Here is a 72,089-nt window from a genome sequence, read left to right on the forward strand (position 1 = left end):
TCCAGAAAGAGATCCCTTCCAGAGAGGCAAATTTTTGGTAAAACATCTGCTTAGCTCTGCAAAGACATAGAGATAAAATATGGTGTTGCATTTAACAGCCCCTCTTTAGCTTTTTCCTTGGGAGTGAAGGTCCCTCTCCCCTTAACACAAAAACCTGTGAAGAAAAACCTTTGATTTGAGATTCACATATATAGTTTCTACCCAGAATGAAGATGTGCTCAGCATGAGAGAGATGGTGGCTGGAGGGGAGAGGGAAGAGTTTTTCAACTGTTTTCAAAATTGTCCAAGCATTTTATTCTGAAATTTTCTAAGTGCAGTTGAGCCAGAGAGCTTAAATGCCAGGATTTTTGCTTCAGTTTTGGGTCCTTGTTTCTGTGAATACCAGCTAAGGTGAGGCTATGGGAATTTGAGGTTGAAGGAAGCTTTTCTGGCTTCCTGGTTGCCTATACAGTGATGGAAGCCTAAACTCCCACATCCCCAGCTGGAATTTTATTGCCCTTATCAACTTCTTTACCCTTTTTCACATAACCTCTGGGCACTTCATTACCTCACTGCTAAGTTGGGGTGAATGAAGGCATCAGGAGATGTAAAATCTTACAAGTCATCTGTTCGCACATGGTGTTTTATGGCTCTTAGCAATGACTCTTTCTTTTCTTATTTAATAAACAATGGAAATACAAGCAATCACCAATGAATTTAACTGTGGGGATGGCAGTTCTTGTGATAAGCTTTATTTTTAATGAACTTCATTCCACCTCAGCCCCTAAATTTTTTTCTTCAGAATATTTTATAGGAAATAGTAGTCCTTTAAAAACCTGGAAAGCCTAAGAAGCCACTGAAATCTGTAATTGAAATGCAAATGGAAAGCCCCTGGCACATCAAATCAATTTTGTTCTTAATAAGAAACGGAAATAGAATGTGACATGGAAAAGTCGTGATGCCCTATATAAAGGTAGGGCTTTTTAAGTGGTCTAGTGCAAAACAGAAATTCCTGTTTGCTGTAGTCACACTTTTAAATTGCTCCATTATCAAGTGATAATGTGATACAATTAACAGGCTGCTGTTTGGTTACAGAAGCCATTTTCTTCAAGGTACAAATCTCCCTTAAGACCATAAAACAAGCATTTCCATGCTCATGTCTGCAGTGTCTGGCTTCACTGTATTTACAAATGCTCTGGACAAATTCACTGCAGGGTAAGTGTCAGCTCTGTGTCTCATTGCCCTGGTTTTACCCTGGTATTAGGATACCTGGGCCAGAGATAACCTCACTGTGCCCGGATTCATTATCAATGCCCAACTCTCATGATCGTGTTTCAGTGTTTGATCCAAAGATCATGGAAGTTAATGGAAAGATTCACCTTGAACTTCTGTCCATAATTAGGGTGAAGGAGAGCAGAGAAGACTGACTTTTTAGAACTGAATGATTCATGTAATCAATAAATAGATAGAGTTAGCATAATCAAACAAGGTATTCTCCTGAAAGGTTTTAGAGGGAACTTAACTTTCTATGCAAAACTTCCCATATAGACAGTTTTGAACCAAACACAGGTTTTTTTATGTTTTATTTGTTTTTAAGGAACCACCCTATCCAATTTTATTTGCACTAACCTGGCTTAAAATAATTTCATCCAGAGTATAAACATGAAACTAGACAGTGATACAGGTTTTCTGATGCTTCAAATCAGAGCATAGATGATTCAATTCCTAAAAAATAAGAAGACAGTAATTTAACAAACAAACAAATAAATAATTTTGATTGCAAAAGTGCTTTCTGCTGGACTGATGCAGAAACCAAGAGGCTGTGAGGGTGAAAGTCCTGACAATAAGCACCACATGTCATCAGAGCAGGGTCAGTGGAGCCATCGTGGCATTTGAAAACTGTCGTGGGGTCAGCTCAGCAAAGTCCTCCTAATTTCTGTCCCCTGCCCCTAATTCTGTTCAGATCAGATGTGATGCTCTTCCCCCGCATGCCCTGATGGCCCTTCTGTCTGAGGTGCAGAGCATCTTCTCTCAGCTCTTGATCAAAACACACCTTGAGTGGCAGAAGGGAGGGTGTTCTGTGATGTGCTTCACAAATGTCTATGTCTGGAAATCTCTGTACAGTACCATTTAAGATGCTGAGAGCTGGCTGGCCTGTATGACCTTTGATACACAAAATGCCATCTTCACTTTTCCATTTTCCTCTGTTAATAGTGAATAATTACATTAGTGGGAGATTTCAGTCCAAGAGCAACCTGCTACACTGACATGAACAGAAATACTCTGGTGATTTCAGTGGCTTTTGGAACACACTTAGGAGTCCTAATTCTGCATGATGATGAGTACCATCCACTGTGGTTAACTCAGGTTACACTTCCTATGAGGACTCTGGGAAGCTCCACAGCTCCTAGGACATGGGTCTCAGAAAGGGTTGCAAGCTGTTTCAGAGGAAGGTGTGACTCCAGTACCGGTAGTCACATGCCTGACTGACACATGAAAACATGCTGGCACAGATTTTCAGATTTCTGTACATACTGCTGGTGTGTACTCAGTTGATCAGCATAAGCTGAAATCTTGGCTGTTATCCCGAATCCAGTGAGATGAGGCAAAGCTAACATGGCTGTTTTTATCCAAGTGTGATTGTGCCTTTCCTCAATGCACAGGCATGTTTTAACTCTATCATTTGCTTCATTCCCCAAACAGCACAGAAACAATGTTTATTTATTGGTCCTGCCTCACACTGATTTGTTAATTATAAGGTTTACCTGATATATCAAGTTTATTTGTATAAGTTGCATAAAAGATTTAAGCAGCAGAAAAGGAGAAAGAAGGGACTGAAAATGCCATCATTTCGAACCTGTTGTATTTCCAATATGAGCAGTATTTTACCTGGTAAATGACTGTCTATTATGAACTGTGCTGCATACATTTGTCCCCTCTTAGTACCCATTCAACAAACTAAATATCTTGCTGTGGGTTAAATGCAATGTCAGATCATGCTGTCTCTCAAGAGAAATATATGAATGGGTGGTTATTTCACTGGAAAAAATGATGCACTTTCCCAGGCCATTAGGGAAATACCAGCAAAAGTTATATGGTGTAAAAAATATAGGAGCTGGGTTTGCAAGCCAGTGTTCAATCACTGTAGCCTTGAACAGCAGGTTAAAGTCAGAGAGGGCAGTAAATCCAACCACGGGTCTTTAACCAGTAGAGCCAGAAGCATGGATCTTGTGCCAAGAAATAATTTAAAGGTGAGAAAATTAATTTCCAAAGCTTATTTTCAAAGATAAATAGAAAAACAACAACTACATGTAGAGGTTCCAACCCTCATACGTTGGCAGCTATGGATGTGGTCCTGAACAGGCTCTGGGATCTATGGGCATGAGCATGCACTGTGCTGAACATGCTGGCCACCATTCAGTGCAACATCCCGGCACAGCTCTGACTTCACACATCTTCTTGATCCTGGGTAGACAGTCCATGGGAGAGAGATTTTTGGAAAGGTTAAATCTCTTCCATTCCCAAAACAGCCCTCAGTGAAGTATGTGGGAATATGCAATATGAAGGCTTCTCCCTCTGTGAATAAAACCTCTAAACTGAGTAAAAGAAGATCACAGGGAAAAGAGGAGTAACGCAAAATTTAGCCCATCAGAATAGCTGACTCACACATATGCTTGAGTGCACTGTCCTACGATGGAGATAAAGCTTTAAGTTAGTTCTTCTATGGCTTTTGGAGAGAACTTGCACTTTCATGTCCTAGACAGCACAACACTGTTGTGTTTTATTTAAAAAGAGCAATTATCCTGGCTTATCTTAAGCTTCAGAGCAAAAATCCACCCTTGGTCCCATCTCACTTACTCTGGCAAGCTTGAGATGCAGGTGATGTATATCTTGGGAATCAATACAGGAGGGGAATAAAAATGTATTTGCCCATAAAAAGCAGACCTAAAAATAAACACAGAAGAAAAGGACTTGCAGACCTGCTTAGCTGTCACTGGGTTATGTATTTACTTCACAGAACTACAGAATGGCTCAGGTTGGCAGACACCTCTGAAGACCATCGTATCCAAGGCCCCTGCTCAGAGCACAGTCAGCAAGAGCAGGTTGCTCGGGGCCATCTACAGTCAGGTTTTGAATATCTCCAAGGAAGAAGACTCTGCAACCTATCTGTTCCAATGTTTGACCACTGTCTTAGGAACACAGGCTTGAAAAATTACCTCCCAAATCAACACATTTGGTTCCCATATCATATAAAATCCTTCATCAACTGGTACAAACCCTGTCTGGCTTTGTACAGATCTATTTTTATTACCAAGCGCTTCCACTTCTTTTGATAGCAAGAAATCTTCTTGCTATTTCTAAGCTGAGCTTATTCTTGGCCCATTTGCTCTTGTTCCAGTAGTGCTGCTAGTTTAGGTAGCTCATCCTGCTCTCTGGTGATTAACTCCATTATGCTGCAGAGAGCTGCGACATCCCTCCTCCCTGCCCTTATGTCTAACATTCCTTGCTGCCTTCAGGCCCAGGATACTGCTGGCCTTACAGCAGATTAGAGTGAGCTCCAGGTTGACCTATACACCCTGGCACAGAGCTTCATACCTGGCAGCTCTTAATCACAGCAACACAAAACTCCCTCATCAGTGTATGTGGCTTTAGACTTGACTCCTCACACTCCCTCCGGTCTCGCAGGTGAGGATCATAACTCATGCGATCCTTGACCACAAGGGCTATGGACTCTGTATATAATTAAATCAACATTTTTGCAAGTCTGCTTTGGCTCACGTAGTTTTTTATAATTTTCTTTCTTTTAATTAAATATTTCCCTTTTGCTCCCAGCAACCACAGCTATGCGGGAACCACTTTGCTGCAAGTCTGAATATTGGAGCTAAGTATGAATGGAGTCTTTTCAGAAAAGAAAAAATCCATTTACTTCACTAAACCTCATCAAAAGAAACAAGCTCAGTTCTAGCTTCATAAGCACGAACACAGAAAACATAATTATTTCTCTGACAATACTTGGAAAATCCCACAAACCTGCAGCTGGAATACAGTGCAAAGTCTGACCACAGAAAAAAAGACAGGGCTGCAATAACCGCCAAACACCAGCAAGGGGAGATGAGGCTACTCCAAAACACTTTCATGCCTCTTTCCAACCACTGACAAAGTCGGGTTTTGTTTGCTTGCTTTCAGCTACAAAAACAAAACCTATGGTTTGCACAAAGGCTCCTTCTTGCACAGGCATTGGACAGCAGTTTAATTCTAGCTAATAAGCAAAGAGAGTAAGTTTTGCCTCCCGTATTTCTGGGATCCTGGTTTTCTCTCTTGAGTGGAAAGCAAGCTTGTCAGGTCTCATGTTTGGAGCGTCATGCTAGGACAACGTCTCCCCATACATCCCCACCACCCCATGCATCTGTGGAGGAGAGCTGTTGCTCCTCCTGCATGCTAGAAATGTTCCTGGTGCATACAGTGGGACAGTCCATCCTGTCTGCAGTTCTCATCTCCAAATGATAACAGGATCTTGGAGCATGTGTACAGCCACACACAGCAGTACACACCGAGACAGTGTCCCTCCATGGGGAGCAGCCCACTGGACACCCTCAGAGACAGAGCAGACACAAACACAGCCCCTGGCCCCACACCTCCGCAGCCTGGCCAGGAGTGCAGAAGAGGTATGGCAGGTCCATGATGCCTTCTCTCACCAGTGCAAAGCTTAGTCCCTCCTGTGCCTGAGCATGTGCATAAGACAAGCAAAACAAGGCAAAACAGTACCCAAGGAAACCTTAGTAACATGTCATGGGCTTCTCTGGGTCAAGCAACACCGAAGTTGTGACTGGGTCAGCCTCCACCCCATCGCTGCACACTGCTGAGCAAACGAGGTGTAAGAAGACATCCCCTGCTAGTGACACATATTCTCTTTCTCTTTGACTGACACTAAGGCACATAGGCCAAAACCTCTTACAGGTTCAGCCTAGTCACAGTTCACACTGTGTCATCCAGCTCTGATAGCACAAAACATGCATTAACAAAACAGCTATAAATAAGACTGACCCCTCTATGAAGTTTATTCTGCAATAGTTGAATAAGGCGTTCAGTATTTTCACCCTCACTGATCACTTAAGAGATCTTGCAGGCACAGAGAGTCCTGAGTGACTTGCAGACAGCCACACAAGGGGCTGGAAGCAGCACAAGGCCTTGAACACAGTCTCTCAACCCTTATGTGCTAATCAAAGGATCCAGCTTCAGATCAATTCCTCATATCAGAATTGCACTGCAAAAATATCTAATTCCATGGCAGCTTCCACAATCTTCATAATTTGATCGGCACTGATTGTGTACATTATTGCAAGACAAAAAAAGCAATCAGTCAAGGCTATATCTTTGTTCTCTTGCTCACACTGATATCACTTCGTATATCTCTCTCAGTGCTTTCATGGCTCTCATAACAATAGCATGCGAGCATCTCATAATCTTTAATGTACATGTCTTACAACAGTTCAGCGAGGTGTGACAATATTATTATTCCCATTAGAAGACTAAGCACCAAGCAACGAAGTTTCATATTCACTAAAACTGTTAAAAGCCTTATCCCCAATAGCTAATTCCAAGGGGTAACAAATAAAACACCATCAGTAAAGCAGTATCAGTGGGATTTACTTTCTCAAGCGGAAGTTAGGTGCCTGAATACGTACGTGGTTGTGGATGGACATAACTTCTCCAGGCCTCAGCATGCGGTCTTTGTGGGAGACAATACTCAGTCCAATGCTGCATTTCAGGTCAATGGCTTGTCCACCAAACCATTCTTGGAGAGCAAGGTTAGCAAAATGCTCTGGTGTGAAGGGGAGGAGAGGGGATATGGGATTTATGACACTTCTGGTGACACTCAGGACCGGAGCAGCATGAATATTGCCAGTGATTTTAGTTAAAGACTGATGATCTCTTTTTGCCCAGATAACATTCCCACTTGTGTAAAACCTTTGGAGAACAGAGGAACTTTCAGTATTGTCAGCAATTGTCACATTATTTTAAGAAGTCACTTGTGTTCTTCCCACTGTCATACAGTGTGGGGCTGCACTTGCAATGCTGCCACCTTGCTGTCTCACTCTTCTGAGACCATTTGGTTTCAGATGTGTCGCAATTATCCAGACTAAGCATCAGGGAAGGGGGCACAGGGACAGAGAGCGGGTTCAGCAAGTCAGACCTGAAACAAGAGTACAGCTCCTTATTCCTATAAATGAAAGGCAGCAGAGTATCCATCTTATGGGACACCAGAGCTACCTTAACTCCCAGCTAAGCACTGTTGTCATGGTTTGCATAAAGTGACATGGCAGAGTAGCCCGGTGTCTGTCTCAATTATTTGTATGGCATCCATTGTAATAGTAACTGAGAAGCCTCATGATCTTTCATGTATGTGTCCATATAGCAGAGAGGTAAAGAGGTTTTATTATGCTCCCTTTTTATAGGAAGGAGTACTGAGGATAAAGGAGATTGAGAGTGTGTCCCCAGCAATAGATTTGATACACAGGCAAGTTTGCATTTTCAAAATCAGACACTTATAACTATAATTTCAGGGGTGGGGTGTTTTACTTACTGAAAACCTACCCAGTGCTCCAGGTGGAAAATACATTAAGATTTATGCTTGGATGTAATGCCCGTAATGCGAGAAGCATGGAAATAGATGTTTGAAGAGTCTCGTTTCCAACAGGCATGCTATTAGTAGAGCCCATTCTGCTACAGCCATCCAAATCAGATTAAATCTATTTACAAAACCCTAATCCACCTCTGGCTGAACAGAGACAGTAGGTTGCCCAGGACAGAAGTAAAATTTCCAGTAAATTGGAGAATTGTTCCCAAAACTTCCAAAGTACCCAGACACCTACTGCATCTCAGCAGAACCAAACACCCATACATTTGCAGCTGCAGATAAAAAGTCCAAAAGCATTTTATCAGGTGTTTTGAATTCTCCTTGACGACTGAAGGCAGATTCTTATTAAATATTTACTAGATATCTAGTCCAGATGACACATGTGGCATGAACATTTCCCTTGAAGCTAATCCTGAATATCATAAAAATACTTAGGTGTCCTTGATTGAGCTATATTGTTTAAGGTGATAAAATGTGAGCAAAAGACGTAATTAATGGACTGGTTGGTTACATGAATATTCCTCCCTGAAGTATTATGGTGACATTTCTTCTCTTAATGCGTGAGTGATTTTGTTGAAGTAGTTGACTATTGTCTTATGCGTTAATTTGAGGCTTGGGGGTGGGGGGGTAATGTTAAAAAATGACATAAATTTCCCTTTCAGGCCCCAAAAGCTTTCTGCTGCAACCTTAACTACTCTCTGAGGACTCTAAAATATGCTGAGAAAAAAACAATTTGGGGGGGTGTCTCCAATTTAAATACAGGCAGCACTCCACTGAGTTTTTAAAAGAGTTTATGAGGAACAAAACAGATTATAAACAGGGACAACAAAGTTCTGGATGAATATTCCAGGACTATAGCTAATCAATTCTGCACACATAAGATATAAGCAGTTCACCAAGCTGGTGCATGTATAGAATCCAACCCTAATTAACTGTGTGTGTGAATTCTGGATAACTGAAAACTCATGTGTTGTTAATTTAATAAACCGTCATTAATGTTGCAGGTAGCAGCAACCACCACAAGAACCATTACAAATTGACCCTTTTCAAATCCTCATAATCCTGCACTGGAGAGATATACCTAATTGGACTCATTAAAAGAAAACATTGATTGACAGGACCACTGGGATCCATAAAAGGGATGTGTGGTTGAAAAGAATCACTGCATTCCTGATCTCCAGAGCAGCAGCCGGTTGTTTGTTGCTTCTGCCATGGCCCACAAAACCAGCAGGAAAACTGCTGACAGCAAGTAGTTCATAAAGCAGCAAGGAAGGCTGTGGGTTAACATTTGCAGGTAAAAGGCCTTAGATATGGAGGATTTCCACTGTCAGGTCACATTCACTTCCACGTGGATGGTGGGGAATGTACATTGCAAATAAATACGGAGATAAGGGAATTAAGGACCTTTGAACTGTGAGTTTATCTTGTTAAGACTTTGGGGCCTTTTCTCCAATGTTTTGTGTTATGTAAGTCATTAGCACCTGTGCAAAATGAGTGTAGGAAAACAGAGGCAAATCAATAGTGTATTACATAGGCAACAGTAATTACATAGCAGTGGGGAATTGGGCCTTGGGACTTTTCAGTTATTTTCTGTTGCAAATGATGTTCAGACATCATCTGGGAAATCAGGTTTCAGTGAAACACTACGTATTTTGTTCACTGTGGGTCAGTTATGGACGTAATCAAATAATATGGATCTTTCTGGGCTTAAAAAAAATATATATCTATCGATCTCTAAATCTCCACGTCTGAGTCCATGCCAAAAAAATTTTTATTGGCTTATTACATAGCTTGAGCGTCATCTGGCTGGAACACTCGTGTCATTGCGAATGCTCAGATATTGCCCTGGGCATTTAATTCAATGCACACTTTTCAGTGTGTAGTTTGCCTGCTTTTAAAGTCAGTCTTCAACATTTTCTTCCATAGAATGTGAAAACTTATTTAATCTTTCTGTATTCCAGAACTACACAGATGTATGTGCACTTTAATGACATCTAAAAACCCTACTTCATGTCAGGGGAGTTCTGGTAACAAGTCTGCATAAGTGTTCCTAATGTGCTAAAAATGGACGATAGTGTGACCTAGTGTAGATTTCTCAGAGCAGCGTCAGATAAGTTGAATTGTGTCCCAGCTGCCGTGCTGAGTGAGAGCACACATGAGCCGTTACCCTGGACTTGCTGATGTGCAGTCTCTTGCTCAGCTGCCAGAGTTGTATGGCTTGTCTGAGGCCTTTGCTCCATCTATTGCCTTTAGTTCTCCTGCACCAAAAATCTCTTGGGGGACTGGGGGACACAGGAGGTTGTTCCCGTTTGTCCCCTCACCGCTTGCTCTGGTTTCTCACTGATGTGTGAAGCTCAGATGCAGAGCCATTCCCGTGCAGCAGTTCTGCCTCCTCCAGGACAGAGGGCAAACACTTCTGAGCAGGCTGCAGTGGAAGCCTGGGAGGCACTTCATGTTTTGTTGCAGCTTGAACGTGGTAAAGTGAATGTGTCAAAAAGGATTAGTGTGTCAGTGGTTAAAATGATTGTGGCATGAAGGGACTGAGGGCTGCCAAAACCAAAATAACAAGAAAGTGTCTCTGAAGGCACTCCTGATGCATCATTTTGACAGATGTGCAGCTCCTTGTTAACTGTAAGTAGCAGGGGAGAGCAGCCGCCTCTGCAAGAAACTCCCTGGCCTGGGACTGGGAGTAAATCTGGAATGGACTGAGCAAAAAATTATATAGAAAAACAGCTGTCTTGGTCAGATCAGAGACATCACTGACAGTCTGCCACTGAACCTTTAAAAGGAAAAGGGATGGAGCTGAACATGCAAATAACACAACTTTTGCAGTTTTAGACCTCAACAGGACCCAGGTGGGGTGGGTAGCAGTGACCCTGCAGCCTTCAGCATGAGAACCCAGACTATCCTCCTGTCAGAGGGTCTGCACCCTCACTGGAAAATATCTGGACACTCACAGATTGCAGGTTTGGACACTCTTGCCAGGAGCTCATAGAGACCCACCACAGGCGTGTGCTAGAGGCCAATATTCTTTGGCTCCCTTTACTGATGATGAAGAAGGAGAGATTTATTCAGAAGACTGTTCAATTCACCCTCTGAATTCAACCCTTTCCTCCCAGGCTTGCATGGGGAGCACCAGATGAAGAAATTTTCACCTCGAGCATGCAGAAATGCTCCTCCATTTCTGCTTTCTCCAGTTCCCCACCCTCCCAAGGATCCAGTTCACAGCCAGCATGCACTTTGACTCAGACTTACTTCTTTTTACTGCTTAATCCAAGAGCTGTGAGACTGTGAGCTGCATTTGACGTATTCCTACTGCACAGCTGATGTGTGCTGTACATTCTTGTCCTGCTTTCTGTACCTCTGCCTGCTTGGCAGGTGGGCTCTGGACCATTCACCAGGAATGCAATAGCTTTGAATGCCAGCCAGGATAATTTACACTGCTCAGACAAATACTTTGTGGGAACCTAAAAAGGAAATAGTGCAAAAAAAATAAACACAAACATGTAAACACAGCTTGTTATTTTTGTCACTTGTGTTTCTACCTGATTTCTTTGGAGTTGGTTTCCTGACAAAAAATAGAGTGAAACCACTATGTTAGATGTGCAGCATAGTCTGTGCAGTGCTCGGACTGCCTGCTGCTTCATATTTCTTAATTGAGAAATCCTTGGGCAAATTGCCACTCAAGCCACAACATTGTTGATAAATTCAGCAGCTGCTGGTACTCCAGCAGCATGCAAAGGAGCTGAACGAGACTGATTACACTGTGCAGCTAGATCTGCAGAAGGTTGATTATATGGTTTGCTTCCTAATTAAACATCTAAACATCAATTTACTGAGGAAAGTGAAATTGAGGAATCATGACTTACAGCAGCCTTGTGTGGAGTAAGAGAGTCAATATTAAAATTCCTGGATCACAGAGACATTGTATTGGCCAAGCCCTCTCCAAAAAGCTAGTTGAAACTCCCATGCAGATTGACATAATGAACATATCCTAAACCTTGTCACTCTTACATGAGCAAGGGTGAAATGAAATCACACATGAAAGAAACAATAAAATCAGCTTCTGTCTCAGCTTCTGGTATGGACTGGGACAGAGCTGTGATCATGAGCAGGAGATGCCACAGCATTGTGTCTGCCGGCATCATCACAGGCGCTGCTCAGAGAGCAGCAGAGGGACTTTCTGAAATGATGCTGCAGCAGGAGAAAAATCTCCATTCCAGTAATTACTCCAGTTGCTCCTGAAGGATTGCAAGCAAGCAGCTCACCACTTAGAGGAGGAGAGGCAAGAGGGAGGCAAGGGAGAATTTATTCTGTAATGTTTTTTTTCTTGTTCCCTCATCACCTTGTCTCTCCCTGATGCTGAATCAGACATTTGCAAGCATACCCAAACATAGAAATTGCTATATGGGCTCAACTGATATCAGTGGATCTCTGGGACTGATTTTCTCCACCACAGCTGCATATGAGGTCTCACCTTGATCTTTAGCATTTAACAGCATTATTTCTGATATTAATAATTAAAAATCAAAGTAAAATGGCACTGTAGTTTCTTCTGTGGAAGAGCTGTGGATGCTGAAGGATGTTGCCTTGTGAATAAATGAGTATAAAGACTATAAACTAGCCATCAATAACTTTAACAGGATGATTAGAGGAAGAGAAAGTCTGAAAAGGTTTCTGATGGATGCTGAAGGCTGAGAGTTACTACGCTGTTGTTTGTGTGAAGGCTGCTGCATTTAGAAATGAAATTGTATGATGTGATTGCCTGCAACAGGAGACTGGATTTAATGCCTAGTGCATCCTTTTGCTTCTCAGTCACGATTCAGCAGATCTCCAAATTCATTTCTTCATCGTTGATTTTAAGGACTGTCATTTCAAGACAATACAATCTCCTTGAACACTGTTAATATCCTGTTCTGTCAAAAGGTGCTAGGGAAAAAAAGCTACTAAAAAGTTTGAAAACAAAAACCAAAATAACTTTTTATTTCGTTTTCATTTCACTCGTGTGGACCGCTGCCTTGTTGTTGTTGCTATTATTCAGCTTAGCAAAGATACTTGCACAAGCATGGTACAGCTGATGGAAATGGGGTGAGTGAAGGGTTAATGGAGAGAAAGGCTGAGCAGGACGAACATCACTGACGGTGATCCCAGGAGTAAGGGTAAACATATTATGGAAATAGTTTGGAGTTCAAGAGAGAACTAGATGAAGGAGGCAGATCCTGAAGGTGAAGGTTGCAGATACAGTTAACATGAAAAACTGCTCTCCTGTGCCTTCCATCCCATTGATTGTTGAATATATCAGAAAAATCCTAAACCATTTAAAAAAAATATATATAAAAAAGACTCAGACCACACTCCACAAAACCTCAAACTCCTTGATATCTTTCTTCTTGGGTAACATCTGGTTTGATTCCCCTGCCCCAGGGGAAGGTTGCTCCCTCAGACTGTCATCCTCCCCACCGGCCATCAGAGGTCAGCTACTCATGCTATTTAAGTCCACATTTTAGCTGTGTATTTAAAAGCCAGTTTTCCTCCTAGTCTTTCTGAGATCATTTTTATTCCAGCCTGGACTGGAAATGGAGGTTTTGCATTAGCCAATTTAAGAACAAGTTAGTAGTATTCTCTAACAGACAATGCCTTCTTTAACTACAAAGAAGGAAAACTAACTTTTCCATTACACTTTTTCTTTAGCTGTGTGATTATGCCACTTTATGATCATACTCAAGTTCGGGTTTGGAGAAGCTGGTCTAAATTAACACCTTTCATAGCTTATAACAGAGCTACTTCCATTTGCAGCTGAGGCCAGATGAGGATCTACAGAATTGCTTCTCAAAAGTCCACCTCTTACTTCAAACATACAATCTAACCTCCATTTTCCCTATAGCTCTTTGTTAGAAAAAAGGCCACCATACAAACACAGCTCATCATTACAGTGTCTCTGGTACAACAGATGGTATTTGCAAAATTAAAGGGCCAGTGTAAGCACCACATGATTAGGACACAATCAGTACATAGGAAATGCGTACAGTTAACTCCAAATTTAGTGGTGAGAAGAATCTGTTGCACATCAGAGATGAAAAGAATTACAATAATAATAAAACAAATTTCATAGTACCGTACTGTTAAATATTATTACCCTACCAGGAGCCCAAAGTAAGTAATATTAAGAGTTGACTATATGTGGTTTTCTGTGAATGAAAAGCATATGGTTTAAAGGAAACCATAGTCACTTAAAGCTATCAAGTTTATGTAAATAAAGAAAACAGATACAATAGAGTCTTAAGAGCAAGTTTCTCTAAGAATAAAGCAGGCCACAAATGGTTCGGTAATTCCCAAGGAGCTGGTTGGAGCTGATTGTGCTATTTAAGCAATGTGTCTTGTAGGTTACTAATGTGAGCAACAGTCTGCCTGCTGCATTTTAAATTATCAGCCACTGCCAGCCCATTGTTTTATGTGATTACCCCTCTGAATAGATATATTTATTCATAAATAGCTGGCTGTTCAGTGAGTCTGCCTCCGCTTTGTGGAACTCACTAAACAGTATATCTCTTTAGTCAACTTGCACCAAACATGCCTTGTACAAGCTTCCGTGAGCTTCATTCAGACACACTGACAGTGGGTCACTAGTGACCTGTGAAGCCTGAGAGACAAAAATCAGTCACTAAATGTTGTAGTTGGCTACCAGACCTCTGTCAAGAGTGGAAGGGCTACAGGGCTATTTGAAGAAGCAGGAGGGATAACATTCCAGCTTGAGACAGGCTCCTCTCCAGGTTGAGGGCTCTGGTTAAAAACTGCCCTTGGGGCATGGCTTGGTTTGTCATAGGCTAGTGTCATAGTGATTGCACCAGCACAGTCCATAACTGTCTGCATGCTGTAAAATGCAGTTGTCTGAAGTAATTTTCTGTACTACAGGTCTCACTGACTTCATAAAAAAAAAAAGGAGACTTTCAGCAAACAAACACTCCCAGTGAAGGAATGAATATGCTGCAGAGGTGACCTTGTGGCTCTCCACAAACACCACCTGAGCATATTTAAGCCAGCAACAGGTGACTTGCATGGTGTTAATATTGTAGGTAGCAGTGGTGTCAATGGAGCAGAGACGTTGGGGTAGGGGATCTGACAATGGGCTCCCCCTATGCAAGGGCAATGAGCACTATGCTGAGCCCATGGACCAGGAACAATGACAAGGCACCTGAGAGAGAGAGGCTACCCCTCCATCACATAATCCACCAGGTAAGGGGATAAAGGCATGAAGGATCTATCCCTCTTTTAATAACAAGTGTTATAGTTATTCTGAGGACTGGAAGGTGATGAAGCAGTCATAGTAGTGACAGGACGCTGCCAGCTGATATTTGCAATGCTGTGACACTGCATCCAAATCTGAACATTTCATTGTGCATCACCACTCTCAGCCATGGGATCATACCAGGAGAAAAAGTTCAGATGAAGAACCTCACAGGTTGTGCTGAAAAACAGAGATATGACAGAACTGGTAAGACTAATGATTAATTCCTATTTTGATTCTTTTTCACTTTCGTCCTGCATTTGAACAAGGTTTGAAGGCTTTGTAAGATGAAGACTTCAGCATACAGTGAATTTCTGAGCAGAGTTATTACCTCTGGTGCCTGGAGCAAAAGTGCCCCTTGGGATGTTTGACAGGATATAATGTCTGACTTGATAATAGAAACAAAAGAAGTCCTCTCCATGGCAGATTTAGTCTCTTGAATTTACTGATGATGCACTCTCCTCCAATGAATCAAAATTCCACTTCACCCACTAAGATGTCTGTTCTGTACACTGCTGACACATGGAAATGCAAACCTCCCATGAAAGTTTATCAGAACATAATTTACTTTTTTTTTTTTTTTACAACAAAAGACTTTGGAAGAGGGGAAAGAGCCTTGGTTTGCATTTAAAATTAACTCTCTGAAACACACAGAGAGAGATGTAAAGACGTGTTGATGCAGGGCACAGGCAGATCGCCTGGGTAGTTCTGCACAAAGACTTCGATATGGGGGTTAGTTTGCACTTTGATAAAACCTCCTTGCCTTTCCCCTTGCAGCGCAACGAACTCACTATAGAGAACTCACATTCAGTGCAGGAGATCTCCCCCTACAATGCCTCTTGGCAATATGTATTAAAATGTCATTCTGACCTTCGGGGGAAAAAAAAAATTTCTCTGCCTGAGCATAGGGTGGGTGTGATCCAGCTGGCTGAGTGGAGGCATCGGCATCAGAGCACCTACAGGATAGGACTTACCTGCTGCTGACGTAGACATTTAAATTAAGGTGGATGAATTGCCCCTAAAAGCACTTGTTTGTCACCCTTGACTGTAATGGTAGCCTTGGGTGATGTGCTGAGGTGGCAGTATCTGCAGGGCAGCAAATGTCAGAGCAGCTGAATCCTGACTTTGCAGTTAGCGAGAGAAACTCTTTTCTGGGATGGGGGAAATTCTACACAGGATAAAAGCGCTCATGCTTTTACTCCATCTGGATAAGTTTAAATCTGCTGTTGACTTTTGCCAGTTGGCTGGCACAAAGAGCAGTTGTAATGAAGCTGGACTTTTTGCAGCTTTTCCAGTTTAGACTGGTGAGCATGGGAAGGAGCAGGAGGAGGGAAGGGGTGCTACATTTACAACAAGATAGCCCATGTGCGACAAGGATGGCAGGGAATAAAACAGAAGCCCTGGTCCATGCCCAGTTCCCTGTGTGGCAGAGCACTTGAACCCCCGCAGCCTGCGGTTCCCAAGGCATCCAAATCCGATGTGCACGCAGCAAAGACACCACAGACACTGGCTCCTTACACTAACCCAGTCCCACTCAGAAGGGGACTCGGTCCATATGTCTTCTCAGCCACATAAACTCAGATAGCTGATCCAAGGCAGCCACTGTGGCTCCCTGGAGAAAGCCTGTCAGGGGGTTATTAGCTCATCTGTTTTAGAGCTCTTAGAATGGTACCACTGCTCTCTGTGACTGCCTACACCTCTCCTGGCTGTTTGTTCACCCCATTTACTAAGAATAAATTCCTTTAAATGAAACTTGGCAAAATACAGAGAGCACTTTGAATCCACCTAGCTGTTCAAAGTAGATTGAGGGCAAATTTAGCCCATCAACCCACAACATGACAATCATTGCTTGGCAGGGAAACCCTCTGCTCCTTCCTGCCATGCCAGCCCTTGGAGGGAGTCTGGGAGGTGACAGGGGCTCCCCAGCATTGAGTCAGGGGTTTCTGGAGCTGGAAACCCAAATAAACAGCACAGATTGAAGGAAACCAGGCTGTATTAATCTATCCTGTGGTCTCAGCTATCCCTAAATCAGCAGTCTGTACAGTCAGCCACAGCCTGCCTGCATGTTCGCATATATAAAACCCAAATGAAATGTTGACAGAAGAGACGAGTTTCATGCACTAATTCAAGAAGCAGCCTGGGTGAAGGGATGTCAAATTAAAGTGACTCCTTCTTCCACCTCCCCACTTTACCCAGCTCCCTCATTCCAGCAGCAAACTGGAGCACAGCCAGTCTCCAGTAACACAGGGTGGGGTGTGCAGGAGCCAGGGTGATGTGTGGACGCAGGCTCCCAGCCAGGCACAGCCAAAATGCAAAACCTCCATCCCCTCCGTACACTTGCTTTGCGTGAGTGAGGAGCTGGTGTGAGTGCCAGATAAGAGCTGAAAAACAGGCAGGTCAGTGTTGTGGTGAGGGTCAGTGCTATTTCGATGGCTGCAAGATGCTCTAATTATAGTGTTGGGAAGGCTGGAAGCTGCCAGGTTTGATACAGGAATAATGTGGCACAGGAGCTACAGAGTAAAGACACTTGTTGTTTTGTTCTTGGTTGCTTAACTCAGAGACAAAGCCTCTGAGGAAGGAAAAGCAACTTTAAGGTTATAATTGAGTCCCAGGAATTCTGAACATATATATAATTAGACATAGAAAAAAAAATCAAGGCAGCTTGTGTTTATTGCACTGGCTCTGTCTCCTGTGCTTTTGGCACTGTGATTTTTTCAGCTGAGCTTCAGCCAGTTGACTGAGCTGTTAAATATCCTTCACTAGGATGAACAGCTGAGGAAGCCCTGCAGCTCAGTCCAGCACGGTGCCTTGGTGGGTGTTGCTCTTCAGGAGGGTTCCAGCAAGTACATGGCTTTATATCTATTGTGATATTCCTCTCTGCTACCTGCTCCATACTCTGCTCTGCCTCACTGCAAAACTTTTACAGGGTTGCTCTTTGGTGTTACAGGATTTATAGCAGCATATCCCACAGTTTTTATGCTCTGATTATTCTTGGCATGTTCTCCCTGGATAGTTGTGAGCTTCACAGCCTGCAGAAGCCTTTGGTTGAAGCATCTTAGAGCAGTCACCTGCCCCTGGTAGCAGGGGATTTTGTAGGAGGTGGTATGAGCAATTGGTTGACCCCAGAAGTCAGGTCTGCTGTTGGCTTGCTGAGTGGCCTTGGGTGAGTCACTTTGCAACCTGGTCCCTCAGTTTCCCTTTCTGGCAGATGGAAGAAGCAGCACAGAGTAGTTGGGTAAAATACTCTTGGAGACTTTGATGAACAGCAATCCGAAATAGGAAAAGGGTTCCTCAATATCATTAATGATCCTCCTCCTGGGACTGCTGCCCACTCCTTGCCTGCACCAGCTTTCCCCAAGCCTTACTGCTCTGGGGTCTCCCTAACAGCTTGAGAGATCCCCATGCCCCCAGGACCTCTCCTGGACTTCACCTCTCCTGTGCTCCAACAACCTCTCCTCCAATGATCTTTTTTTGGAAGTTCAGTGGAGCATGTTACCTTCACTTTTTTTCTCCCCCCCCCTGAGATTCCTACCCTTAAATACTACCTGCTGTTTTCAGTTCAGGCAGCCTGGCATGCTCTCTCCCCACCTCGCTGGTTGCCCACTGCAGTGGTCAGGGCACTGCCTGCAGGAGCAGGGTAGCCCTAAGACCAATGATACCAGAGGGCTGGCTAGACCATCGGTTCATCAAGTGTCAGATCAACTAGGGACTTTCCCCAGTTAATTCCACCTAGGAGAGAGGGTGTTTGTAGTTATGCAAATATTTACACCATGCACTGTTCTTTTTTTTAAATCTGAGCATTAGGAAAGAGCTGGGAACCGGTATTTGGTGTAACATTAAAGCACTGGAGAAACAGTGAGGGCACATTTCAATCTGTTTACTTCACTATTTTTTTACTATTCCTCAAGCTGGGATCAATCACCTAAAATCAGAGACACTGTAGCCAATATACTGTAAATACAGCTAAAATCAAATACACTGATACCCTTTAATTTTATCCAAGACTGGGTTTAGTCAAATCCAGGACAGATTTATCCCAGATGTATCTCCAGTAACAGCAGTAAACATTGCACTAGAGAGGAACTCAGTCCATCTTCTCTTCCTTACTGACAAAAGATTTATGGAACTGCATAACTGCTGATGCAAGCACAAGTTCAAGAGAGGGTGAAAATCCACAGCAATCCTGGTGGTCATCACAGCTATTCTGCTTTGTTCCACTCTATTTACAAATTATCAAACATATTGACCACAGCTTCATGTTTTGAAATCAAGAAGACAAAGAATCCATTTTTATTACTTTATTAACCTTTTTTATTTAACCTGGTAATAAAACTACTCAACTGCGTGGTGAAATCTCAATTAAAATTTGCCTTAGCTCCAGGAGACACACAGGCAAATGCTCCAGTAGTTCTCTAAGTTGGTTTCCCAGTAAAAGCTTTGCTCTGTTATCAGATTCTGTTATGCGGTACATAGATCCCTGCTTTACAGCCAGCATCATTTCAGGAGGTAGTTTGAAAGCTTTCAGGCTCTTCCAATGATTGCTTTGCTTTTCTTTCACAGCAATTACAGTCCCTTCATTTAATTTCAATGGAAACTTTAGTGTTTTAGACCTTGCCCATGTAGCTGAATGCTCATCTCTGGATCTTATTTCCAGTGCTCAGGAGGACCGGTTTTGATGACCTAGTCTGATTACAGCATCTTTGACAGCTTTAAAGGAATTTGCTCAGGGGAAGGAGACAGCTGCTGCTCTTCTGATGAACAATTTTTTTGAGCAGGCCTCCCAAACTAGACATGTGAGTATGAGATGCTGCCTACGTTTTTCATCATGACCCACAGGTACGTCTAAAAAGGTTTTGTGTTCTTGCCTGCATATGCCGGTGTGGAAAGAGCCTCTATCATAAATCTGCTTAACCTGCTTCTGTCAAAATGTTGTGGCTTCTTGGCTTCTTTTCCCTTATGTTGTATATTCAACCTCTCTGGAAACTGTGGGCCAGATCTCTAGTCTGGTATAATCTGGCATAGCTCCTTCAGTTTATACAGACTCAGGGCAGGAACAGACTCTTTACCAGTATCTGTAGCTTTTATACAGCCCTAGTCTGAAACAAGACTTATGAAAATGAACATATTATTTATGATCAGTAGTAACCATTACTAGGAGCTGCAATAAAATCTCTTAGAATTTTAGAATTCAATCAGTATAAAAGCAATATGACAACTTGTTCCTCTAGAGACTGTTTTGCAACTAATGTTCAAAACAAGGTAGAAAACATTTCAGATCCCAAACAACCCACTTTACCTCCAGAAAGGAGGTCTGACCTGCTTAACATTGTGTGGATCAGGAAAGCTCTATGTTTCCTGCCTGATGACATTCCCAGACCCAGGAATTAAACTCCATTTTGTTCATATAAAGCACCTAGAGTAAATGGGTCGTTATTCAGACAGGAATGTTTTGCAATAAAAGTTTTTGACAAGTATCTGAATGTACAAAGTTCTATATATGCATTATAGAGCTGCTACTTTACTTTTTGGGGAGCAAATAAAGATTTCAGACAGGAGGGGTTTGGTTGCACATGCCTAGGGCCAGAGCTACTACTGCATGGGCTGTTGGGCATAGCCAAGATTTGGGGGAGTTCATTCCCAAGACATCTCCAGCCTGGGTTTTGTAAAAGAGACTCCTGTGTAAACAGTTGGCTCAAAGGACTGAGAGCTGGTTGATACACTGGAGCACTAGCTTCTCCTCTGCAGAGCCAGCCCAATTTCACTACTACAGCTGCCCCAAAATCCAACTCTGAACTGGCAAGTAAAGGTGACAACTACCAGTGCCACCTGCTCCAAATTCTCCAAATTATCCTTCTTTTTCCTCGTCTATATTGCCTCCTTATATTGCACATCCCCAGGAGAGAAAAAAAAAAAAAAAAAAAAAAAGTGGTGCCATTTTGCTGTCTTACAGGTTTTTGATTTCTGTTTGGTAAAGGCAAAGGTGACCTTTCTGATATAGCAATGGGGAGCACAGAACAGATAGTGTATCTTGGCCACGCAAACCCACCAAAACGCACCAGCCTTGGTTAGTCTGGTACTTACTTGGTCTCCTTCTCCAACACTGTTGCTGGTTCACACCAGATCCTCCTGAAAGCCATGACAGAGTGGTGGCTCCAGGAGCCACCTTCCTATGGGTTAGTTTGAGGAAATCCTCTCCTCTTCTAATCTCTCATGAGTTTTTTTGTATGTGCCTTAGCTGGGGGACATGTTTTGCATCCAAGGAAAATTTGCGGTCTTCAAGAAAGCACCTTTCTTGATATACCCACGTATCTGAAATAGGAGAGGCACCCAACACCTGCACCACCCATCACTCTCTGGTACAGGCTGCAGCCAGGTCTGCAGGTTTGCTGCCACCATGACAAATGGCAGGTAAAGTCACCAGCACAGCTCAGAGGAACCCAGGCTGGAGGAGCAGGTGAGGAGCAGGCTGGCTGCTGGGCTTAGAAATGGGAACTAGGTCTCATTGTGTGGAGATGGGTGGATGTGAGGAAAATTCATTTAAAGAGAAGGAAGTGTGAAGCAGAAAATATACTTTCTTCATGTGTGTACTGAAAGAAGAGCAAAATATTCAGAAGATTATGCTGCATCAGGAGTGCCAAAATGCTGGAAATTCACTAGTTGTAATAAGCTAGTGATTGTAGATCAGGCAGTGGGAATGTGACAGATGAAATTATTTGGTCTTTTGGCAAAAGCCAGTAGAGCTATCGCTCAGGAGAGAAGAGTGCCAACCTTACAGTCAGATTGTTTGGGGATCAACACTACTTTGCCCCAGTCTTTGTGTTTCATATTACTTTACTTAACCAAAGAGCAAATGCCATTACACATCCACTAACAAATTTCCATTCACAGCAATATACTTTCAGGGGTGTAAGCAGAAAGGCAGCTTGACCCAAAGTGGCCTAACAGAGATAAGTTTTGCTCATTTAATGGAGATCTATCAGTCCCATAGATGTGAGTAGCAAAGGTAGAAATCCTGCCTGGGTTCCACATACAGAACTCTACGCTGGAGTCAGTGCTTCCTGATTGTGGAGCAGGGAACAACCAGGTGTCCTTCTACTTTATTTTAGAAATTTTGCACAAAAGAAGACTTGTAAAGAAAATATGTCAGTCAAAGAGAAGACAACTTTTTGTGAAGAAGTCTTATAGCATCCCTTGCTAATAACTTTTTGATTTAGACTGTCAGATATGTCCATCAGAGATAAATGTCCATTTCCCAGCTCTGGCACTATCCGTGTAGCAAGTGACAAAGCTTGCCAAAACCAGGAGTATCAGGAAAAGATGTTTCAGTTCTACAGTCTCAGAGGAGTCACAGAAGCAGGAGAGGTCGTCTTCTTCTGGGAAGGGGGAGTGATGGCGTCACCCTTCCATCATCTTCACTTTAGAGTGGGAAAGAGACTCTGCCCCAGTATGCCCAAGGGGGATCTAACTTTTTCCAGCTCTCCAATACACAGGAAGAAATACTAACTAGGTAGAGAGAAAAAGACCACTCCAGTCTCAATACTTCTCCCAGTAATTCTTGCTAGAGTGGATATAATGTAAGAAAGAGAGAATGCAAGACATTGAACCAGTTCTCTGTACCCAGAAGTTTTGCCTCTGTCAGGGAACAGCCACATAGCCAGAATCATATGATAGACTAAGAGTTCAGTTTCAGTTCTCCTTCCTTCAGACGCTATTAATTCACCATCTCCATAGCTGTCCTGTGAAGCTTATTCCTTGCCTTTGCATTTGTCTAGCTTTAAAGGAAAAAGGTAATGTAATTCCCATTGTTTCATTGAGGAGACTGATTGAAGGGCTCATACATTTGAGATGATGAAAAATATGCTGATTAAAACACTCCACATCAGAAAAAGCCCATTTGTGGAAGCAGAGATGATTCTGACCAATATATTAATTTAAGCTGAGAGATTTCCTGGTCCCAGACCAAATTTCTGACAAGAATGAAAGAGAGAGAAGGGGGAGAAAAGAAAGGGCTGTAACTGTTACAAGGCAGCTACTAACAAGCTGCTTCCTAGGGACATCACATTTTAAGGATCTGATCCAAACCTGACAGGGATCAGAGCTGGACCCTGGTTCCACACTCTTCGGTAATAGCCCATCCTGCTCTCAGATACCCACTGTAAGACACAAATTGTCTCAGTGTGAGCAGGACCTTCCAACACTCCTGCAGGCATGCCAAAGGGTGTTCTGCTTTGGAACAAAAACACAGCTTAAATCTTCACCTTGCCTGTGCAAAACGTAACTGGCTTTCAGCCTGACTTATCTGTATATCCTGATGTCCACAAGCATTCTTTGATGTGCTGCCTGAGTTTTCCCTTACTTAATTTCCCCACCTCAGCTTAAATTGAGATGCAATTAATATGGGCTCCAGAAGCACTTGGCCAGTTTTGAAAATTGTACCAATTATTCTTTGTTAAACCTACTTGTTTTAGTCTGAAACACCAGCCTCCTGGGTTTGGAGAGGTGGAGGAGAGAGACTTACATACTAATTACAAGAAATTAAATCCAGAACAAATATCAGCATGAATAGACTTAACATTAATATAAAGTGGCTGCCAATGACAGAGGGATTTACCACTTGCTTTTTATATCCTTTATCATCCAATATCCATCCAAACTCTTTCCAGTTCATGCATATTTTACTCATTTGGGCTTCTCTTACGCTTCGATCTGCTCTTTTCTCCATTTTTCTGTTCTTCTTTCATGTCATTAATCTAATCCCCTTCAAAGGTGACACTGCAAATGGAGCTCAAGAGCATTTACATCAGTGCCTTCAAATCATCTTATGTAGTGATGCCTGCATCTAGGTGCTTTATGATTCCCTTGGCTTCTTCCCATTGCTGTCAGTCCCACTTGCTGCCCCTCTCAGGACCAGTTTGGCATTAATGGCTACCAGGTTTCTAAAATCCATTAAGGACAGACAGTGGCTCGCTGAAGTCAACAAGAGCCTTTTGATATCTGGGATTTAGACAAGACTGCTAATCCTCTTTTTAGGCTATACCCTGCAGTCATCCTAGCCTGAATTCTCCTCAGGCCAATTCTTACCCGGGAAAATGGGGAATTGTTACAGAAAGCTGCAATCAACACAACAGAGAGCAGAAATCGATTACCACTAAAACAGAACTCTGAAGATAATTCTGCTTTAGCTCTTTCTAAGGTGTTTTATTTTCACGCCTTTTTTGCCTCTGTTTCTGTTTTATGCCAGCTCGGCCATCCTCCTGCTGGCAGTGGGTTCACCCTTCTCATTCATTTCATGGCTGGTGGCAGCCCTGCCATCAACAGCAGCCCAGATGCTTTAAGCAGAGGTTCAGTTCAACTCCTCTTTGTTCCTAAAATATGATGAGTGTGTGATAAAAGCTGACTCAGAATGACCTCACTCACTCCAGCCCCGTCCATCCCCTACACCCCACGTCCACAGGACTGGGTGATGCAGAATCAGTGAGCCAACAGCAGGTATTAGCATTTGGTTACTTGGTAACTCTCATTCGATCAATACATGCTTTACATTTAGATCCCAGTGGCAGGATGAACAGATCAAATTAGAAAGCCTCAGGTGGAATAAACCTAATGGCTTATGGGACATTTCCAAAATAAAAATGCATGTTGAATCACAAACAATAGCTTGGATATAATCTCAGGAGTCTAATTATGAAATGGATGTGGAATCATTCTGTAATTATTTAAGTTCATTTCAGCAGCCAGAAATTCTCTCCATGTTTACTATGTATCATCACAAGTACTCTGTGGTCATTTGTAACATCTACCCAGAAAGACATATGAATAGGAGAGGCAATATTAAGAAATGGAGACAGATCCATGCCTTTTATAAGTCACTGGATTCATGCCAGGGATGAATTGAGACCAGGTTCCTCAACAGAGTTAAATCATTTCCAGCCAGTCCCAACAGAGCAGAAATCACTGTGCCCCACAGCGGGGATATTCTCACCATAATGCAAAACCCTACTACACATCCTGCTCAGTGCTTGTGTCTTTGCCTTAGAAAAGAGCTCAGTTCAAAACCGGTACAAATCTCTGCACGCTGGGGATATGAAACTGGTGCCACAGCTTTAGGAAGATGATTGTCACTCAGAAGGACCTGCTTACATCCACAAATAAAGCCAGAGTTCTGCTTTCAGAAATGAATTCTGTTGTGCTGGATCAGATGGCTGCATGGTGATATTACCATGCCTAATCTATTTTTTCCAAAAGCCTGCAGTTCCTGTATGAATGGCCTCAGGTCTGCCTACCTGCATCAAAGGGGAGCTTATAGATCTGTGATCATGAAAACTTCCAGCACAGGGTAGTATTATCTAAAGGGCAAAAAGAAGGTGTCCCTGGGAGGATAACCTTGTGGGCCCTTCATGGAGCACCCCAGGGACTGATGATGTGCGCTTTGCACTGACCACACTACTCTTCCTTGGGGACAAATGCACATGAGTACACAGATCTCTGGGCATCACAAGAATTAAATATACAGAAATGAGAACTGATTGCTTTCAGCCCAGCTGGCCCCACACACCAGATGTTATCAGACTATCTTCCCATTCATTACTCTGTCTCCATTATTCTTTGTGTTGATCTTTTTTTTTCCCCAACTCCACAGAAACACCTCCTTTCGGAGTGACCATCAGATGAGACATTAACCGTGACCCTTCTGGTCGTGGAATATGCATGGAAACGCACAGACCAAAGGGCTGATTTTTGTCTTGAGGTCAGGATTTATACAGTGCTTTCCTCTGTGAAAGGTCTGAGGAGCAGAAACAGTCCTGTACGACACCTCATGGGTGTCCCACACCTTCCAGGAGTAAATCTGTTTCTCCAGAGGCAGAAAAAGGAAGAAAGCATACAGATAATTATACTCTGGGGCAATTTGCCTTTTTATTTCCTGATGTATTCTCTGACTGGTGGAAAATCACTCTTGGCAAACACAAAACTTACCTTGCTGCCAAAAGGTGCATCTCTAAATTATTAATCAAGAGCACATAGAACCACGAAAGGTGGAATATTGAACAAAGGCTCAACTGACACTCTGGAAGTTGAAGAAGATATGGAAGACTCCCTTCTAATTTATTTATTCCTTTTCTGTTCTGTTATCCTGATATGCTGCTTCCAGTTACCACTGCACCCCGCACTGTATGGTATTACGTGATTTTGTTTTCAGATTGTTGGAGATAAAGTTGCTTCATTAATATATATGCACTGTGCATATCCATAAATATTGAATATATACGTGTGTGTAAACCTACTGGAAGTGTTAATAGTTAAGATAAACTAAGTCCATTATCACAATGAGTGACTATTTCTATGACCCTATTTGCAATAAAACCAGATTCAATGATATGAGAAAATTGCTAGGTTTCAAAATAATTGAACCAGGCCAGACGAATCCCCACAAAGGCATCATTTACAAAGTACTTTGCTTGTCTAGAATATTTATTCCTGCAGAAGGAAATGGAAAAAGAGTTCATATGGTTACACAGCTATCCTCTGAGTGTAAAATTGTTTTATCATCTTATGTTTATTTCCTAGACATCTTCCATTGGGCTACTGCAGGAAAACACTGGCTGTGCATTTAGTTCCTTTGTGTGGACTGTTCATATTTATTCACTGGGAAGTCAATCATGTTTTGTTCAGACTTGTTTTGGTTTTCTGCTGAGCAAACACTTAAGCAACCCTTTTCTTGTAAAAACTTATTTACATATGCAACGTGCACCATCCAAAGTCAGCACCACACAGATAGTTGAGATGTCTTTGCTTTCCCTTTGCTTCCCATAGGAAGTAATGGTGTTCTTCCTGAAAACTGGCATTGCTCATTAAGTCTGCAGTATACTATTGTGTTTAAGGACTCCGTCAGTAATTACAGATATTTTTAGTTTGTCTTATATTGAAAGCCTGGATAGATTTTTACTATTAAATGTTCACAGCAAAATGCTTCCAAGCAATCTACAGACAAAGAATTACTCCCAGCAATTATCCACTGAATAAATCTGAATAATGAATGCGTTCACAAAAGTCACTATCTATTTGTGAACAATTAGCTGAAAGAAATAGAGGTGACACTCATCAGCTAAATAATTCATTTATGAATTCTTTGTCCAGCTTTGCTTCTGACATATGTTGCATGAAATGAGATCAAAGCTTAGATGAAAAATTACTTTTAAAAAGAAGGGCAATGTTAAAGGAAATTCTTCCAGCTTCTAAAGCAGAAATTATGCCACTATTGTAACTATTATTTATTACCAGTGATTTCAGAGGCTAGTCAAGTTATTTTCCTGGAATCTTTCACTTCATGCATTAAACTGTGTTTTATTCCTAATGTATATCCAATTTTAGGTTGTTAAACTGCAATCAAAAGCACTTAGTAGGAATGGATCTGTTCCTGTTATGAGATTTGAACTCCTGACATCTATATCCACTGGAACTTGAGTGCCCAGGTAACTACTAATTATTCAAGCATTTACAACCATTACTATCAATATAATTAACATGTGGGATAAAAGTGAGAATGGTACTATGAAATGATCATTCCCAGCATTTGAATAGCAATCTTTCATGAAAACATTTATAAGCTGCCCAATTATTTTTCAGTCAAAGGAACAGAAAATTTGTTTATATTTAAGGGGAATCTAGAACTGAAAAGAAATGGTTTCTGGAATTGAAAGTGATAAATGTTGTCTCCATACGTCCATTTCTTGAAAACAACCCCCTCAAATTTTCTGCAGGGTTTTTTTAAGGAAAATACTAAAAAGTTTCTGACCAATTAGAAAAATGTGAGACCTTTCTTTCAGTAAAGCCAGATTCAGTGAAAAAGACAGGAACAAAGTTTTTCATTCAGGTCACTGCTGTTCTCTGCAGGAATAAGAAGCTGCACAAGACCTTCTTATGTGCCTTACTGGATGACACTAATAAAAATAAATGAAACAATTCACATGGAGAAAGTCAAAGCTAGATGAAACTAGAGTCTGACTTCCCTCTTCTCACCTCCATCAGTTTTGCTGGCCAAAGTAGGCAGGTAAATTCCTTCTTACATTAATTAGCAGCAAGTGATTATCACAATAGGAGGAAGGAGGAACCAGAGAAGAAGCTAGGGACCGTCGTTTGGAAGGTTTTGTCACCTTTCTGTCTGGGATCAACTATGAGAAAAGTTTTGAAGAACTACTTTTCCCCCAGAAAAAGCTCAGCTTAGACATCCCAAAATAACTGCTGTGAAACACTTGCAGGACACACCAAAGAGGGGATTTTGAGAGCATTTCACAAGCCCTGCAGCTGTGAGCCGGTTGCAGCATGAGGAAAAGCCTTTCATCACCCCAATGTACAGGAAAGAGAAGGTAAGGTGACTCTCTCCAGGTGGCTTTTAGATATGGTGCATTCAGTGAAGAGCCCCAGACCAGCAAAATCTGTTCTTCTCCATGTTGACACTACTTTCACCACTGGAAAGGGAAGGGCTTGAGCAAAGCAGCCCCTGCAAGCACTGCAGATCCATGCAGAGGCTGAGCTGCAGGAGGGCAGCAAGTCTCAAGGGGGCTGCTGACCCCACATCAACCATAGGTGCTTCCTCAGTTTGTGCTGGCCCAATTTTCCCTGAGGAAGGATCCCAGTGCTTCCCATGTTCTCACCCACTCTCTAAATTCCTGAAAGGAAGAATTAAAACAGTAAAGCCCACAGAGCTGCTATGCCCTCTGGTTCCTAGTGCCAATGTAAGCATCTTGCAACCCTCGCTCCAATGGGTAGGTGCAAAACAGGGGCCAGTCTGAGCATGCCATGGGACAATCCATCCAACCACCTGGAAAAATAACACAAAAGTGGAGTACTTTAGACATGTCACAGCAAATAAATAACTCCGAGAAAAGAACAGCAAAAAAAGCTCAACCTTGTGCTTGTAGACACAGTAAACACCATATTTCAGCAGTCATGGCAGGTATTTCTGACTGGAAACTGTATATTTGATGCTGACCAGCCTTCAGCATTTGACAAGGGGTTGTTAAAGCCTCTTGAGCAGTAAATCACCTCTTTTCCTATCAATAATCTTATTATAATATCTGTAGAAATGTCTAATATTAAAATCTCATTTTATTACTATAATAATGGATCTAATTTGTAAAACATATAAAGTGAGGCCATAACTGTACTGGAGGGAGATATATGTGATCCCACTACATCTATATCATTTCCTGATAGCTTTATTCACATATTTTGAATGGGAGAAGGATTAAAAGCAATCCCACTTGAAAGATTTTTCAGATTGGGAATGGCTTCTGGAAAGGAGAACAACATGATCATGGAAACGCAGCAATCATTTTGGAAAGAACATCTTTGACTTCATGTTTACGCATATAAATATGTAGGTGTTTATCTGTTATTTGCTCCATTCAGGTCCTTTCCAGTTGCCAGGAAAGCCCTGTTTTCCCACTGCACAATCAGTATTATCACTATGTGCTATTTTTGGCTACCGAGTACATTTCAAGTAACGTCATCCTTCCCAAGCCAACACTGGTATGAAGGGCGGAAACTCTTCTTTCCACTCCTCTGTCATTTGCTGCAGCTCCCATCTGCTCGGTGGCACTGCCTCCTCAGTCCTTGCTGCAGAGGGATATCCAGACGTTTTTCCCCGTCCTTCTCATTTTCTTGAGCAAGTGGCTTTCCAACTGAAGCTGCGTGTGGGAGGCTTCATGTTGGCATGCAGATTACATGTCCCAGATATGTCCAGCCCCACCTTCTGATCCTAGTACAGAGGAGCTGCCGGTAAGTAATCTCTTGGTGGGCGATAGAGTCCTTGTGTCCAATGCCTGGAGCTTTTAAAAACTGGATTGTTTTTAAGGGCATATAATTTCCCAACTAGCACTTTAGTAGGTTTCCAGCTCTTGTGACGGTATGTTAACACCAGGTTTGTGTCTGAGGGGAGAATGCATCATTTCTTCTGACACTGTATATCTTTGATTTCCATAAGTTACTAAAGTCTAGTAAATATCGTGAATACTACTTCCTTTTTAAGGTCTTTCTTGGCTAGATGCTACCCAAACAGCTAGCTGTTTAATGTTTTTCTCTTCTGCTGTGATGTTGCTGTTAAGTATTTAAGTAAAAACTCATATGGACAAAAGCCGCACTTGGAGTTATAAATCTTTTCAAATGTAAGGTTCAGTTTCCTTGGCTGTGCCGTGGGACGAGCCCTTCTAGCTAAAGCTATAGCCACCTCTAGTCTGAGCTGAGCAGTGTCTCCCTAAACTGGTTTCATTTTACACAGAATAATTAAATATTCATTATGCCAGAAAGTGTGTGTGTGTGTGGCTATAGCAGAATGATTAGGGCACTCACCTGGTAGATGAGTGACCCTGTTCCCAGTGACTGCTCCAATGAATATTTAAGCATTTCATATTAAGTATTCATTGGAGCAAGGATAGGAGCAGACTTCTCCCACCCCCAAGGGAGCACCCAAACACCAGGTTGTAAAGTCATTCTTTCGTTCTTTCTTTAGCTCAATGAATATTTAATTACTTGAGGCCAAACAACACAGCTTCAGTGGCAGAGACTGAGATTCCCTGCTCCCATGTGTGCACCATAGCTCTGATGATGAGGGCATGCATATAAGAGATGTGGGTTCATATTCCTTTGGACTTAGGAAGAAGTTGAATCCAGGTTTTCCATACCCTGGATGGGTCTTCCAGCTTCTGAACGGCTCAATATAAAACACAGATCTTGAACATACGCTGTCCCCAGTCATGAGACAGAGGTGATATGGATGCTTGTATGACCTCAAGATCAGACAAAGCGTCCTTATCAGTGATAAGTTAAACTGAAATCTGGTTTATAAATCCCTCAGGAGAAGATATCAAAGCTGAAGACATTCCTCACAGCATGGCAGTTCCTGCTGACTACGTTATGTGCCTTTCTGAAATTATTCAGTGTGTGATGCATAAGGAAAACCTATTTATCCTCTGTACTCTGGGGTCTGACACCCCCAGACTGTAGTTAATGGGACTTAACCCTGCTTCTGCAACCCAAAGAGTGGGTGTGTGAAATGGTGAGTGTGGGGAAAGCATCCAAAGAGAAAAGGTGTAGGGCAGGGTATTTGAGTCTAAAAATTGGCAAAAGTAACAGGCATTGAGGAGTAGAAAGATTAAAGCAGGAAGAAAAGCATGGAGGAAGGACCGTGCAATTACTGAGTGGGGAAATGACACACAAAAGAAAAAAAAGAGCAGGGACAGTGATCAGAAGCAGCAAACCAACCATCTAAGAAATAATAACCTTTACCCAGAGAGGAACAGAGGGAAGGGAGACAAAGGGGTAGAGAAGATTACTTCGATCTTAAAGTAAAAATAAAATGTGGAGACTCTCTGCCACCCACTTAGGTCTTTGAAAGTAGAAAATTTGCCATCTGGTCTCCACTTCCAGAGGACAGTGGGTGTCTCTGAACTGAGATGCTTTGGATTCACTTTGAGGAGTTGACTGTGGGAGCATTCCTAGGCAGAAGGACCTATTGCTATTATTGCATCTCTGTTTCTTGTCATTTGGCAGAATCCATAGCAATCTGAGTCCGTTATCAAAGGCTGAGTGTGGCTTCCAAACAAAAACCAGAGCAACAACATAATAGTGATATCAAAATGCAAACAAATTACCTTCTCATAGCCATCAGGATAGTGTCCAAACCCAAGACTACTGCACAGTCTCAGCTGTTGAAATGGCAACACTGCATTCAGAATGGAGATCTTGGCTCAGAACATTTCAAAGGTGCTCCCGATGATATGGTTCATATATTTCATATCACATTTATGTCTGTCTCCCCCAGGGCTGTTAAGCAGCCACCCTCAGTAACTGCTCACTCCAATTTAGAGAAATCCTTTCTAACACTTTACTATCCATTACTTTAACCAAAACTTTCCCTGAGAAGACAACTTTAGAGTACTGAAGATCTATGTAAATGGAGGAATATCCACATTGTGTTGCTATAAATATTACAGTGGTCTGACCATACATGTCAAAACAGATGTCTTTTATATCATGTCCTTTGAGGGACATAATAACCTAGCCACAAAAGCTCAAAGATTCACCCAATGCAATACTCCAGCTTGAATGGCCATGTGTTTTGTGTTTTGATCAACTCTTTAGACAGGTGACAGTAGCTATCCTCCTTCAATACTGAGGAAAAGGCCACCTGTGGACGAAGCTGTGGGGGAAAAGCGGAAAGCAGAGAGAAGGGTTCGATTTCGTGAGCCAGAAGTCATTGAACATGGTACGCTCAAGCTATTAAGACTTTTGCCATTACCTTTCTAGCTTTTAACATCCACCCTGTCTGTCCACATCAGTTTCCCCCTCTGATAATGTTATTTGTGTGTTTGAGCTCAGCATGGAATTCTGTGCTCTGCAGAATTGTGTCTGGTCCATTTGCCTGCCTGCCTCGGGAGAATTCTGTGATTCTGTGAAGACAGGTTCCTGCATCCCATTAGAGCAGCCTCAGGGCTGTTCTCATGGTGAACTCCTGAGTCAGCCCCCATGGGGATCTATGTAGATCATGGGTTTGGCCCCAGGCCTACCCCAAAACAATGCTTCCACTCATAGAAAAGGGTCTCGGACCAAATTTAAACAGGCTTATGTCATTCTGAGTAACTAGGACGTAATGGTTGGGAGGGAGCCAACCCTTTCATGTTTCTGAGCAGCATGCATGCCACGAGATACAATAGTAAAGGTCTGAGCCTAGCTGGCCCACTGGGGTTAAAAACAGCCGGATGTGACCATTTCTGCCAGTGAATGATACAGCTAACATAACCTCTAGACTTTCATTCATGAACTTAAAATAACAGTTCGCAGGTAGGTCAACTGGGAGTGACCTTAAGCAGAGGTCTAGCACAAAGCTCCAGTTTGCACTTCTGCATATGCTGTAAACAGTTAACGGCCAGAGAAGAACTGTTGTTTCATTCTGACTTTTGAAAACTGACTCAGCTAAAAATAATTGTATTCATTGGTAGGGAATTAAAATTGTATGGTTTCAATACATCAGTCAGTGAAAACACAGGTGACGGAATAGTAGCATTTCTATGTCAGCCACCTGTTTGGACTGCTACTCAGCTTCTCAAAACCAGGCTCGGCATCTGCTGCTGTGTCTATAAACAGACCTCTCATTGGTTTTGCAATATGTTGCTTGTGGCACCTCCTAAAGCAGGATGGACAAGCTGCTGCTTGATAAGGTTGTTGACATGTCCTGGGCTTTCCCATCAAAACTGAACTCCTGGGAAGATTCAGTGAGTCAGCCCAAAGTTCTTCAAAGCGTATCTGACTGCTCAAGAGCAGGATTTTGATGAGAGCTAATACCTCCTTCAGCTCCCTGCCAGAGTCCGTGTCCCACATCAGTGCTGGTAATCCTGCAGGCAGTCCAGCCCAGGAGACCAGGTTCATCTCCCACTGGCTCTGAATTCAGCACAGCCATGCTTGAGCTCCAGGGAGCTGCAAGGATGGAGAAGACTCTGACTCTTTTCCATGAAGACATGAAAAATGTCCCAACCCATAATTAGTATTCTGTGTTGCAAACAGCCTGTGATTTAATGATTTGCTGTTTGTCCAGACAACATTATTAACATAGAGGCTGGTAAGATGAAGGTTGTTGGCACCACCGAAATTTTTCCATTCTCTGGACTTTTCATCTTGGATCGTTTCTGGGCCCCAGCTGCCAAGCAAAGGCAGTTCCAGGATATTGTTGGATGAAAGTTATATCTGACAGTGGGCTTTTCTTTCTTAACTTTCATTCTTCTCTCAGCCTGCTGGTCTATCTCCTTTCCATTTCTAGAAATGATAATAGAGGGAGTAATAAATAAAAAAACAGAATAGGGAGGTCTTTTTTGCAAAAGCTGACTACCGACCTCCCTGCAACAGCAGCAATCTGTCTCTGAACTCCCCCCATACAATAATTTTTTCTCACTTCTCTGAAGTGCATCTACATCTGCATGTTTGCATGGAGTGGGTAGGTCCTCATCTGACATAAATCTGTACAGCCAAAAGCGGTGTAAGAGGTGGCTCAGCAACTATAAGGTGACAGGCAATTTCAGAGACCCCGCTTGGTGCTTGCTTTCTTATTCATCTGCTGCAGAGGCTTTTCCAGGCATGTAAGAACATTTTCATTCTGTTTTCTAGCCATTTCCTGCTGTGACTACGTAGTGGGTAAGTTGAATTTTCACATTATAACTGTGAGCCATCCAATGGCACTAACCTGGGTTTGCTTTGTGGCTGCTGGGATGCACTGTGCAAATATATCTTCCGTGTACGATGCATTTTGTACTGTCAGTAGTTGTTGTTTTTTCTTCTCAGCATATGAAGCACAAGGTGTTGATGAGGCCTGGTGCAGTATTTTAAACAAGACATCTAGTAAGACAAATAGTGGAAACAAAAACGAAATCCCTGAAGCTATTTTTAATTTAAATATAATTAATATATTTTATGGCAATAGAATAGGCACAGGTTTTTCACTAAGATATGCAGGGAAAGCACCCCAAGCGAAACAATAGTTCTCCCCGCTGACATTCATGTGTGGGGAAGAGACCATTTATATGCTGGCAGCGGGGTAGAAATAATAAAAATAATCTGGTTTTGCTTTCTTCATTTGCAAGGATGTTTGAGGCCAGGCAGCCCCACAGACCCTTAAGCAAATGTATGTATCTGGATGTTCTTATGATGGGGACCATTTCTAGAGGTCCTGGCCAACATCCAGCCCCTGGTGTATACAAGACAGTAAGGGGAGAGGGATACATATATACATGTATGTATACACACACACACGGAACCATAGTTTTGGGAGGCCATATGCCTCCCAAACAAATGTCCATATATCTCCTAGCTCTTCCTATTGCCCAGGAAGAGGGGTTGTATGCTCATGCATATGGCAGCATCAGCTAAAGCAATTATAGGGCTAGGAACAAGGTACTCTAGGCAGGAAAGAGCCAGGTGGAAAAGGAAAGGCCAAATATCCCTCAGCTGGCAGTGAAAGTGTGCGTCCAAGGCAGGAACTGAACCAAAATCTCCTGTATCCCAGGCCAGTGTTTTTCTCAGATAAACTCCCCTTTTCTTAGACTGGGCACATGGCTAGGGCTAAGTGTGCTGTTCCAACAAGCAAACTAACAAATTTAAGCATTCATTTTCTATTTGTGATCTAGAAAAGAACAAACATACATTTAAGCACAGAATTGTAGTGATATGCTGAACCTGTTGTGAGCATAGCTCATTACTATTTTGTGGGTGGGATTATTCTTCCACATTATTTTTTTTCTGTTCCTGGACTGAACATACTCCCTAACTGAGAGGCTATAAGGAAAAGAAAAAGCTAAGTTTGCATTCGAGATCACCCAGAAATTTCAGATGAAAGTAACTTTGATAAGACTGAAAAATGTTATAAGCACTTCATAGAAAAGAGCTGATGTGAAAAACAGTTTAGCTTTCACAGAAAAGATTCACTGTTACCAGTTATGCTCATCAGCCAGGCCCCATGCTTTGAAAGGCAGGTAGTCACCCAGCTGAGAACTGTGTCATGTGGTGTGGGAGATCACACAAGGGAAATACCAACTTCCAAATCACAAATCACTGCAAAAGCAGAAAGTGGTGAGTAATTCCCTGGCTAAATACCTTCATATAAACCATTCATAGAATAATGCCAAATAAACAAATTTATAAAATTGAAGTCTGCTCATGGGTAATTTACAAACAGAAGGACTAAATTCAAATGAATAAATTATTTGCCGCAAATAATTCACTCAGATCTATTATGGGACATTGATTTGGTTTCTGGTTAGCTATAAAATGACTGCCTATTAACATTTTAGCTTTTCCCCATACACTTTTTGATACATTATTATGTGTTTCTTGCTTGGTTTTATGACTTTTACCTTCCTCTCTGTACATCTGTATGACAGTTTAATTGACTGGTGTGTATTCCAGGGCTCATAGTAGAAGCTAATTTAAATATGTTACAGCTAATGTTGGCCCTTTACCCATAATAATACACACCACATTTTTATCTCCTTATTGATTATGTGCATATGGCAGGAAAATAGCTGCACACTACGAGTTTTTATTCAGGCATGAATTTGGTTTTATACTGCATGTTTAATAGGCAAAGTGCTTTATAAAATAATACCAATTGTGCAATGGCCATGCAGCCAAACAGAGCAGCCAGATCTGAATCACACTGGGTCCCCAAGGCCCGTGGATGGCTACACATGTGCAAGGGCTGGGGTATCGATGTCAGCAAGCTAAATGTAGCCCATTGATTTCCACATGTGTACTGTGCCCAACCTATGACACTTTAAACATACTTGAACTTTATTTTAAGGGCAAGAAAAATGTTTGCAGTCTCCCTCTGCTTAGAAGCAAGTGCAAAGGATGTTCGAGTGTAATTAGCACACCTACCACTTAAAGGGAGGTTAAACCTGCCGGGGCTTTCTAAATATGCCTCTTGTTTAACTGAGCCATGTTTTGGCTTTTACTGTAATTAACAGGAGCCCCAAACAAGCTGAATTACCGGGGAAGAGGACAGAAACATAGATCTCTCTTTTATGTAACGTTTGAGTATTAAATGATTAGATGAGGTAGCTTAATATTCTCCTAGTATTTAACAACATTTAGTGTAAAAGTATAAAAAATAATTTCTGGAGGAAAACTTGAGATCATGCATTAGCTATGGTAATCCTGTTCTTCTTGTATATAATTAAACTCTTTAAATGCTCCATTAGATGAGATATTTTATACTCGCCACTCTCCATCAGGAGGTGTGACTCACTATCACTTAACTGATGCCTACAGAAGTACTCACAACCAGAGCTCTGTGTACCCTGCTGTTCTCAGAAAGGTGGGACAAAGGCATCAGCAGGGGATCAAATTTGGGAAGTGTTTGAGATGACACTAAAATAATGCTGCTTTCTTTTTTCTCCTCATCACCATTCAGTAGATGACAGGTCATCATCTGGATTGCCTGTGCTCCTGTGGCTCTCATTTTGTGCAGTGCTGATCCTAGCTGTGAGTCTCTACTACACCAGCATGAAGCAAGATGTCAAAGTCCTGGAGGAATTTCAATCCCAACTTGTTATCTTCTTTCTTCAGATAAGACATGTTGCTCAGAAATGCTGGACTTGGTTTATGAGGCAGTAGCAATGCCGTCCAGCCTGACAGACATCTCAGAGCACTGCTAACCAGCACATGGCAGAGCAGAGCTCCCAGTCCACTCCAGTCACATGCAGGGAACACATGAACATCCACCTTGAAGAGCAAGAAAACCACCCCTGTTATGCACTGTCCAGCAGCCACTTGTTCTCCTTTTTTTTTCTTGGTTTTTTTTTTCACATTAGTGAGTGGTCATACTAGCACTTTGAGGTCCCACCAAACTCATGCTCCATCATTCTAAACAGCAAACAAGTATTTGAATTTTGTCCCCCAAAGAGCTTATAAACTGATATGTGGAGCAGAAGTAGAGAGATAAATACATTGATCTGTGCAGGCAGCAGCAAGCTCTGAAGAAAAGTCTCCTGAGTCTTGGGTCAAGGCTTTAAATACTAAATCATCTTTCTCCTCAAGTTTCCTAAGAGCTATTCTGCAAAAGTTAAAGTAAAGCTGGGCTATTACACAAACAATGCCCTGGTGGCCAAAGGCTTGGCAAGCTGCTATATGTATACACCTGAAATTATTATTAGTAATATCTCAGCAAATGGCTTTCTTGTTTGCCTTCATGCGTTTTTTTCTTCCATGGGCAAAAGCTGTTTCTTAATGTTTCACTTGATTCCCAGGTGTGAAAAAGAACATGAAAACTCATTTAAACTGTAAGTAGTTTATTTGTCTAACATAACAAATAGCAGCATTGAATCCCAGGCTAATTATCAAATCAGTAGTTTAATCCTCTGGGTTTGATTCAGTCCGTAAACCCCAGGAGCTGAGCTTACAAGATTTATGATAGTGTTTGTATTCAGTCAGAGATTATGCCTGGCTGTTTAAGGCCTTATATAATGGTAATATGGACTGTTTACAAAGGCATGGGAGACTAAGTCCCTTTATCCCTCCATTGCCCCACCACAGTATGCACCTTTCTGAAGGGAATCCTTTTAATGGACACCATGCAATAAATACTGTATGGTGCTCTGGGTGTCTGAGAGGAAAACAAGTGAGTACAAGCCTATGAGCTTCAGCTATGTTTTCTTCCTAGACCAAGCCAGCACAACCAGCTTTTTTAGTCCTTAGATTCTTGTCAAATAGCACCTGATGTGTGCTTGGGTTTATTTGGTATGATAATACTGACATCACAACCTGTAAGAGCTGGAGAAAAGGAAAAAGAAGAAAAAGAAGGAAAAAAAAAAAAAAAAAGAGAAAGAAAACACTGCAGAGAAGATGGAATACATGCCTGCAAGACCTTGACTTGAATTCCCCTGCCATTGCAACCCACCGAAAAGAAAAATGGTGCTTTAATTGATTTTTTTTAAAAAAAGAGGGCCATACCTCTCTGCTCCAACAACTTTATTCCAAACAGCTCAAGGACTTCAACTAGGCAGAGGATAAAAAGAAACACCATATGCAGCCTTGTCTCAAGAGAAGAGTAGGCAGCAACTTGATTGAGAACGAGTCAAAAAAATTGCAGTCCAAGACAGAAAGAAGTGACTTCAGTGGCTGTTGTCATGCTCCTCCTAAGATGTCAAAGGCCACAACAATTGCATTCAACACACTGCTGCTCCGGGAAGAGGAGGTTGCTTCAGGAGGAGTGTTTAGCTCAGGGGGTCTTTGTGCAAACTGCTCGGGTACCCCAGCTCAGAGGGTAAGTTTCACCACTGCTTCCCTTCCCTCTTCCCCATCTCAGCCCTGCTCTTTAGGTAATAAAGAAGAAAGGCTTTAAATTTGTGTGCTGATGAATCTCTGATGAAAATGTTTGGATTGGTATCTGCATGGGGCAAGGAGGTCATTGCAACTTATGTTTGCATTTTTTAACGTTTATGACCTTTTTAATGTTCATGATCTTTTTAATGTTCATGTTGAAACTCTTTGGCAAATCAGTGGCATTCCTTTTTTGGCTCTAGGTTGACATGTCCTCACAGCACATAGCAACTAATCCCTTCAAAACAGGAGCCTTTTCTGAAGGGACAGTTCCCTCACTGCAAGTCACGACACATTGCAACACAAAAGCAAAGCCTGACCTGGCAACAACCGAGCAAGCTCAAGAGCAAGAGTGGTAGAGTGAACCCTTCCACTATAGTTTCAGTAACTTTAAAACAAGCCAAAGGGTAAAGGTAAAACAGGAACTCCTCTTAGGACTGTGAGGGAAAATGTGGAGGCAGTGTGAAGTACATGTGTGCTCACCTCCCTGCACAGCTCCCTAGGAGATGGGCATGGGGCCACCTTTCCACCAGGTCTGCTTTAAACAGAAAATGGCCATGTTCTCCTTGCTGGGCCCCAACTTTATCGGTGTAGGTGAGAATGACTGTCGTATCTGGGCTGTCAGGGAAATAAAGCAGAGGAACGGCTATCTTTGGCTTCTGCCTAGGCTCTGGTTGGAACAGTTTTGGACATGGTCAAAGGCAGCAATGTTGTCTGTTGAGGTCTCACAATGGCCTTGCAATGCTTCCCGGATCAGGATTGTTTACTGCAGTTAGTCAGATATGTGTCAGGCTGCAGAAAGCCAAAGTAAATTCCTTACAAAGCCGGAAAGCTTGAAATAAATAAAAGCTAAACCCCCTTCCTGGGAGAGTGGTGGCATTTTGCAGGTGAAGAAACTGAAACTGAGAAACCCAATGCATTTGTGTGTGTGAATGAAATGGGTCAATAATATGGCTGGGAACAGGAGGAAAAAATCCTAGCTCTTGGGCCTGCATTTATTTACTGCTTCACAGCTTCACTGTCAAATTACCTGTTTTATTTCCTTCTCACACTGAATCTCTTTTCCCATACATCCATCCTGCTCACACACAGACACACACACCCTTTTCCCACTCTGCCCCTTCTTTCTGTTCTTTATCCTTCATGCATCTATCCTCACTGCTGTGAGCCAGATGGTATTTCTCTTTATTCTTGTTCAATGCTGCTTTTCTAGATGTAACACTTTTGTGAGTTCAGAAGAGCTAATAGGAGCTCTAAAGTTACACAAAAGCAGCCATGTTGGGTAGTAATTCCTTTGCTGGCCATGCTGGGTAATATTTCCCTTCAGTATAACTCCTGAGAATTGCCCATAAAGAGGCAAAAAAGGAGAGGGAGTACATCATTTATTACAAATGGTCGAGATGCTCACCTGAATTCATGCTGGTGCCAGTGTGGTGAATCACTTTTAAGTCAAGAATCCTGCAGCCAACCAGCTCTGAGCAATTATTTAATCCAGCTTGGAAATTGTCATGTTTTAGATTTTATGTTTTAGGTTTTAGGGCTGAAAGAAGGAATGGTGGAGGACAGGACGCTTGCAGCAGATTTTGACACAGACAGCGAATAGGTGAGCTTCCCAGGAGCAATGTCTAGGACGGCAGGAGTCAAAGGAAGTCTGTGCATGAAAATGGGCTAGTGACAGGGCCTAAGGGTAGAAGTTATGCCTCATATCCCTTATACAATGAATATGAAATTAATCCACAACAGAAATCAGCAGACCACAACAGTATGGGGTAAGTGTTTTGTTGAAAGTGTTCGGTACATTCCTGCAGGATGAACGGATGGCAGCTGCCAAAACCCTCTTCATGCAGGCTCACCACATCAGCAGCACCTGATTGCACTAGCAGGCGTATCTATACCCATATGATTAGAGGAGATAGAAAAAGACACAGTGAGATGACAATGGATTTTTTTTACATTAACCTTTTAATGCATTCAGCATTAGTGCTGGTAAAAGGCAGCCCCAAAGACTGCTTCTAGTCCCACTCCCTCCCTTCATCTCTCCAACCCCACTAGTCTGCAAACAAGTTAATGGAGCAGGAGAAGCCCATAGCAGCAATTTTAATTGTCACTTCTGCCTTTTGCTACTTTGAAGCAAGCAGAAGGGCTGGCAGCATGTGACTAGAAAAAGGGTATTACCAGCTGCCCTCAAGGAATAATTCATGAAACTTTAAGATAATAGCATGGACTTGTTTGTTATTAATTCTTTGCTCCAGGATAGCTGTTGGGAACCTTTAGGCCCACCTCTGAAGAGAAAGGCTGATGCTACATGAAGGAAATTAACCATCTGGCGTTTAGAAAATGAACCTGCCCATGCAGTCTGTAGTCGTCCTTTACATTTGGTATCAAGCTGCCTTTCAGCTGTATGCTGACATGGGAGCATCTTCTCCTTGCCTGCTGTGGCATTGGGATTCACTGCTGGAAGATGGTACCAAAAGGGCTCAGGCATTTTAGGATGTTTGGCCATATACTTGACTGTACAAGCTGTGGCATGGAGATGCTGCAGAATGAGTACACAAACTAAAACACTACCACTGGCTTTGAGAACAATTTTTTATCTTACATTGTAACAATGTAAATTTGCCTTCAAAAAACAGGCACAGAAATGTTGACTTTTCAAATTATTTATTTGTATATATCACCAAATCATAAAAAGCCAATGCACTGTCCAGCAAAAAGCATCAATATATAAAACACGTTAACTCATTATCAGTAACACTAGAGTGTACCACTTATACTGAACCCAGTCCAGCTCCTACTAAAGCCAAAGGCAACTTCATTGGTGACTCCATTAGCAGAAGGATTGGACTTAGAATATTTATTTGCTGGCTGTTTACAAAGGGCTGTATTAAAATGCTAGTAAAAAGCTTCCCTCTTGAGACTGTATCAAAACAATAATAAACCTCCCTCCAATTCTGTTTCTGTCAAATGCATGCAATTAAAGCTACAAATCAGCAGTCATTACACTGCAAAAGACCATACAAATCAAGAGAGATAATATTGAAAACAGACCAGGTTCTACCCTCAGCTTGTGTGGACTGGCGTAGCTCCAGAACAGCTCACAAAGCTAAGCTATATGCACCAGCAAAGGATCTGCCCCTCTACTGCTTTCAACAGTTAAACAAATTATGAAAAAGCGTTCAGTTTTTGTTCCCAAATACCCATTACATGGGGACCTTTTCCCATGTGGCTATAAGAAGAGACAGTAGCTCTTGAATACATAAGTCACAGGGCATACATTTCAGAGAGGCTTAAATGTTTTCAGGCTCTTCAGTGACCTATAAGCAAGATCTCCTTCAGATCTTTGGAGGTTGTACCCAAACTTTTTAAAACTACGGGTGTTAATGAGCTACTTTCAAAAATGGCAAGTCTACAGAGATTTGGGAAAAGTCTTTCCTTCCCCACACAAGCCTCGAGATGCACAGGGCGAAGGGCCAGCTGTAGGGTATCACGATCTGCCAGTACGGAAAGAAGAGGTTTCCAAAGCAGCCCCTCCAAACCCGCTGACAATGCCAGCACCTTTACACTAGATATCTGCACAGCTGACAGGTGGCTCTCTCCAGAAGCTGAGTTCAGGCCAACACATGCTTCAAAGAGATGTTCTGCAGTTTGTGAAGCCACATGAGCCAGCAGCAGCTGAGCAGGCCAAGCAAAGGCTGAAACTGGTGTCAGCGCTGCCAGCACAAGCACTGCCATGCTGGATCCCTCACATTGCAGCCCGAAAGCCAAAAATCCCTCATAAGAAACACACTAACACTTTTCCTCACTATCTATTTCTGTTCTGATTTATGGCACTCTCCTGTCCCCCTCAGTAGTCCTTGTCCCCAGTAGGAAAAGATGCGAGAAATTAGATCAGCTTGATGTCAATAAAACCCTCTGTGAAGTTTGCAGGAATGTTTTTGGAGATGAAAGGATCCAGGGGAAGGTATCAGTGGAACTGCTGGGCTTTTTTGTTGTTGTTTTATTTATAAACCTTCAAAAACATCTTAGAAGTGTACCGTATATTGATTTCTCAATTGTGTAGCCTGGGCTGAAAAACAGTAATAGTTTTATTCAGAGAGTATTTGACCAGAACTGCCCTGATACCATTGGTCTGCACTGGCTGTGGGTGCCAATGCAATGGTCCTCCCCCTGGAATGATCAGCACAGAGCTTCTTGGCATCATTTAGCAAAAGGACTGCTTGCAACTCCAGAAGGCTGTGATTTAATAAGGAGACCGTTAGCACCTTTTGAAGTCAAATGTTGAACATTGTTGTAACCATGACAGTTAAAACTGCTGCAGCAGCCTAGAAAGCAGAATGGGTTAACTGATGCAATCAAGATCCAGTGTGCTGCAGGAAGATGTGCTGTATTTCAGACACAAACTAATGGACTTCACAGTGTTAACAGGGAAAAATAATTTCCTCTGCTGCAGGAGTGAGGAGGTGAAAAGCTCTGGACTGTGTTATGTGGGATACCATGACAGACGATTTTCAAACATTTCCCTGCCTTAAAATCTAAAACTGGAATCAAACTTGCCCAGATCCAGGGGGAAATGAGGGGAAAGTAAGGAGAGATAAAGAGTAGTTTTGTCACAGGACCATTTACTCACTTGTGTGAGAACTCACCCAAGATGTCACAGTAACCATGAATCTTCATTCCCACCTCCTGGCAGGTTGTCTCAACCCTCACTTTTCAACATAGTCAAGTGGGAAGGAGGAACAAAAACTTTGCAATTTGGGTTTCCACCATATACAAATAATTCAAGTTATTTCAGTGAGCAGCTCTTGCTGCCAGGTACTTTATCTCCTTGATAAACACCAGAACCACCAGGCTAAAACATTGTTATTTAGGAATTTCAAGTCAAGTAGAAGAGCTCCAACAGGAGGATTTGAGGGGGAGCCAGGATAACACCATGGAAATAGTTTTTGCCATGTAGATGGAGGCTTGTGTCCCAAGACAAAGGGGAAAATTAAACCTCTGCCTTGCAGTTACCTGCCAGTGGGGAGGGCTGGGGAAGGACCAGTACAAGCATTTTAACAAGTAGCTCATCACTTTCTGCCACCCCTATGAAATGCAGCTTTTCAGGTAACGTATAAGCTTCCATGTCTAACAAATCACAGTTGCTGGCTTTTTGTTTTGGTGAGATAAAAAACATCAAAAAACAAACAAACAAACAAATCATTATTTGTCCAATCAAAAGGGCTATTCACACAGCCCTTGGGTGCCTATGACCACTTTTTAGGAATGAGGATCTGACAGGAAGCTAATAAGCATTAAATCCTAAATCCTTTAGCTATCTATGAAAACAGGATTTAGACTCTCACATGGATTCAGTTCTTTTGACTACTGTGTGCAATAACAGTTCAAGCAGTTATAGTAGCTATGAGAGGTAGAAAAGTTTAAGCACTCAGGTGAATACATTCACGTTAATCTATGTTTGCAATAGCAGTTTAGTTACACTCTTTGGCATGGGCAAAAGAAACTAAAGAGAAAGCACTGCTATGCAAATACTCTTCTCAACAACCAAATGGAAAGACACAGCTCAGATTAGTTTTCCTCTTTCTTATGGAGGACAAAAATAGAAACATGCACTTCAAGGCATTCGGACCATGGACAGAAATAATTTTAAAACAATTTCAGTGCTCATGAAGTTATATGAGCATTTTCTGACTGCATGCAGGTGTGGAAACAAGACAGGCAAAACCTGCCTCTCTTCCCAGATTGCCTAAGCATAAGGAAAGGACATTTGTGATCTCCAAATCAAACATTCCAATGAGATAAAAATGGGCTCTTTCCATCAGCAAAGGAAACACTCTGAGGCACAAATTTAGGACCTGGATACAGACAGGATTCCCATTAGCTGAAGGATGTTCACACCCAGGCCATTTGATTTAGAAGAATGGACAAAAGTTTTGTCAAAATCCAGATTGGTTTCTCACAATATAGTGTAAGTCTTGCCGGTATAAATAACTGTCTGGATTTTTGTTAAATTTACCATTTAATTAGCAAAAGATAATTTACATGCAGTATGTTTGAGGTGGGGGCTTTGGAGAAGGGAGATGATAAAAGCCACATCCACCCAAGCACCAAGTTTGTATGTACTTTCTTGCACAGAGTATTTTGAAGCTGGCATCCATTCTGAATTTGTACATTTGATATTGCATTTTCGGAGACCTACCACGTAGATCAATGTGTGATTTGAGGTTGTGCAGAAACCCTGTTTCCCACTTAAATCCTGTACAATGGCCTGTAGCTCACCCTTCCCTAGGAAGGGGACCCCACGCTCTGCACCCAGATCAGCCTGAAGAGACTCCTATGCACATCCCCCATTTCTCAGGTGATGGTCTCCAACCATCAACCTAAGGCTAAGCTGCATGAAGTGCTAACAATTGAGATAGGACCAATATGCAACAAAGACTGAAAGATTCTGGAGGACAAATGAAGGTGAAGCATGGCTTCATATCTCACTGATGAGAGCCTTCAGGTGTCCAGGAGAATCCTGAGTGTCCTCTCCCAACCAGTCATGCACTTCACATGCAACAGTCATTGCACCAAGAAACCCCAAACCCTCAAACCACGAATCAGTTTATCCAGTCTAGCCTTCCATTTCAGAGAATAACACAAACTAGGGAATTCTAACCCCCTGTTTACATTGGCGATTCGGAAGAAATAGAGCAAGTACATTTGTTTTCTTAAGATGAGTTTTCAGGTTACTTGAAATACAGTGGTTTAGATTGGTTAGATTCTCAGACACCATGAATCAGCTTAGCTTTTCTGTCCCTCAGGAACTACAAAAACTTGCTACACCAAAGATTTGCCTGAGTTTTTTCAACAGTTAAGACAATAAATAAGCTTTCAGATTAATTCTCCCATCTACTCCCACCTCCATTCTCCCACTACTATATAACTCTGTTATAAATTCATCTTTTTTCCCCTTTGTCACCTTATTTTTTCTAAAAGCAATTAAATGACTGTTTACAAAAAGTCATGCTGGCTGTTTTGAGCCGGAATATTGTACTGTGTTGCAGAAGAGTATGGTTTGACAACCAAATCAAAATATGTTCTGTTTGTCACCTGTTGGTCTGTATTTTAAATTAATTAATAACAGGACCATGTTCATGACAGTGTCCTTGGCCATTTAGGAGTCCATGGTGCAGAATTCCTGAATTGGGGGACAAGTACCCCTCGCTTATGCAACATAACTGTAAAGTGTGTGCTCTTGTTCCTTGCAGCTCTGCTTCCATCCTGGATAATACATGGGTTAAATTGACAGTGTTTCATGTTGGTGAGGGAAGACCTTGAAGGAAAATGTGACTCTATCCCTAATAGGACTACTACAGGATAACATCAGGACATTACCCAGAGATAGGGTAGGAGTTAAAACATCTGCAAACCTACGTTAGAAACCCATCTCAGTCCTTGGGAGGTTGTGCACTGGCCAATGCTTTCCTACTCCACTCACATCACATCCACATCCACCTCTGGGTATCATAGACTATGTATCATTGCACAGATCCTAGTACTGAGTAAGAAAAAGGCAGCATATAAAGATAAGGCAACCTAACAACTACTCTGATCTAAGCTGCCTGTTAGAGAAGAGCTTATATCCATATTACAGAAGTGCAACAGAGTTATTTCTGGCATATATCTGTGTACATTGTACATACACACATATACCACCCCCCTGACATGGAATACTTTCATGACAAAGTCTGTATACTCAAGTGTCCATCACTGGTCATTATAACAACCAGTCCTTCAGTTTTTAAAGTAAATCATCATGCTCTTAGTTTTGCAATTCCTATTGAATTCACAGCTGAAAGGTGCCTCATGTATTAGTAGGATAAAAAGTTAGGAGCATTTGCGCCCTCATGAGGAAATTCTATTCCCCAATTGTTCCTCTATTTTAAAAATAATAATAAACAACATTGATCCAAAAAGCTCATGTGACACTTGTTAGCTCAGATTTTTCTAACCCAATGTGGACTGCTGGCAGGAAAGTGATAGGGAAGTTAACCACAAATGGTAGCCAGGACATCAGGAATATATTTGGTATAAAAGAATAATTGTGTGGCAACACCTTGGTGCCTCAGAAAGTAGCATCCACTTGCATTTGACCAAGTAAGGCTCTCCTTGCCATTATGAGCAATTTTCACAGGCCAAAACAAAGACCTTTTGACTATGGTTATAGCATCGCAGGGAACATAGTGACTAAACAACCGCATCCCACATTCTCCACCAGAATGGCTCACAGCTTTTCAATGGTCAGCAGCAGCAGGGGCTGCATGGGCAAAGGCCACAAAGCTTTTTCCCCTTCCACCATGTGACAGTAAATGAATACAAGTATAAATACCACAGGGGGTTCTAGTTCTTTGAATACACCTCTTGCTAGAGTGTTCTCAGAGGCCTGCTTTTGGAGATGGAAAATTAAAGAAGGCATTGAAATATTACAGAAACGCAACATTAGAGTCAGAGAAATTCCTCCTGCAGCCATGCTCTGTGCTGGTTGGCAATGGATGACTAAAAGCAGAGGTCAAAAATGTACAAAAGAGACAGGTGTGTGAAAGAGAGCATAGGTAGGTAGGTATGTGTATATAAATAATACTGCTGTTCTAACACATTTTCAACCTGGCATCACCAAGTTGGCCTAAGTGTCCAAGCTTTAGGAGAAGATGGTGCTCAAAGCTAAATGCAAACATAAAATCTCAAGCAGGTCCAATATTGCTGGGCATTGCACAATACCGTTCCTCCCCTCAAGTCATCCAGAGAGCTTCTCACTACATGCTCTGCCTTCTCAGCTGCCCAGGGGCTTCCTTCAAAACTAGCTTTGCCTTTAAGCAACACTGATGCTTGCAGTCTGGGGGCCAGCCCCACCCCACCTGGCCAAGTGAGGGGAGCTGGTGGAAAGAGACCAGTTGGTTTACACACCAACCCCAACAGCCAAGATGTTTGCATTCATAGGCACTGAATGAATGAGGATGGAGACACTTGTTATCTTCTGCCTCCTGGTTCTTCAAACCCCCAGACAAACCCGGCAATAGTGGTCCCAACCCAAAAGTTACTTTAGCCTAATCCTGATTTGGCAAATACATAAAATATACAAAGCAGTATCATGGTTCCAAATGAAGAGTAAGACATACACTGAAGTAATTTGTGGGAAAAGACATCACACCTTATCTTAAATTCAAAGTGAGAGTAGAAGGAAAAGTAGTGTCTTTTACAGTTGAAGCAACTGGGGAACATGGGAAACAGGCTAACTTTCAGGACCCAAGCTCTTCTTCAGGGTATGAAGGGGAATGTCATGCCCTGGCAAAGGGCTTAGGTACCTGCAAGTGTGTCTCTCTTATTAGATCAACTGAATAAAAAAAGGCACTTCAACAGTCTTGATCTCTGAATAGTCAATTGATATTAACTAACTTCATCTCTGGTTCCCTCTTCAAAAGCTTCTTCTCTGATGTCAATTCACAGCTCCAAAAAAGCCACCACTGCAGAACTTTCAAAGGAATTGCATTCCCTTGTGTGCAGAAATCATGCTAAAAAACAAGATCTCTCTACATACAGCTGGGGCTATAGGCAGTGTTCAAAGGGCTGCTCATTGCTTACAACCCACGGAGGGTTTTTTTCCCTAAACCTGTGAGAACAATTTGGACTTTAAACGTAATGTTAGACTTTCTGCCCTAAAATGCTTACCAATTCAGGGATTTGTTATAACTTCAAATTCTGTTTCAACCAAACGCTTAAGCCAGTACTTAACTTTAAGCATCAGACAGCCCCCAGAACGCAACAGTAAATCTGTCTGGTTTGTGGTAGCCTCAGGCTTGAGTTCTGATGGGATAGAAGCCTGCTATCTTCCTCCCCTCCTTCCCATTTACTAGGCAATATAGTTGTGCACAGCTTGCACTCGTGTTGCAGTAAATTCAGTCTCAACTCAAACACGGCTGCCACAGACAGTGTCAGCGTACTCCTAAAAAATCTTCTTCAGACTAAACTTAACGGCTTGCTTAAGTTTTCTGCTGAATCAGGATCTTCTGTGTAATGTGTACCCAGGAAAAACTACCAAATTTTAGTATAACTTTACTTCTCTGCCACGCAAATCCCACACTCATCTGAGTGACTCTTCTTAATTAACAGATCTACTTCTCATCTCAACCATCCACCTTATTTGTTAAAGCACTGGCCAAGCAAAACTGAAAGCAACAATGAAGCCACTAGTGAACTTTGTGTAATTAACAGTTCTTCTCCCTTTCACAGTAAAATTCATCAGCCCTGGAACTCCAGCCTGTGAGTGGGGAGAACAGACAGATTCAACACTGAACTACCTATAAAATAACTGAGCTGTTCGACCTCTTTGCTATGTTTATAGATATATAGAGGTATCTACAATGCAAATGTTTGCAGTAATTTTGCATACCCTATATGAAATAAATATCACAAGTAAATTCTAATACTCAAAACTGAATAATATACAATGTTAGGGACCAAGTTACATTTATAAATGCACAAGCATTAATACTATCTATTCAGCCTAATTTCTTAGTAAGCAAGCTTCAGCAATTGCTAGCTACACTACACTTCAGGAGTCATAATAAAGGTTGGTCATGCCAAAATCTAAGAAGAAACAAAACCACAAAAATTCTCCACCATCCTTCCAAATGATACACAGTTTTTGACAGATACTGTAATAATACAGTGGTTTCATGAAATTCATTAACACTGTCCAATATTAAATATCAATTCTGGAACACAGGTCTCTGTTCTAAATGAACTCAAAATCAGAGCAGGAGCAACAAGCTTGTCATGACTGTGTCCATACATAGCAAAAGCAGAGACAAAGCTGCAATGAAGCTGCAATTACCCAGAATAAAGTGAGAATAGGGGCAGCTTTACTGGCAAAAGGTAGGAGAGGGAGAGAAGAGGGACTGGACGCAGCACCAGTTACAACTGCTGTTGCAGAATATTTTGAAGAAATAGCCTGGACTCTGTAGCCTGGTCGTGCCAGCTCAGTCCTCAAAACTGTCCCCAGCCTCAAAAACCAGTGATAGCACATAGGAGCTCTGCTAGTAAGAGTGGGTTACAGATTGCACCTGTGCAGGACAGAAAGTTTGCTGTGCCAATGGCACATGGGACTGTTCATTCTCTGTATCCTAATTGTAAGTATTTCGGCCAACAATTTCTCATGGAGGAGGTGGGTGATTCACAAGTACATCTCTTTTCAGCAAAGAAAAGATCTCACACACTCGATACCCTGACTCAACTTCAGCTCACACTATTGAATAATAAAACCTAGATCCTGCCCCGGAAATTTGCTTACACTTTAGATCATGCCACTTTTCTCATCTTGCAAAGAGGTTCGTGAAGCAGATCTTCCTAGCAACAGCTCCTTCTCATGGATCAGGCTATCTAGCAGGTCCTCCTGTCTGTAGTTGTGATAAACCTTCAGGAAAGCCAGAATGGTAATTCCCAGCCAAGTCAGCCAGGCAGCCCAGAGACCAAACTAGAGAAGAAAATAAATGATAAAGAGATCAGTACTGTATTGTAAAAACAAAGTCAGCTGTCCAGGTGAATACTGAAATCTTAGCTGGACCAAAACCCATGGACTCATGATAAGTTACACGCAGTGAGGTCCTGGCCCCACTGTTCCTCAGCTCTCTCAAGTTATTCCTAGCTTAAAAGGAAAGACTCTTTATGTACTAGAAAAAAACGAAGCAAAAAAGTACTAAATCTATAATTTTAAAAGGAAATATGTATAATTCAGGTGCATCCATTGAACTTCACATTTCTGACATTCTGGCCAGCCCCAAATTCTTGGGATTATTTCATTTTTGATACTCCAGAATTGCAATATGTTTTATGACATTTTCCAAAACTTTCTTCCGAAGTCCTTCAGGCCTTCCACTACCCCTTCAGAAGTGTTAATTTTAAGGTATTTCTATTCAAAATATTGTTGAGAAAATCTTATCAATTGAACTTTCACTTTCTGGGGTAACTGGTTCACATTAGCATGAATCCAGAGGGCAAGAGAAACCCACCACAATGCATCCAAGTGCTTGATGGCTTATTTATACCTGGCATGAGAGGCCTGGGCTTAAAGCCTCAGATCTGCAATAAGTCCCATCGCTAACTTAGTCTCTGTTGCTTAACTTTGTATAAATAATTACACTTTGATTGGTTCAGGTACTTGAATGTTGGCCTCCCTGCCTCATTGGAGGCTCATTTGTAGTAAGGCTTTCTGGAAGAAATTCCGTTTTAATTCTATGATGCCTTTAGCAAAGAAACATTAATTGAAACCCTGTATTTCAGTTTTGACATACTGAATTTTTAATTAAAAAAATACAACTTAAACATTTCCAGACAGTAGTACAGCTGTGTACTCTAATAGCCAATTTAGATAAGCATGGGCCACTATTTTTTAAAGGGAGCTTATGTTCATAAATATCTTATGCACTTTGGAAATTCTCTTAAGTATTTCTGCCCATACTTAGAATTATCTCGGTTCACCAGTAAAAAATATTTTTGAGTTATTCTACAAACCTTGAAAATAAGGAGAAATTAATTTGGCTTTATAGGACTATATCTAGAGAACTGGAAGTTTTGCATTCATTTCTTAAGCACCACTGCATTAATGAAATAATTATCTTAAAGGCATTCAGATATCTGCTACTGCTGTGGTCTTCTCAGCATATTTGATATGAAAGAATCTACTTGGACTTAGCCTAATTCAGTGAAACTCCCAGCGCCATCCTGATGTGTTGGAAGGATCTGAATGGAGAAAAGCAGACAGAGACAGGGACAGAGACTGCTTCTAAGTAAAGCCTACTGTAGGAAATTATTTGACTTATAAGGAAATGTTTGCTTTAGCCAGTAAGTCTAATATATTCTTGGGGTTTTCTTTATACTGTTTCACAGAAACTTATCTGCCCTTCATAGACAGATTGATCCTTGTACCTTCATCTATCTCTGCTTACCACACCCTGGATATCAGAAGATAATAATGTAGGATCGTGTTCCCTGCTTGGTCCTTTCTTCAAACAGTCACAACCAGGATTCACTTTGACACTACCACGTCCAGCTTTTGAAGCCAAACGGTGTTTCCCTGGAGCTGTTATGCTGCCAGACTCTTTATACTTGGATGCAGAGCTTAGCGCCTGGACTTTGTAGGCTAACTCAAGGATGTCTGGAGGGACATGGATTGGTTTGGGGAGCCTCATCCAACAGCTTGAGCTGATCCATCTACACTGTGATGTGTTAACCCTCCTGCAACTGAAGTGCTGTGTGCATGGATCTGGACATTTAGGCATGGCTCCCTGTTAGAGAAATGTCTTCTCTTGCACATAGATTGCCAACTGTCCACCCTGAGATCACAGGGTGGACATGGACATTTAGTTCCCATGAACATAAAGCTATAGACTGATAACAGGTTTACTTCTGCTACCCTACCACTACCTGGCAAATTAGGAGCTAAAGGCAAAATCTGCTACAAAATACAGCTTGGCCTTGGACTAGCAGATAAAGGAATCGCTTCTATGGCATATTTCTGTCCTACTGTCCTATGTCTGAGTTGGGTGTCTAGATGACAGTGCTGGCAATGAAGACACAAAACTAGCTTGTGTCCAAGAGGCAGGGTTACCTTCAAGGAGTGCCCCAGGCAAGCTAATGCCTCTTCCCATGCTGGACAACATAAGAAGCATGTGTATGGGTGCAACCCACCATGGATGGGGCTGTACTCCTTGCAGAACTAGTATGTGCTCAATTGCACAGTTCTCAAGTTCCAGTGTTCACAGACTTTGATTGTTGACTTAGAGCTAACACATTCAATAGAAAGGTCTGACAGCCTTAGAGGTCAGATTCTCAAAAATCCATCAGAAAACAGCCCTATCTAAATGACAGTAGTCTTTATTTATTTTTAGTGGTCTGATATTTATATAGCTCAGGCGATCTCAGACAAATTCATGGAAGGCAAAGCTAATAGGCCCATGATCTGGTGCAGGTCAGGCATTATTCTGAACAGCAATGAAGAGCTCCAGGACACCTGAGTGTTGCAACTTTTGCAGAGCTCATCCTTTGGAGGAACAATACATTTTCCATCATGAGTAACAAGATCAGTGGCAGAGTCAGTTTTTGACAAGTCTGCATTCAAAACTATACATTTTGAATTTAAAATGCAAATGTTCCCATCACTATCATCCTGATTCACCACTTACTGAAGTCAGTGGAAATATTCCCACTGATTTCAGAGGAGTAGTAGTTCAGCGCCAGCAATCCCAGATCAATGAGCAAATGGCAAATGAACTGGAATAAAACCATGACCTTGTCTGACCTACCTGTGCAATAGCAAACTGGTCGTAGAAAGCAGAGTTTTCTAAGTTCAGCTCAAGATCTATATCCTGTAATTCTTCACAGCTACCCAAGGAAGGCATTTGGAGGGGAAAAAAGAAAATTATTTCAGAGATTCCAAACAGGCAAACCAATTATGGAAGAAAGCAACATCTTAAAAGTGGTTCAGAGAGTCACAATGGCATGTTCTATCAAAAGATATTTAAGTTATTGCAGTAACCAGCTTGCTTGCCAATCTTCTCTAAAACTAGGCTAAAAAAGGCATGTAATTACTTTATTTTAAAATATATATATATATATAATTATGTAAGTAATAACACCAATCTTCGTAAGTGGAACTGTAATAGTTATTATGAAAACAGTATACTTAAAACCCTCTTCTCCCACTACCCTCAAGCCTCCCACATATACACATCTGGCATCACCCCAGGCTGATTGCTTCACCCCTCAATGAAACAAAGTGCACGAGCCTCCATTACCTTTTGACTTCATCAGGAAAAGCCTCAGAAGAAGGGATTGTGTGGGTGTTTTTGTTTCGGATGCTCCAGCAAGGAGACGATACTCTGATGGTAACATAGAGGCTGCCTACAGATTTTACAAATAACTTGGACTTTTACTGGTGTGAAAAAAATTCCAGGATTTTGAGGTTGTCTTTCTATCTCTTGGTTGATTTCTGCAGCCTCTTCTCTCTCCTTTTCAGTGCTGTCGGCCATCTTGGGTTCTTATCCGAATATTCGATTAGACGTTTTTTGTAATTGAATTTTTAACCGAATATTCGAATAATTCGATTAATCGTTGCAGCCCTAAACAGAACATTTACTATGGCATTTTACAACATATGACAATGTGCAACAGAAATGTATGCTTTAAGTAGTACGTTTATTCAATATCATATGACATAAAATGTCACCTTTTCCTCTCTCTTCATTGTTATTTGTTTGATAGGAAAAAAATCTACCTCAGCTTAGCATGCTTCCTATTAGGAGCATAAGCATCGTGGGATACAGTAGACCATTTTAGGAGCTGTACATTTTGTGCACTGTAAAAAAGTATCAATCCTCTCTACTTTGCACTTAAAAAGTACTTTCCATTCTTCAGCTCTCAGCCGTCCACAGCACCTTGGATGATGGTGCACTGTGGCACAGGCAGGATGAGTGACTTGCCCGCTGTCACACAGCAGGTCAGTGGCAGAGCCAGGACAGCAAGCCGGGAGCCCTGACTCCCAGTCCCCTGCCCTGCTCACAAGGCCACAGTCCCCCCATTCTTACAGCACGTCCCAATCTAGCTCTCCTTTGGAGATGAAAAATTTTAAACTAATGGATTTCTTTTGCATATGACTGTGACTCTTAAAGAGACCATGAAATGCCATGGAGATGTACTTTTCTTTGTGGGGAACTAAATGCAAGAAAAGTTTGATTTGCTTTTTTTGTTCCAGATGAAAAAAATCTAGATCTCCACATTACACATGCCTTCTCCCTCTTGCACACCTTACATGTAATGACTACAGTTTGTAACAGCACTGTTCATTTGTGCATATATGAAAGAAAAAAAAAAAAAAAAAAAGGAAGAAAACGTATTCTTCAATACTAACCTATTTGGCATGCTTCCTTTTTCAGTAATTGCATCACACCACATGTTAAATCCTACACTCACTATAGTGCTAGCAATAAATGTGATAAACACCACAAAGGCGCTGATCAGCAGATTCAGGAAGGCATAAAAGAAAGAGCTGCAATAAAAAGGAAGAAAAATGTAACTCATAAACAGCTGAAACACAACATCAGCAGTCTCTCTAAGCAGCATACACTGGGCACAAAGATATCAGTTTCCATTTGAAACACATCTGCTTTAATTAAGAACACCTAATACATAGAAAAACTATGGATTATGATTTTGAGTCATATTATCTTTATTTCCAAGTGCTTCTGATTTTTTTCCACCATAAGAGGATGGGGTTTTAAATCATAAATACTAAGTGGCAATTGTTCATACACAGCATGGCTTTCATTAGCTGTAATGATGAAAATCACCATTGTTAAAATAAATGTCATTAGCTCAAATTATATAGTAACTGGAGCTAAAATTATTTCATGACTAAAGTGATAATTGGGGACAAAACTGCCTAGGAGAAGAAAACTAAAAATAAAACAACACAGTACTGATAGATATAATCATTTTAAGCAATGTAACACAAGATACTGCCATCATAGGACACGAATATCAGTTTTATGGGCAATTTGCAGAGCAGGCCAGCTTCTCCTGGGACTTCTCTGGCTTTGGTGTCAGTATGTTATTTCTGCCAGCTGAATGTCAATTTACTTCAGCCCTGTTAAGTCTGCCCAACCAGGGCCAGCCTTAGGCACGTGCTGTGTTTGGAGTGGTAGGGGGGGGAAATACTTTCAAGTAGTCCCATAAGTCCAAGGAATTGTCTACTCATCTTCCAATCTCATTGCTTAACTCTCCCCCTTAATTCTAGTTAGTGAAAATTTTCTAATCCTTTTCTCATTCATCTGGTCAAGCACTTCACCACTTGAAACTGCTCTTGGTGGCACTTGGAAAGTCTCATCATTTGAAAACTGGACATCTACTCTAGGTTGGAGAAAGACTGGTAACTCCAGGAGACAGGTCATCCTATTCAGGTTAGGTGGTAAGGATGAATATGATTAATTTAATGCCAGTACCACTCATTATGCTGAGAATAAATGGAGTCTGCTCATCCCAGAGAACAAAAAAAACCCAGTCATTTCTTTTACCTAGTGGCTTATTAAATGAAAAGCCAAGAGGCTTTTTGAGTCAATGTTTGAATCCTGAGAAGGTTCTTGGCTGGTCACTCCTAATTTATACAGGCTGTACATGATGAGACTATGCAACCTCAGTAGGATTTCTTCAAAATGAGATGGGTAAACAGTTACCAGTAGGGTTCAGATGTCTGTTTCTGGGTTGACATGGCTTTAGATGGGCTGTCTAGGCTGTCTCCAACATGATGGTCGTCCCATCCCAACACTGATAGAAAATAAGTGAAATCAATCACCTTCCAGAAATTCTCTTACAGTCTCTAGTGGGAGCTGGATGCCAGGACACCTGATGAATGATGAATGTTGAGATGAATCCTACTCCTACCCTTTGGACTTGGTGGACTAGATCAGACCACCTCTGCAGAATGCCAGGGTCACCCATACAGCAGAGGAAGTTGGTACAAGCACACCAGTCTTGCCTGTTCGCTGTCCCTGCCTTGATTTCACACCTTGCCTAGATTTCAGTGTTGCTAAAGCCATACCCACTGGGTACACCTTAGCATGGTACACTGGCCTAAGAGTCAGAAAAGACTTGAGTTGTCCACTGAATTAAAACAGAGTTAACACCAGAATTAGTAACATCTCTAGAAAAGGAACAGTTCCCAGGAGTATTCAGTGCATCATCGCCAGCCCAGGACCTCTCATCCTCCCTCTGCTTCCTACCCTGCAGCACAGAAGTGCCAAGGTCCAGAACTGGACCTCCCACTGGCAAAGCAGGGCTGAGTGTTGCACTTGATTTGCACCAGGCAAGCAGTAACCATCACCATGTGCTGGAGGTTCCTCAGGCCAGGGCATCCTGGTCGAGAACTGTGTTAATCTGGCTCTCTGCCTCATCTATTTTTTTGCTTATGTCAGAATTCCAAGCTACATGTTCCAGATCGAGTGGAAGCCTTGTAATGATAAATGCTTACACTCAAAGTAGAAGTTGCTTTGCAGTCCTAGTAGTGAAGTATCTGAGCTGTGTCTCTACCTTTCAGCTGAGCTGAATAGTCCCAGGCCCAGAGCATGGCTGGCAGCCAGCATTTGCTTTTCCTACTCCTGCAGGCAACTCAAGCTCAGTCTGTCTGTCCCTGAGGCATGGGGTGCTGAGACCCTTTTAAGAAGTATTTTTAACAGTCCTAACTATCTGCTGGCAATCATTCAGAGCCATTGCACATGAAGACTGGCCACCTCGCTAGGATGCACAGGGTGCTAACCCTGACTGCTATAGGATCAGCAGTGATGTCGTTCTGGTTCCTCATCAACTGCCTCTAATCAGAAATGGCAATTATCATTCATGGTGAGGAGCTCGCATTTATCTCTCCATCTAAACAGACCTGTTTTCATGCCCATTTGAAGCGTTAACAAATGGCTGTCTGAAATCAGAACAGCATGTGTCCTCCCTGCTTCTCAGACAGACAGCAGCAGATCTGGTACAGGACAGACCTTCCTCCTTACTAGAAAACTGCTGTTTTCAAGCAGCTTCCCTCTCGTCTTATCTTACCCTTCTGTGATGCTCTGTGGTTATCTCATCATGCCAACTTGCTCCACCTTTGCTCCCCACCACCCCACAGCCTTCTGCTTCCTTGCTTGCCTGGAACAACTATGAACAGTGTTATACAACTGCTAATGCTCAGTCCAAAGGAGCCTGAAAGCAAATCCTAAAGGGACAATTTTCAAGGGCCTGCCCAACAGTTTTGAACTAAATAACCACATTTGGAAGCAGGCCAAATATCTGATCCAAATTTCTATTACAAGCTTTTTACTGCTGGTTTCTTCCAGTTCTAAACTGAAAAACTGGAAAAAAAAAAAAAAAAAAAAAAAGCATCTAGTTTCAGCTAATCGTCTATAGGTATCTGATCACTTGAGGAAATTCAATTTGAATGTATTAAAAATTACATGGTCATACTTAGAACTTGTAAGGTAAGGTTTATTATGGAAATAAGTTTCTAGTCTATATTTCCTACAGCTTATTTTAGTATTAGGCAACTTAAGAGTGGTCAGGAAGAGCTAGAGAGGCAACACTGCTACACAGTCCCCAGTATTACCAACATCAGGGTGTTGTACAGGTCCAGATGTGAGTAACAGCCACTGACTCAGGAAACCTCCAGTCCAAATAAACCTGGACACGAGTCATTTACCCTTGGCATGGTGCCTAGACCATAGGAAAATGTCTTTCTTTAGCCTAGCCAGCCACCAGCATGTGCTCCTGCTTTTCCACCTCTGTGCAGCTGGATGTTTGGATGGCCTGGCCCCATAGCACCCACAGGCTGGGTCATCTGTGTTGGAGGCTTTATCCAAGGTGGCAGAACAGGCCACCAGAGAGACAAGCAGAGAACGCAGCACTCCCAGGCTGCTGTGTGGACCACCAAGCCTCTCACTCTACCTGCTGGTGTCTGATGCCCCTTGGTTTGTCTGAGCTCAGTAACCAGCTGCCAGTGCAGCTCTGCAGCTGCTGCAGGGAGCACTCAGCGTTGCTCTCATGTTGTAACCAAGCAATAGTTATTCCCTGCAATAGTCACCATGTCCACCACAAAAGCAGGATAAAAAATAGAGGGGGACCACCAATTGCTTCATTCTGCTCCCCCTTGCACAACCACGTTGTTTCAAGATTATTCATACACCTGCTGTACACCTGGGGAAGACGCCCCCTTTGCAGGGACATGCAGTGGTACCATGGTCAGGAGGCACCTGCGAGCCCCAACCTCCAGCATCGCCCCACGGCCCCCAGCACCCTCCATGCCCACCACAGCTGAACTGGCCAGATGCTGTTCCCAGGCTGCCAGAGGGCAGTGGGTGCGTAATGGTGAATCTGGCCTCCACCCCAAACCCCTGCAGGGGGGCATCCTCTGGAGAGGGTCCTGGACACAGGTGGGGCTGGACGTGATGTGTGTGCAGACAGACGCAGGCAATACACTGCCTCACCCCAAACCCCTCGAGGGAGTAGGATGACCTGGATGGTGCAAAGCCCTGTGCTTCACTCCCAGGCTTCTCCCACTTGTCCCAGCCTGCAGGAGGGATGGGCACCCCCTGCCCTCCCCGGGGATACTTACTCCTCGTGCCCTTTACAGAGGAAGAAGAGGGTCCTCCAGGCCTGCACTGTGGCCAGCAGCAGGGAGAGGAGCCCGGTGAAGATGCTGAAGCGGCAGGCAGCCTCGGGCCCCCACTCCTGCACGGTGAAGCGCTGCCTCTCCACTGTCAGGTTGGCGTTGAGCCACATGCCCTCGGTGAAGAGCAGGCACCGGCCGTGGAAGTCGTTGCCATTCTCGGAGAGCGGTACCACCACGATGAAGCTGAAGAGGAAGGCCAAGAAGTAGCAGATGCACTGAGCGAAGAGGAAATTGCTGAGCGCCATGTCCGTGTCTCTGCGCAGGCAGAGGGAGGGAGAGAGGGAGGGAGGGAGGGAGACAGGCAGGAGGGAGAGATGCAAGAGGGAGGGATGCAAGAGGGAGGGATGCAGGAGGGAAGGATGCAGGAGGAAGGGATGCAGGAGGGAGGGATGCGGGGCAGGAGGCAGGGAAGGATGGGGGGATGAGGGGAGGAAGCCTGCAGCAGTAGGGGGTGGGGAGGGAGGATGCGCAGTGCAATGCAATGCGATGCCTCCTCCGGGCACAGCTGCTGCTTCTCCCGCAGCCAGAGCTGCCCCCACTGATGACTTCAGGTCTTGTGGAAGGGAATGGAGAGGAAAAGCTGTTGCAGCACATCTCTCGTTTTAGGGAAAATCTGGACGCTGATACACCCTTGCGACCAGGGGGTTAAATCAGTCCGTACCTCCCCAGCAGGGCTGGGTACCACTGGCTCTCAATGGGGTATCCCCCTAATGACATAAGACACTGATGTCACCCGTGTTCATGGCTGTGACATGCCCCCCTCTGCCACAAAAAAAAAACCCCAAACAAACAAAAAAAACACAACAAAACAAAACAAAAACAAAAACAAAACAAAAAAAAAACCACCAAAAACAAACCAACCAAAACCAAACCAACCAGCTCATCCTGGCTGCTGGATCCCAGCAAGTTTTGGCCCCAGTTTCTAAAAATCTGGCCACTAGCCTCAGATGGTGGCAATAAGGGACAGGGCACACAGCCCCCCTAGACCTGCAGACTGAGTGATTTTGTTCCTAGCCCAGCTTGTCATCCCCACAACAAGATATTGCAAGTGGCAGCAAGGGCTCACCAGAAGTGGAATAATTTTTGTTGAGCCTTGGTGTCAGTTAGGGGCTGCCCCGGGTTGGGATCACCTGCATTGTCCCCTGTCTGGCAGACAGAGTAGGGGTGCAAGAAAATAACCCTAAACTTCAGCTTAACATCAGTCTGAGAACGGACCAGAACAGTAATGGTATGTGCATGGCAGGGACAGTCACTGCTCACTCAGTTCCCAGGGGTGAGCATCCACCCTACTGTGCACTGCCAGGGACCAGCCCCCTGTCCTGCACCACTCTTGGAAAGACATCACAGCATGCCCTCAGCTCTAGGGCCCAAAACTACATGGCTGGGATGCAATAAAGCAAAAGGCATCAGAGACAGGAATGTGACTTGTGCTCAGTTCCCCACCCCCCACCCCACCCCGCACAAAAAATCCAAATTAAATTGACCCTAAATAAGAGTTTCTGCGCAATCCCAATTTCATGTTTCCATCTAAACAGGAATCCTCTTTCCAACACAAGACACTGCAATTCATTTCCAGTTCCAGGTAAAGTCATTTCCTAATCCAATTTCCCAGCTATATCCAGTCTGAGATCAACTGCAGGTCTTAGATCACTTCTTAATCCCAGGGCTGTTTCCGCTCATTTCAGGCACTGTGCCATTTCCCAGGTAGTTTTTAGAGGAGCAGATGAGGGACTGGGATCCCTAATACACTGCCCATGGGATTTCAAGATTGTTTTTCCATTGGGCAGTAAAACATTTTTTTCTAGGCTAAGAGGTTACAGATATAGTCCTGAGGCAGGTGCTGGGGGCATTCTCAGAGAAGATGTTAATTCAGCTTCATTGTAAATCATTTGTAATTCATATTATCTCGTGATAATTTTGTTAGATGCATACAGGGAAGTATTTCATGTGCAGATCCTGCTTCTTGCATAAAGAACTTTTGTCAGTATATATGAAAATCATCAGACCACTTTTTCTGAACCTTACCCAACTCTGATCATCAAAAACTGTATTTCAGTTTTGCAAGATGATTCATATACCACTGACCTGACCCTGTGGGGATAGACGTGCACTCCTAACAGAAAAGATTTCGCTGATATTTCAGTCTGGTAGTAAGGAGGAAAGTTTATTGCTCTTAACCTTGCTTCCAAGGAGTACCAGATTCCCGAAGGGTTTTGCCCTTTATCTGGAAGGAAATCAGACCTGGATTTAGCTGGAAAACTCTCTTCTTTGAAACCTGACACATCAGATATGCTAGATAATGTTTTGTGCAGTTAACTTGGGAGGTCAACACCAACATGAAAGCTCAGTTATTCCTTATACTGGAGCCCACAAAAGGGGCCAGCAGATGCCAAAGGCGCTTTGCCTTGGGCAAGCCCAATGCTCAGATCTTACCACCACCAACCACAGGGTTCTGTTGCAGGAGGGTTATTGCAGAGGTCAAACATGAGGGTCACTTATAGAGCATATAAAATTGTCTTTGCTGATAAACACTCAAGCGAGCATTTATCGAAGAATTTTGGAAAATACACTCAGTCATTTGCAAATGTTTACAGACATGTAAAACAGATAGATGCATGTAAGACACTAAAAGCTACTGAATTGCAGTACTTGGTCAGAGGGAGTGACCACACACTGGAGTGATCAAAGAGGTAGAAATCAAACCTGTCAGCCATCACTCGTTTGGCAGCTGCCTGTATTTATTATGCTCTTCTCTTATGTAAATCTTAAAAAAAAAAAAAAAAAAAATTACACTAGGCTGGAATTTAGTCTCTGAAATATACAGCTGTTTTAGTGGCGTAAATTTGATGTTGTTTTACAAAGAAGACTTAAATGGGCTTACTTTCCTTAACATAGTGAAACTGAGGGAGAAAAGCAAAGTGAATGATTATTCATTCTTCCTCATATCACAGGGAATGAAGACATTAAATATGCAGGTCAGGCAGAAATTTTAAAACAGAGGAAAAGTTGCACGTATTTGACACAGCACATAGTTGTTCTGTGGCACTCGTCACAGGACACTGCAGAGGCCAAAAATAAATGCCAGTTCAAAAAGAGATTAGAGAAACTAATGGAAAAAAAGCCTATCAAGGCTGTTAAACACATTGCTGGGAAAGTAACCTTGTGCTCAGGAATTTCCTGAACAACAGGTTGCTGGGAAGGTGGAGACACAAAATGATCACTCTGCATTTGCCAGAATTGTCCACTCTTCCTTAAACCAAGCATCTGCTACTGGCTGTCCTTGGAGACGGGATCCCCGGTGAGATGATCCTTTGGTCTGACCCACTATGGCCATTTCAGGTTTTCGTTACAACAGCTGACAGTACTAGCTTGCTGTCTTAGTTTTCCCATCCAATTAGGGAGAGCTGTTTCTCCAAAGTGTCCCCCCATGCCTTAGCTTCTCTAAATGTCTTTACGAGGAGTTTACCACTGGAGCAGATATGTGGTCAGCATTTGTTCCCTTTTGCTCTGTGGAGGAAGCCAGTGGGGTAATGCTTGCAACTGCTCAGCAGAGAGAGATGGGCATGTACCAAGGAGGCTGCGCATTCCCCGAGCTCTAGTGGTGCCATTTCTTCCTACTGCAGCCCCACCGTGGCCTACAACATCTTGAACACGACATCCCAGACCTCCTGCCTGTAGCTCAGGGGGAGCTTGCCTGCTCCAGGGCACCCACCCAAGATTTCTGCACAGGAACTGAACTCCCATCTCTTGCAGGGAAGAAACCCCAGGGGGACCATGTGCATACATGGGATTGGAGATGGCTTGCTCTGCATCAGGGTGGGTAAATAAAAAGTTTATGAATTCTATTTCTCGGGGAAAAAAAGCCCCCAGAATAAAACAGGCTGCACAATCAACTGCCATTGCACCTCAGTGATAAGCAGAAAACCAGCCTGGATAAATCAAGATTAGACATACCATATTTGCCTGTATTCCCTTCAGCCCCATATCTCCTTCTAGCCTCCTGGTTAATACTCTGTAGATCAGGTAACACTGTATGAGTGGGACTGATGTGGAATGACTGATGGGGACTGTGGTTTTGGCTGTTCTGCTCCACACTCCCTCTCAAGTCATTTATTATATCATCTGACATGAGCAGTGCTCTCAAGTTGATATTTGTGAGGTAAGTGATGAATTTCCTCTCCTCCTGATAGCTCATTAGGACATGTTTTATTATGGGAAAATTTGCTGAGGAATTAATTATTCAGGCAAAAACATTTTTGTGAGCAACTTTATTTATATATATTTTTTACCTTCAATATATAATTTCTGTGGTCCAAGAAAAATAATGGCTTCATGTCTAGAAGGTGGCTACCATCTTGATACCAGTAATGTGCTGTTTATTTCTGGAGAGGAGGCACAGAGTCATGACAGTATCTCTGCACAAGGATGTTTGTGGTGCAATATGTCTGTATTCTAGGGAGAGAAAAACAGTCCAAATGGCTGCTTTTGAACCAGCCCTTCAGTCACCCAAAGGCAACTTCTCCCTGATTTACTTGAGTTCAAACAGCTGCCTCATCCCATTTTACCAAATGGTTTAGCAAATGCAGTTTGCCCCAGGCTCTGGAGTCTGTTTTATTCAGACTCTCTGGTCTGTTTTATTATTATATTAATCCATTATTATTATTATTCCACAAGTCTTGACCTATGGTATTTGTCCTCTGAAACTAATAGAAAGGATCCAGGCATCCCACATATCATTCAATGATAGTTACTGCAAATACCACTTTTTGGAGAGGTTTCTCATGGTAATCACTATCTTTACGAAGGTGTCTGCCACTAGTTCAGAGAGATTATAGACAAAGTACCTAACTGTCAGCCACCTGTCACATCTGCATCTCTTCACAGATACCACTGCATCATAAATCTCTCAGGGCATCTCATCTGGGAACGTCTTGACATTTTGCCTTTTTTTTTTGCAAGCATTTTTTTTTTAAGTATCTCCATATTGCTAGGAAAGCTGTCTTGTCTGCAAGGAAGTTATGGGCAGAGAACATGCCGTGCTGACAGACAATAATGCAGCAGTTATCAGGAAGCAACTGAATGTCATTAATATGTCCAAATAGAGTAACCTCTGTATTTTGATACCCAAAGAAAAACAGATATATTCGAACCATTCTGAACTGAACAAGGCCAGAATGTGGCTAAAATAGAAATTTAAAAATAAAATAAAATAAAATAAAACAAACAAACAAACAAAAACCCACAAAAAAAACAAAACGAACAAAGAATGCTTGAGCTTTTCAGAGCATCATTAACCCTAAGCTATGGGTGACTAGTGCATGTTAAACTCCACACAGCACCTTTAAGCCTGTGAGAGCTATATCATCTAGTAGAGGCACAGTCCCGAAATAGCACGTTATTTGCTCACCTGCCCCTCCTGCCCTCTTTCAAGGAGGATAGAAGCAATGACAAGTGTAGAACAAGCCCTAGCAAGGCTCTGATCCCATATTCTGCACAGGTGAAGAGTGCATCAAAAAACAAGTTTCAGGAGTGAATGCATATTTTCTTCTGGCACCAACAAGATGTAAGAAAAACATGGAAGAGTTGTAGACTGCTTAAAAGAATAAAAGAAATGAAAGGGAGGAAAAAAAGATGACAGAAGAGAGATCAGCAAATCAGGAACCCATGGAGTCCAAGCAATCAAAACCTAGCCTGAGGATAAATGTAACTCTGCCCCACTTTAGATTAAATGGGGTCATTACATATTACATCAATACCTTACATCTGCAGCTTAATCTGTGACTGCCAAAGACTTCTCTATCACCAGATTCAGAAATCAAGAAGTCACTGAGGTCTTGTGCATCTGAACAGCCCTGGATCCGCTCACAACTCTGCGCTTCAGAGTTTGTGCTTTCTGTACTTACAGACCTCCAGCATCCAAAAGCCCCTTGCATGCACATAACATTTTGTTGCAGTGCTCTGCTCTATTTCAACTGCTTTCTTCTGCCTGGACAGTTACTGGGAGACACTATTTCCCTTGAGAAAATGCCTGTCTTGTGCCTCTTTCTAATGCCCCTGCCGGCTCTGTAGCATGAGAGGTACCAAGCAGAACCTGCAGGCAAGGTTGTGGCATCACCAGCCACATAACAGCAAAGTCCTGCTGTTGTCCACGTCCCCTTCTCTGTTTTTACCTCTTGCAGGAGGGAGGGTGTATTTAACAGTGGTAGTTCTTATGACATGTAGATATGTAGCAGCAATTTTGGGGGTGACCTCTGGACTGTTTTATCCTCAAGACAAAACTGACTTTACTAGTGATTGACACTTCAGAGAAGTCAGTCTGGTGCCCAGAGCTGGATGTAGGTGGTACCCAGCACTCGTAATTCTCCTGCTCCAACTCAGCCTTCTGAAAATCATGCTCAGGTTTTTTACCTGAAAATCACTCAACTGTTTACCAGTCTTAATATGGCTTTGAAAAAGAACTTCAGCCTTTGGTTGTTTGTTTTTTGTTTTTTTTTTTCATTTTCTTTGTAAAACCATTTTTATGTAGAGCCACTAACTAATTTGTATCTTAAGATGAAGTCATTTCCCTGGGAAATTCTCAAGGTCAGTAATCAATGATCCACCACAAAGAGAGCTGAAAAAAAAAAAAAAAATCCCTACTGTAAACCACATCATGCTTTTAAATGAGTTACCAGTGTGATTAAAAAGGTTTTAGGTTGCAGGGGAAGGTGTATCACAGAATATCTCTGCTGTTCCTTTTAATTAAACACAAGTTGAATAACATTTTAGGAATAAAAAAACCTATCCCAAATCCTTGTCCAAGTAAATGGGTGCTATAAATCAGCATATCTCTCCTAGTTCCAATGCTGCTGCACTACTTTACACCAGAGAAGATTCTGACCCACCTATCTTCACCAGTTTCTGTTCCACTCACATAGACATATATACTAAGAGCAACTAATGAGTAGCATGACAATTAATAGCATGTACTTGCTTTATGTGTGACATATTGTACCATGCATTGATTTTTAATCTGCTCAAACTAGCATTTGTCATGCAGGGTGAAAGTCTGATGTGAGAAATAGCCTCTTCATTTTCCCTGACAACTATTAACACTGAGCTAGTCTTCAGTGCTCCTGCCGCAGGCAACTGCTCCTGCCAAAAATAAATGCAAAGACTGAAGAGACAACCAGTTTGCAAAATTAAACTCTGTCTTAAAAGTGAATAAATCAGGACAGAGAGGCGCATCCTTAACTCCTGGAGACAGGAGAAGATTCATGGTGACTGTTTACCTCTGATGAGGCAATGAGCAAAAAAAGAACCCAAAACATTAAGACATTTTGCTACTGTCTGTGGATGAGACAGTGCAGCTGTAATGGGGGAAAGTGGATTTAAACTGCTTCTGGAGCCATAGATTGAGGGTGAAGTACAAGGGGTTTGTGACTTCTTTACCATACGATCATGTCCCAGCCCACACTCAGCATCCTAAAGACTGCCAACCCAAATAAAGTCCCACCACAAAAATTCACATTGGGCAGGTAGCTGTGAAAGCTGAGAGCCAGTCCCAGTAAAACATGAGACACAAAGACTTAGAGGGAAATGAGGTGACTACGGCCCTCATATATCTCTGGAGTGTACTGTGGCCTCATTAGTAACATTGCTTATAGGTGAGATAAGGACAAATACTCCTCAGCTCAGCTCCTCAGCTGACAGGCTGGTACTAACCTAGTTACAGCTAGCAGGAGGTCTGACCTGGGACATCATCTCTTGAGGCTACTGAGAAAGAAGTGGAAATAAATTTTAAAAAAAGAGCCCCAGACCATCATATTCCTGTTTTGGTGCAGTTTTCTACTCAGCAGATGAAACCATATAAACCAGGTGGTTTTGCAGAGCTCCATTTCCATATTTCAGTCCAAGCCAAAAGTACGTGCCAGCTAACCCACACTGGCTGACCCCAGTGCATGGATGTCAGGTACGCATCAGTTGCCGTCACTGGATTTAGTTATTGGTAATCAACAGAAAATTCGATAGAACTATTTGGTTTTGAAAACAATTAATCCATGGGTTTTCTGAAGGTCAGATGACTCCAAATATCTCATGCCTTTATTGCTTTAGCATGTCATTATTGCACTAGCCTCTCTTGTAATGTTACAAGGTGTTTGCAAAATGTAATCCTGCTGAGGCTTTAGAAACATTAAAGGTTTCACTATTTATTCGCTTTCTCATTGTTAGTAACCTTCAAGGATCAGTTATAAAATTATGTGGTGGACTTTGTATTTAAAGGTCTGTATAGGGAGGATAATGTCCACTGCTTAGGTAGATCCAGAGGTCCCCAGAAGTTACTGCATAGCTGAGATGCAGCTGTATTCTCCATCATTATTGCCAAGGGCCTCAAGGTTCTAGGGAAAAAAAAAAAAAAAAAGAAGAAGAAGAAGAAGAAGAAGAAGAAAGGGTAAATAAAAATAGAATAAAATAATGATTATCAAATTAGAGATTCACATGTGAGCTCAAAATTAACAATTTGTAGGTTCAAACAGAGGTCCCAATTTGTGTCAGGGGCACATGCTTTTTCACTGATCAAAGCAAAGCTTTGAATACTTGACATAGGAGATGAAATATAGATCTGTGATTTGCAAAGTAAAAAGACAACAACAGCAATAATAAGGCATCAGAACAGATCTGAATGTCACACTCCTGGGTGCAACCATAGTAATACCATATCTTGTGGCAGAGATGAAAAGACAAGGAATACAAGCTCATTATTGCAACAATTACTTTAATAAGCATGTAAAAAGGGGATTTGGTGGGGCTTTTGCTGTTTGTTGTCATACTTGGTATTCATTTCCCTTGTGATGGATCAGTGATTGATAAATAATGCCTTTTATTAAAATGCACAGTATGAGCAAAATTTTCAGAGGTGTCTTTGGATGTCCCGCTAACACTGTCTCTGCACAGACAGTAACAGACAGGCCCATTCGACTGTGTCTGTACTCTGAGCTTGCCATAACAGGGACAAATTTAGCTAATATGTTCATTTGAGAGTCTCCCGCTAAGAGATGCAGGACCTACTAGCCAGGACACGTTGTTCCATGGCTTGCGTGTTCTGTGGCAGACCGTGTCCAGGGGCAGGGGGCACAGGCTGCTCGGCAGGGGAGTTCATGCCTGTCTGCATCCTTCTCTGCTGCTTCGTCCTAATGCCTACCCCTCTTCAGCACGGGCACCTGAACAAGCTCCACAAACAGCCCCTTCTAGGAAACTCAGATTGAGAATGGAAAAATGCAACACTCCAAAAACCAACAGGTTTTACCTAAAAGTTTTCTCTCCACTCCTTCAATAGCTACTAACCACAGTACAGCCCAAATTCTGTGTGATCTGCCACCCCTAACTCTCCCCAAATGAACGTCATGGTAGAAATGACAAAATAGTGAGGAAAACACACCAAACAGAATAAACATTAGTGACAGTGCTGACGGAGGTCTAAAAAATTCACTTCATTCTTCTGCAGCACAGAATTCTTCTAAGCACAAAAACATCCATTGACAATAGCTGGCTGAACTCACAGGTCTGTTCTTTTCCTGACCAACTCCCATATAAATTCTTGTCGTTTAAGAAAATGGTCTGTACCCCCAACAAGCATAAAATCTGTCTCTTAATTAGGAAGTTTCTGCATTCTGAAAAAAAATGCTATATAAATGTGAAATATTTTTATTAGCATTTAATGGAGAATTGAGTGCTATATTGACACTAGAAAATGGACTGTATTATTTTTATACTGCAATATGCAAATATACTCATTGTTATTGCAGATTAGGAGACTGAATTTGCTAATGTTTTTTAATAGTGTTTATTATATTTCTCTGACAAAAATACCCATTAAAATACCACTTAAAGTGCATGAAGGCTGCAGACATCTGAAATTAATTCTGATTTTTTTTTTTTAAGAAAGCAAGTTTTAAAAATTCAAATCTGCATTTTTCAGGTTTTACAAATAGCCCACCAAATCAATATTTCAGAAGAGTGAATCAATATTTCAGTACACTGTGATATAAAGTAAAAAAAAATTGGTCTATTAACATCTTTTTATTAGCGTGTCAATTGCGGTGCACAAAATTTGCACATATGGGTAAAGAAATTGTTTCCTGAAAATGTGCAAATTGCTACTTCACTGAATGTAAATGAAGTGCTAATTGCTCTTTGCAAACAATATTTATGCAAATTATGCCCTACTATTACATAGCAGTGAGGAGTTTACATTTACATTTGTCTCATGTTTTTCTCCACCCATTTGACAGTGTCTGGACATCAGGACTTAGGCTATTACTCACTTTCTTTTCAAGAGATTTTATGGAGATGTGAATGGGTGAAGAATGGGAAAGGACCTGCAGACAGTAATATATCATGACCTATGGGAGCAGAAGATCTAAATCTGTTCTATTATTCTGGTTCATGATTCACTAAGCAAAGTATTTGCAATAAATGATTTATATAAAATTTGCCTTTTATTCTGTTTGCCTTTTGACCTATGATATGTTGGGAAATTCTGTAGAAAATCTATTTAAAAAAACCCTCTGCTCTCAAAAAAATGTAAAGAATAACCTAAAGTAGCAGACACCATCAGACCAAACATTGAATTCAAATGGATATATTTTAAATTTGTTGGGGTTTTTTTTACTGATATTAACCTAGTTTTAAGAGTTTGTTCCTTTCTTCTTTTTTTTTCCCCATTAATGTGTCATTAATTCAGAGATGTCAACACACCTTGTCTAGAATTTCCCAAGAAAGAAGAGCCTTTAATCACTTAAAAAAATATCTTTTTGGTAATATTCATGAACATCGACTGGAAATTTTCATCTTGAAACCTTGAAAATTCCCTGTACAATTATCAATATTTTATTTCCTGAGGTGAAATCCTTCTACACTTCATATTATTAATTTTCCCACCAACTTCAGTGGCATTCAGATTAGCCTTTCATAGTTTAGTTTCCTAAAATATATTATTTGATATAAACCATTTTTTTTTTCATTTTATGTTGCTTTTTTTATTGACTACAAGAACTTCAAGATCTCAACATTGTTGGCAACATGGTCCCAAAAATAGAAGGCCAAAATTCAGTGGAAGGAGTTGGGTTTGCTTTTTTTCAGGTTGAATGAATAGGACATACCACCATAGCACTGAGGAGTCAAACTCCATGCAATTTTAAAATAAATATTGATGGAAGAATGGAAAAAAATATGCTTGGGCAAACTGGCCATGACTCTCACAAATTGAAGGAATTAGCTCTTATTGCTCTCCAGAAGTGGGCAAGCTGCCTTCCCCAGGCACGACCTGGTGACCTGGATTACGGGGTACTGCTATTCCTGGCTCTGAGAGCAGCCATATCACTCAGTCCACAGGACAAAATGTGAAATCCTTCCTTCTTTGGTAGCACTGACAGGCTGTGATGCATCTCATGGCCTTAGGGTTCACCCCAGACCCACTAACCCTGGGGGAGCTGCTCTCCCTGCAATGGGTTGTCAGTGAGACTCAGCTTTCTGTGCCAAGGGCAGGGCAAAGCAGTAGCAAGTCATGAAACCCTGTCTCACAGGACAGAAGAAAAAAAAGAAAATTAAGAAAACAGTGCAAAACTCCAAAGCCAGACATCAGTCTGCTTTTAATTTTGGGAGAGTTCTTTGAAACGGTGAGGATGTGTGAGGCACAACCCAATGTAAGTGGTTGGCTTTTGGCTTTTCTTTTTGAAGCATCTCTGAAGGTTTCTCATTTGGAAAAGCTTTCCCTCTGTGAGTGCTTTCATGCCCAGTCACTTATTTCTCTCAAGAGACACGGGAAACAGCAATCTTATTCCTTTTTTGCAGAGCTTTCCAGGGTGGGTTACATGAACTTCCCTAAGGAAATATTGTGTCTTTTGCTATGTTGCTGGTAGTCTGTGAAATACAGCTCACGTAAAAGACACATAAAACCTCTCTTCCAGCCTTAGAGATTGCTTCTCTGTCTCCAGGACTATCCATTCCTCAGGTACTTTCCAGGGAAATTCTCAAATATCCCTCAAATTTCACTGTACTCAGCAATCGGAGTTTCTTGAGGCTCGGATATGTAACAGAGTTCCTCAGCTGAGCTGCAACAGCTGTTTCTGTCCACACCATAAAATGTCTTAATTCAAACAACTTAAAATGTTTTAATTCTAAATCTCTTGAGAGACCTTTAAGATGATGTGGTTTGCACAAAACAAGTCTCCTTTCTTCTTCCTGGTGCTCTTCTTTCTGATGCTGAACACAAACTGCCACACTTTTGTCTGCATTTGGGGGCACAGGTAGATGCCTCTTTAGCACTGGCTTGGTTTGAATTTTTGGTAGCTGCCTCCAGCAAAACCAATCTGCACAGGTTCTTCATAGTGACAAAGTGTAAACAGACTTCCCTGCATCTCATCAAGCTTATCTTGCATGAATATGAAAAAAAAAAAAAAGGGCTAAAATGCTGCAGTTTAACTCACACTTGGAATGGGCTTGGCAACCATTCCCATTTCCTTAATTTTCTCCAAAGATCTTGCCCCGCCACTGGAGGTGGGTCCCCTGGTAACTGATTCTACCTTCAGTGAGTCAGACTATGTTTATGATCACATTTTTAATTACTCTAGAGAACATATGTTAATGATCATTCATCTTCAGATTGAGGAACGTTGTGAGAGTCGGCAGCCATATGGCTCCCATCTACAGAGAGGGAAAAGGTGTGTCAAGTTCCTCGCTCCATTAGCTCCCAACAAGATTAAATTTACATCCAAGGCTGGGTGCAGCTTTGGTGCCAGCGAGATGAGGGTTGGGACCCGCAGCCAGCACAGCACGTGCATCCATTTGAGCTGCAGGGCTCTCCGAGCGTGGACCAGAGCTCCAGGGCACCACGAGCCCGGACTGGAACCCCTGGTGTAGGAAGCACAGCTCTGTCTGCCTGTAGGACCCTTTTCAATAAATGCTTAAATCTGAGCATGTCATGTGTCAAATGTTCATCAGCTGCTCTAAGCACTCTGTATAATCGGGGTGTTTTAGCCTGTTTTCTGCATGGTTATGTCCTCTTTGGGCCAGGAAAGCGGCATGAGAAGCAAAGAATGAGTTGCAGC

The 72,089-nt window shown here is 42.2% G+C and overlaps 2 protein-coding genes across 6 annotated transcripts; one reads left to right on the forward strand and one right to left on the reverse strand.

Moving 5' to 3' along the window:
- Positions 1–28,621: 28,621 nt before the first annotated feature.
- On the reverse strand, positions 28,622–59,431 carry TMEM179 (transmembrane protein 179). 2 transcript variants are annotated; one of them, XM_074908773.1, is made up of 5 exons: positions 58,945–59,431; positions 54,709–54,846; positions 53,105–53,183; positions 50,095–50,277; positions 28,622–28,722 (listed from the first exon to the last, which is right to left on the reverse strand). In XM_074908773.1, the coding sequence occupies exons 1-4, from the start codon at positions 59,244–59,246 to the stop codon at positions 50,098–50,100; spliced, it is 699 nt and encodes a 232-aa protein (XP_074764874.1). In that variant the 5' UTR covers positions 59,247–59,431; the 3' UTR covers positions 28,622–28,722; positions 50,095–50,097. The 2 variants fall into 2 exon arrangements, with proteins under 2 accessions (XP_074764874.1, XP_074764873.1); XM_074908772.1 differs by lacking the exon at positions 28,622–28,722 and having other exon boundaries at positions 38,945–50,277.
- C6H14orf180 (chromosome 6 C14orf180 homolog) lies at positions 29,443–38,792 on the forward strand. 4 transcript variants are annotated; one of them, XM_074908776.1, is made up of 5 exons: positions 29,443–29,681; positions 32,043–32,166; positions 34,059–34,085; positions 36,859–36,929; positions 37,014–38,792. In XM_074908776.1, the coding sequence occupies exons 1-5, from the start codon at positions 29,628–29,630 to the stop codon at positions 37,059–37,061; spliced, it is 324 nt and encodes a 107-aa protein (XP_074764877.1). In that variant the 5' UTR covers positions 29,443–29,627; the 3' UTR covers positions 37,062–38,792. The 4 variants fall into 4 exon arrangements, with proteins under 4 accessions (XP_074764877.1, XP_074764878.1, XP_074764875.1 ...); XM_074908777.1 differs by having other exon boundaries at positions 36,862–36,929; XM_074908774.1 differs by having other exon boundaries at positions 36,859–38,792.
- Positions 59,432–72,089: the final 12,658 nt, after the last annotated feature.

Source organism: Athene noctua, chromosome 6 (assembly GCF_965140245.1).
Source record: "Athene noctua chromosome 6, bAthNoc1.hap1.1, whole genome shotgun sequence".
NCBI classification, from domain to species: Eukaryota; Metazoa; Chordata; class Aves; order Strigiformes; family Strigidae; genus Athene; species Athene noctua.

Excerpts from the sequence above, each read along its gene's own strand:
- TMEM179 (XM_074908773.1), bottom strand. The coding sequence starts at position 59,246 with ATGGCGCTCAGCAATTTCCTCTTCGCTCAGTGCATCTGCTACTTCTTG. Across the intron at positions 53,184-54,708 it reads AAAGGAAGCATGCCAAATAG|CTGTGAAGAATTACAGGATA; the intron begins GTTAGTATTGAA and ends TTCCTTGGGTAG. Across the intron at positions 50,278-53,104 it reads ACCAGTTTGCTATTGCACAG|TTTGGTCTCTGGGCTGCCTG; the intron begins GTAGGTCAGACA and ends TTTCTTCTCTAG.
- C6H14orf180 (XM_074908774.1), top strand. The coding sequence starts at position 29,628 with ATGTCCCAGATATGTCCAGCCCCACCTTCTGATCCTAGTACAGAGGAG. Across the intron at positions 32,167-34,058 it reads GCCAGAAGTCATTGAACATG|CCATTTCCTGCTGTGACTAC; the intron begins GTACGCTCAAGC and ends TCTGTTTTCTAG. Across the intron at positions 34,086-36,858 it reads CTGCTGTGACTACGTAGTGG|TAGATGACAGGTCATCATCT; the intron begins GTAAGTTGAATT and ends ATCACCATTCAG.